Here is a 72,089-nt window from a genome sequence, read left to right on the forward strand (position 1 = left end):
ATTTGAAAGCTACTGGTCTCCTCGCTGCCATTTGTAAATTTCTGAACTTGTTAGTATAGTCCAGAAAGCATTTCATAGCCTGAACCTAACTTATCAAACTGATTTTGTTCTCAGCCACACACATTTATGAGGCTGCAGCCATACATATGACTTGTTTATTGAAGCAATCACTTACTACCATACTTATGCATCTATTTTCCCTCTAGAAACTCATTTATTCTCAAGGTCCACCTCAGAAACACAAATAGAAAACTTTTGCTAATTCTTTAAACTCTGGAAGTATTAGATTTCCTCATCTCCCCTCTCACATAGTATTTTGGATGTTTCCTTATTTAGCAGTTTTAATGTTATCTTTTTAGTACTTTTTTCTCTGAAATGTGAGCTCCTTAAGGATAGAAATCAATTAAGACTAAATTCATTCTAGTTTTTCCAGAACCTCCTGGAGAGTCTAATGCATATTAAATGACAGATTGGATTGCTTTCCCGTAGAAACTTATCTTCTTTCTTTCTTTTCTCCTTATGGTGGAGTATACTTGTTTGGCTCTGCTGACTTTGAGCCAGGCAGCGTGACTTCCCTGGCTACTAGAATGTGAACGAACACAATGTAAGCAGAAGCCTTAACCTGAAGTGTGCACAGATGGCTTGTCTTATTGTGCTCTCTGGGAGTCACTGGAAACACTGATCCACAGCAACTGGGGAACTGAAACAGTCAAAGGCTTGAACTGAGTTCAGTCAACCTGAAGGTCTGTGAGAGATCAATAAATGCGAGGTAGTTTGTTACTTAGTATTATTACAGGAATAGCTAACACAGGTATTCAAATGTTTGAACCATTGTATAGGAGAGAAATGCAGAATTAAATAGGATGCATTGAAAGAACAAGGGAAGAAGAGCTTAAATTTTGAGCTGAATTCCTATGCATTTATTTATTCATTTATTTTGATACTGGTGATTGAACCCAAGGGATCTCAACCACTGAGTCACATTTCGAGCCCCTTTTAAAAAAACACTTTATTTAGAGACAGGGTCTCACTAAGTTGCTTAGAACCTCGCTAAGTTGCAAAGACACTAAGACTGGCTTTGAACTTGAGATCTTCCTGCCTCAGCCTCTTGAGCCTTTGGGATTACAGGTGTATGTCACCATGCCTGGCTTCCTATGCATTAATTTGGGGGAAAGTATGATATGAGAGCCTAATCATTCATAGGAAATTTGGGAGGAAATTATACCAAGTTACCATAAACTTGACTGAAAAGCACAGCATTTTAGTTCTGTAAGCCTGGAATGGTGGCTAGAGTTTATAAATTTTAAAAACTCTTTGAGTTAGAAATGAAGTTTCTTGCTTGAATATTTGTCATGGAACACATAATCAGAAGGTAAACCTCCTGGGAAGAAAGTCACATAATGAATTCTCAAGCCTAATAGAAATTACCATTGGATTGTAAACTATTTTGGATTAACCATGCTGCTGTTCCCCTTCATTAGTGTGGATAATTAAAAGTTAACTGTGTATCATTTTCTTGATATTTATGGATATTGTGCTGCCAGTGATGGTATGATTAGGATGGTCTTTGACTAGTTATTTTCTTTAGTTAAGGCATCTGTAGTTGAATTCAGCGTCAGAGGATGGAGACTTAATTGGACTTATAAACTTTGTCTTCATAATCTCAAGCACATGTCAGGAAGACCAGATGAGAATGTGTGACTGAAACAAACACAGTGTTTATTCTGATACCTCCCACATCACGTTGCACCTAATGCATAGTAGGAACTAAGTGTTTACATGAATAAGAAATTATGTAGAAAGCGACAAATGAGAGATGGAGACTTGGATCAGCAATGACATGTGGGACAACCCCTAAGTTAACCTTCGTTTCTAGGAGTGAATTTGGAAAAAGAAATTAGGTTTAACCAGCTATCCTTGAAGAATTCACAATGTTGTGAGGTGACTCATACATCCCAAACCATCCTGCCTTGTGTTTCCTGCATTGAAGGACCCAGGACTGCTGAACTCTGCCAAGGTGAATTCACAGACGTTGAAACTCAGGGTGAAAAATTAAGTTGCTTGCTTGAATATTAATCTTTCAAATGATAAAAAAAGTCATAAGTCATTGGTTTGACTTGGATTAATAGGGTCATGCTCGAACTTTGAGTAGAGAAAATTACATGCTTTAAGGAAGAAATTGTTATTTATGTATTTTTCTTGTTGGGATGTTGTGACATTTAAGAATTGTGATAGTGTATCATTTGACCTGTTCATAGCCTATTTTTAACTTGGTTCTATTACGTTGCCTCTAGAGGTAGCCTGCTGTTAATTTAAGGCACAAAAAGATATCATAGTTACTTGTGTGGCGTTTCCTCCATAGCAGTTACTCCTGGGTCTCATTCTCTGCTGTCTGTCTACTTTGTGCAGCTTATCAGTTACACTGAGCAACTTGGTCACTGGAAATGCCATTGGAAACTTCAAGAAAATTTTGCTGTGGTCTGGGGAAGGTGGTGCTGGTGGTAAAATTTGAGAGCGTAGTACTCTTCTATCAAGGTACTTCTCAAAACTATGATCCTTACAGAAAATTTAAATTTCTGCCTAACAGCTTTAGAATATGTACATCATTCACTCAAATGTGGAACAGACTGAATTCACGTATGTCTTAGTTATTATCTAAAATATTGGTTGTAAGACCATTCAGAGCAGACAATAATATGACAACCCAATAAGATTCTGCCATGTTGCTTTGATAGAAACTGCTTTCTGGGTTTCTGTAAATCAAGACATGGTACCTACTATAGATTACAATAAGATGATTTTAATAAGGCATCATACAATATATGTTGAAGTGCAGAATTGCTGAGATAAAACGTTAAGTCTCCATCCTTGGGAAATTAGCAACCAGGAAATGAAGCTAAATAAATTTGGGATGGTGGAAGGAGTTAGCTCCTTACAACTCATTACAGAATTCTTCGCTTTCTTCTTCCTTTTGAGCACAGTTGGGTGCTGGATATCATTCTTCTGTCATATGCAGAAAGAACATCAGAGAGAAGTAAATAGCTTTCTCACTGGCCCAGAGTCTTATAATAAAAGAGCTGGAGAAATGAACTTTAAGAAATATCTGTGCAATTGTTATTAATGCATGCGGACTATAAATTCTCTTAAAAGTCTTTTATTGTGATTTTTAGCATAAGTTATGGTTTGTCCAAAGTACTTTGAAGTCTTCTTATACTAATAATTGTTCTGAAGCTCACCTGAGTTTCCCTTGCATTGTTTGGCCCCCCTCCTCCAAGTTTTATAAAATTGAGAATCACTCCTGCCTGGTGATAATGAGGTTAATATATCCTTTCCTTTGAATTGCCAATTTGATGCACAACTCTGAATATAAGAACATAAGGAACATCAGAACATAACGATGGAATTTATATCCCGTAGGTGAGTAGAGTAGATTTTTTTTTTTTTTTTTGTACTAGGGATCGAACTCAGAAGCCCTTAACCACTGAGCCATATTGCCAGCCCTTTTCATATTTTATTTAGAGACAGGGTCTTGCTAAGGTGCTTACAGCCTTGCTAAGTTGCTGAGGCTGGCTTTGAACTTACAATCCTCCTGCCTCAGCCTCCCAAGTTGCTGGGATTACAGGCATGCACCACTGCATCCAGCCAGTAGATGTTTGTTATACCTGCTCTCATATGTGATGGTTGATAGCATGGACAGTGAATCAGTCCAGGTGCTGACACCCACAATGTGATCTTGGGTGAGTTAATTCATTTCTGTGCATGAATTGTCACATCTGTAATAGAGAACAATAGTGTAGATCTTATTAGGTTGTTTTGAAGATTAAGTGAGTTAATATCAATAGTCTCTGACACATGGTGAGAGCTGTGTGTTAGTGATGATGATGGTGAGCTGTGTGTTAGTGATGATGATGGTGATGACGAGTATAACCTAGTGATGGTGCTCAATGTGTGTGCTTGATTGTGGAAGCAAGGATGTGACCATGAGCTCTCCCTACCTCTGGAACTGTTGATTATCTACTTTACGTAGTTTTGTTCATTTGTTGTATGAGGTTGAAGAGCTACAGTATTCTTTTATTTTTATTTTTTACAGACTGCATTTTGATTCATTGTACACAAATGGGGTACATCATTTCATTTTTATGGTTGTGCCCGATGTAGATACACACCATTCGTGTGATCATACATGTACAATATTCTTGAAGGCAGAGGAATGCCCTAACTCTTTACTCACAGATCTTTGGACTTAGTAGTAGGAGCTAAATTCTGAGTCAAATATTGCTTTTTAGCACTATCATTTAAATTAAAGGAAAATAGAATACTTAAATAGGTTTCAAATTAGAAGTCTCTCCTAAATTTGTACTTATATTTTCCATTTTAAGGCAGTTTTTAAGATGGGACTAAACCTTCATAATTAGCTCCACGAATTGTCTCAAAGCATCACTGCAGACACTGCTGGAGACTGAGATGTTGAAATCTACAAGGAGCATCGAAAATTGAGAGAGGAACAAGAAGACGCCCAGGTTTCTGGGCAGAGTTGGAAGGACTAATTAGTCCTTGAGGAGGTGTGACCTTCAGAAGGAGATAAAGGAATGCATTTTTTGGTAGAGATGGTAAATTTACCATGTTGGTCTCTAGTAGAAATTTCAATATTCCATGGACAGACAGGCAGGCGTGTCAATTTGGTGTTTTGTTCTGTTTTCATCTGAATCCAGGTCTTGCCTCCTGTCCTAAGATGTGTTACCTTTTCCAGTGTGTCTTCTGGAAGCACCACTTCCTTGAGAAGTAGTTTTTTTTTTGTTTGTTTTTTACATTATAAACTTAGTCCTAGAATTTTTCTCCCTGCCCATTTTTTTTTTTTTCCATCATGAGAAGACCAATTTCTCCCCTGACACTCTGTAACCACCGAAATCTTAGGTGGAAACCTGATGCTTCATTATCCTGGGGCACATGACTGAGTGGGTACAGTCCTTGTTCATAACGTGCTCTGGGCTGTCACCCTTTCCTTCCTCTTGAGTGTCACGCTCTTTAATGTCCTCTTCTTATCCTCTTGGATGTCAGCTGTTTATCCCCAGGACACTCTTCTTCCTGCCCCACGACCTCAGAGGCTGCCTCAGTTTTCCTTGCCAATACCTTTAGCTACTCTTCAGATGATTTCTCCCCTAAGAAAACTATACAGGCATTTGCAGATAAATGGATGGAATTGGAGAATATCATGCTAAGTGAAATAAGCCAATCCCGAAAAACCAAAGACTGAATGTTTTCCCTGATAAGTGGAGGATGATACATAATGAGGGTGGGGGGGTGAGAGAAGAACGGAGGAACTTTAGATTAGGTAGAGGGAAATGAGAGGGAGGAGGGGGCGGGGGTATGATAGATGATGGAATGAGGCAGACATCATTACCCTATGTCCGTGTATGATTACAGGAATGGTATGAATCTACATCGTGCACAACCATAGAAATGAAAAGATGTACCCCGTATGATGAATCAAAATGCAGTAAAAAATAAAAAAAATTAAAAAAATATATACATATGCTATTTTGGTAAAAGGACAAACAAAAGGAAGAAAAAATTTAAAAAATGCATTTGCAGTTCAGAGATGACTATTATTAACATCTATATACATCTATCATGTATCTATATCTTACAAAAGTAGGGTCATGATCATCTGGTGCCTTGTAAACTAGGTATGTTTATTTGGCAGCAAATTGAGGCTTTCTCCATGTGGCTAACTGTTCTCCTATATCAGGTTTGGAGTAGGATCCGATTCTAGTGGGTTCTCTCTCTGTTTGACCACACCTTTGACCTCCTCCCCATGGTATCATGGTTGGTCTTCTTTCTCTTAGTCAAAACTTTCTGTTTTTCCTCTGCCCACTCATCTGGCTTCTGTGTGTTCCAGTTAATCTGGCTTCTATGTGTCCCAGGAGAAGGAGGGCTGGGCTTGCTAACTGACTTGCTAACTTGCCATCTTCATTGGGCACAAGGTCTCAGCAGCAGTACTGGGAAACAGACCTGTCTTCCCCCTTTGGATTTCAGACACACCTGTAGCTCAAAATGTGGTGATGAGGGACAGTGGTTATATGCATAGTCTCTCTGTCAGATGGTCCAGACTGAGTTCCAGAGATTCCACTCAGCAGACACCTCAGCGTCCTCATCTGCTCTCCACATGCTGTTGCCAATGATAAACACACTGATACCTGTTGCAAACACTCAGGAAACAGTGCAGCCATTATCTTTACTCAGATAGAGACTTAAAATTTAACACCATTCAAATCTGGCTGCTACGTCTCCTCCTCACTGACATTATCTCCATTCAGAATCCTAGTTCCTGAAACAGTTTCTTAACTGTGCCTGTTCCCACCACGTGATGCCTCTGATTCATCCTTCACACTATGTCCAGAGTGAGTTTTCTAAAATACAAATCTAACCAGGAGCTTCCTCTGACTGAAACCCTTCAGGGGTCTCATGATGAAGTCTGATTTCTTTTGCTTGACTTCCCAGGCTCTTTAAAATTTGACCCACATTTTCCAGCCTCTCTCTTGTCATTTTCCTACTCCCCTTAAAACTGTGCTCAGTTCTATACAAGGCCTCAAACTGACCATGCATTTTTCTCTTGCCTAAGGACCTCAGCACTGTTCTTTCCTCTGTCTGGAACATCCTCCTGTTTATCCCAGTTCTCATGACTGTCTAAGTTTTACATGTCCTTCAGGACGCAGTAGAAACTGCCATTCTCTCCAGAAGGGCTCTAGAATACCCTCCTGCCTCCAAGACTGAGTTAAGTGCCTCTCCCCTCAAGGCCTCCATAGTATCCTGAGGTCACCTCTACCTTGGGACTCTGCATTCTATGTTATATAATGTGTATCGTATAATGACATCTTCATCTGTTTCCCCCATGATTCTGAAACCTTCTTTAGGACAAAAGAGGTATCCTTGATCCTTAGTATCTGACCATAATCATTGATATGAATTAATTTCATTTTTCAGAATCAGTTTTTCCTCCAGGGGGTTGATATAAATTTAGACATGTTGGCTTTTAATAGTTTCAGCTGTCAAAAATGGGATTTTTTATTAACTTTGTCCCCACATTTTTTTTTTTTTTGGCCCACAGTCTCGTCTTCCCCTTGACTTCTAGGCTCAGAATCTTCCATCCATTCACCTTTTCTTCTAATACATATTCATATACATTTCTATAATTTTACTTCCTGCCCTTGGCTGAACTTAGTATATTGCTGCAGCATATGTTTTCCCTTGAGATTACGAGTGACTCCAAGATGAGACATTGCTTCCTTGGTCTCTTATCTTCTATAGAACCTTGGTAGAGAAGGATTTTGGTAGGCAGAAGTCAACTTAAATCCAAAGCTTTGAAGCAGGAAGTCAAAGAAGCACATTTTCAGAACTGCCTTTATTCTTAAAGCCCATTATTAATTCAGCAATCAGATCGACAAAGCTCAGAGAAATCTTTTATAGAAAAGGTGCAAGAAGTTTTTCCTTTACATGGAACTGAGAGAAGAAACTTTTCTTTTCCATTTAAACTTTTGCTTTAAGTTTGAAAGTTGGTAAGTATCCCATGTGACTTTTTACAGACAGAGGAGATGAAAACTGAACTGCGTCCAGAACCAGGTAAGTCTCAATATGCAATGGAAGCTTAAGACATATTTTATGTACTAGATGAGGTGGTTGGTTCTGCAGGACTGTTCAATTCTAGACTCTTCTGTGAAATGGCTACATTCATCACATAAGGTTGTTCTGAGTATTAAATAAAACATTCTAATACAGTACTTGGAAAAATGCCTGGCATATAGTTAGCATTGAGAAAAAGATAGCTTATTACTCTGTGGCAGTTGTTTTATGTTTTAGTCAGCTTTTTCGCTGCTGTGACTACAAGGATCTGGCTAGCACAATTGTAGAGCTGAAAAGGTTTATTGAGGGCTCACGGTTTCAGAGGTCTTAGTCTTAGTCCATAGAAAGCTGGTTCCATTCCTTGGGGCTCGAGGTGAGGCTGAACAAGGGTGGCAGAGGGAAGCAGCTTGCATCATCAGGAGGGAGAGGGAGAGGGAGAGGGAGAGGGAGAGGGAGAGGGAGAGGGAGAGGGAGAGGGAGAGGGAGAGGGAGTGGGAGAGGGAGAGAGACTGAGAGAGACTCCACTCTCCAGGTACAAAATATATACCCCATAGCCACGCCCCAATTCCCACCTCCTCTAGCCACGCCCTACTGCTTCAATTAACCCCTTCTGGGATTAATTTACTGATCAGGTTAAGACTCTCACAACCCAATCATTTCTCCTCTGAACCTTCCTGCATGGTCTCACATGTGAGCTTTGTGAGGACACCTCACATCCAAACCATAACATTTTACATGTGGTATCTTATTGTATCCACATATTAACTCAAGTGTTTCCATTTAATTTTCTGAAGCTCCCAGATGTCAAATAGGCCATGGAGCTATTAAGTAATAGAGTTTGAATTAATTTTATTTGACTTTAAAGTCTTTTCATTATACTTCTCTTTTAGAGGGGAAGCCTGGCTGAGTCTGGCATTGTGATGAACATGAATTTCTCATGTGAGTGTCTGAGTTTGTCTTGATGACTCCTTATCTACATATATTTGACCTGTCTAATCTGTGGACTCATCAGAACCTGATGTTGTGTTAGGAATCATTCTTATTCACTTAGATCAGGGTTTGAAACTTCAACACTATTGAAGGGCTGGATAATTCTTTGTTGTAGGATGTTCTGTGCTTTGCAAGGTTCTTAGCGACATCACCGGTGTCAACTCCTAGATACCAGTGGCATCTTCTCTCCCCCAGGAGTGACAACCAAAAATGCCTCCAGTGTTTCCAAATGCTCCCTGGGGTGTCACAAGTTCCAGGGGTTTAGAACCATTGACCTGGAGTATAAATTTAATGTTCATCGTGTCATTTGTCCCTGATATATTTAAGAGGGGACAAACCCTAAATGAAATAACCAAGAGTAACTCTTTCCAGCTTTTTTAGCCCCCTGAATTTTAGCCATCTGCCATTGATTTCTCTTTTAACTCTCAAGTCACTTATCTTCTAAGTCACCAAGAAACCTTGGTCTGTCCAGCCTGTATTAGTTTCTTAGAGCCACCATAAGAAGACACCAGGGATTGTGTGGTCTCAACAACAGAATTAATTTTCTTATAGTTCTGGAGGCTGGGATTCCAAGATAGCAGACCAGGGGAGTTGGCCTGCTCTGAGGCCTCTCTCCTTGGCTTGCAGATGGCTGCCCTCTTGCTGCCTCTGTACATGGTTGTTTCTGTGTGCACGCATGGTCTTCATTTTCTGACTTGGCCAAATTTCCCCTTCTTCTATGGACACCACTCATACTGGTCTTGATTCCATCCTAATGACCTCACTTTAATTTAATCCCCTATTTGAAGGGAATTTATCTCCAACTAAGGTTACCTTCTGAGGTACTGGGGATGAGGGCTTCAATGAATGAATTTGGCATAGACACAGTGCAGCCCAGAATACACCCTCACCCATTTAATCCACCTAACCTTACACTCACCCTGATTTTCTCCAGTCTCAGAGAATGAACTATCATCTATTTATATTCAAATTATATTTTCACATAGTTTAAGACCAAATGATTCAAGGCCTGAAATGAAATTGAGCTGTTCATAAATTAATTCCTCTTTACCTGCAATTCTCTATTCAGTGAAATTAATAAGTTTTACTTTTTGCTATTACATTAGTTTTTACATGTATATTTTTAAAACAAAAAGCATATACAAACATTTTTGGGTTTTGCTATTTTAAATATTACTAGATAACATTTTAGTAATTATGGGAATTTAGTCTCTTATTTTCCATTTCATCTAATAGTCATTATCTTTTTCCAACCTCCCCAATATCCTCATATAAAATTTTTCATTTGATTTTTTGTTCATTTCTTACAATTGAGGGGTATCTAGGTTGATTTCCTATCTTAGCCATGCAAAAAGAACAATGCTGGAGACATTCTACTACCTAAATTCAAAATATGCTACAAAGCTATAGTAATCAAAACAGCATGGTATTGACCTAAAAACAGATATATGGATCAATGAAAAGAACAGAGTGCTCAGAAATAACCCCATGATATATAGCTACCTTTTTCTTGACAAAGATGCCAAAAACATATGTTGGAGAAAGGATAACATCTTCAGTAAAAGGGACTGCAGAACCTGAATATTCACCTGCAGAAGAATGAAACTTGATAACTATCTTTCATTCTGTGTAAAACTCAACTCAAAATGGATCAAAGACCTCCAACTGAGACTTGAAACTGAATATACTGAAAGAGAGGGGAAATACTTCAGAACACTAGGATAAACAATGCTTTTGTGGATATGACCCCAAAGGCACAGTCAAAAAAGGCAACCAGAGACAAATGGTTTTATATGAAGTGAAGAAGTTTCTGTACAGCAAAGGAAGCTATGAATAGAGTGAAGAAACAACTTATGAACTGTGAAAAAATTTGCAAACTCTTCTTCTGACCAAGGATTAACATCTAGAATCTATAAGGAACTAAAAAATCTCAATAACAAAGCAACAAATAATCCAATTAAAAATAGGGAAGTGATATGAAAAAAGAAGACTCAAAAGATGAAATTATAGTGACCAACACACTTGTGAAAAAGATGCCCAATCAAAACCACCCTAAGATTTCATCTCACCCCAATTAGAATGGTGATTATCAAGAATACAAGCAATAATAGGTGTTGGTGTGGGTGTGGGGGAAAAGACACACTCATACATTGCTGGTGGAGTTGCAAATTGGTGCAGCCACTCTGGAAAGCAGTATGGAGATTCCTCAGAAAACTTGTAATGAACCCATCATTTGACCCAGTTATACAACTCCTCAGTTTATATCCAAAGGACTTTAAATTAGCATACTGCAGTAATGCAGCCACATCAATGTTTATAGCAGCTCAATTTTTTTTATTGTAAACAAATGGGATACATGTTGTTTCTCTATTTGTACATGGAGTCAAGGCATACCATTTGTGTAATCATAAATTTACATAGGGTAATGTTGTTTGATTCATTCTGTCATTTTTTTCCCTTCCCCCCCACCCCTCCCACCCCTCTTTTCCCTCTACACAGTCCTTCCTTCCTCCATTCTTACCACCCTCCTTAACCCTAACCCTAAACCTAACCCTAACCCTAACGCTAACCCCTCTCACCCCCCATTATATGTCCTCATCCGCTTATCAGCGAGATCATTCATCCTTTGATTATGGAACCAATCTAGATGCTCTTCAGTAGATGAATGGATGAAGAAACTGTGGTATATACACACAATGGAATATTATTCAATCATACAGAAGAATAAAATCATGACATTTGCAGGTAAATGAGTGGAGTTGGAGAATATCATGCTAAATGAAATAAGTCAATCCCAAAAACTAAAGGCTGAATATTATCTCTGATAAGTGAATGATGATACATAATGGGAGGAGGGCGTAGGGGAGTAAGAAGAATGGAGGAACTTTGGATTGGGTAGAGGGAAATGCGGGGAGGGGAGGGAGCAGGGGAAGGAAACTTGATAACCATGTACATGTATAATTACACAAATGGTGTGACTCTACATCATGTGCAACCACGGGAATGAAAAGTTGTACCCCATTTTGGAACAATGAATCAAAATGCAGTCTGTAAAAACAAAAATAAATAAAAATTTTTAAAAAAGAAAAAGATGTTCAACATAATTAACTATCAGGGAAATGTAAAGCAAACACAATGAGGTATCATTTCACCCCAGTTAGAGTAGTTAATATAAAAAAAAAAACAAAAATGACAAGTGCTGGTGAGGATGTGGAGAAAAGAGAGCTCGCATACACTGTGGATGGGAATTAAATTAGTAGAGATGATATGGAGGTTACTCAGAAGACTTAAGGTACATCTACTCTATGACCTAGGTATTCCACTTCTGGCTCTATAGTAAAAGGAAACCATATCAGCATATCAGGGATATCTGCTTGCCCAAGTTTATTGTTACACTATTCACAAGCACTGAGATACTCCCTCATTTTGTTGAAGTGCATCTTCTAGAGTTCCTAAGAAGGAGTGTGTAGCAGATATTTGATTTGTTTGTAATGGATGACTGATTTGTTGCTGAATTGTTCTAGGTTGTGAATAATTTCTTTGAAGAATTCTGAAGCATTCCAGTATTCCTTTTGTGAATGCTAATGCCATTCTGATTCTAGATTATTTGTTTGTGACCTATATTCTCTAAGACAACTCTGAACACACACACACACACACACACACACACACACACACACACACACACACTTGGGAGCCACCCATGACTAGCAGTATCAGGCTTGCCTGAGCCATGGACCCGGAAGTCTGACTCCCAGGAACTGGCGGTCATGAGAGACTGTTTCAGAGAGCTGGGGTATGTGACTTCTGTGAAGAATAGTTCACCACCTGAGGACATGCTGATCCTGCCGGGATGTCCCACTAGAGCAAATGATTTCCTTAACTCCACCCCATCCTGTTCCTCACAGAGGTTCCTCCTGGTCCCCCTTTACCTGTACGACTATAAGTAAAGGGAAGGTGGGCTTCTCCATGTGGTTAGAAACCAGATCTTAGAATGGCTCAATCCAGCATGATTGATTTAAAAAGATAATTGTCTCCTGTGTTTATTTTATTAAATAAATTTCTTAGTGATTAATCTACAGCTGGCACATTCCTCTGACAGAAACCCTTTCCGTTACCCATGCTGGATGTGGCAGACACCCTACACACACACACACACACACACACACACACACACACACACACACACACATTCTCTCTCCCTTAGCTTGGATCTGGGAGGTTCTCCAATGGCTCAAGTGTTGAAGGTTCACTGCCCACTGCAGCCATGTGGGCTTTTAGGAAACGATTGGATCATGAGGGCTCTGGTCTCATCAGTAGATTGACATATCAATGAACTTTGGGAGGTGGCGGAAACTGTCTGAGTTGGAACCTAGTTGAAGGAAGTGGTCCATGGGGGTGTGACTGTGGGTACTACGTCTTGCCTCCCCCACACTTTTCTTCTCAGCCACCATGAGATGAGGAGCTTTGCTCCTCCATGTTTTCTCTGCTGTGATGCTTTGCCTTAAAGGATTAGAGCAATGGAGGCATCTGACCATGGAATGGAAGCTTTGAAACCTTCATCCAAAAAAAGTCTTTCCTCCTTTAAGTTCTTTTCTTATGTATTTTGTCAGGGAGAAAAAGCCGACTAACATGGGCATGTACCTCCTGTCAGATCATCTGGTAAAATGGCTTCCTGGAGAGGAAAGCCTTGTTAGGGAGAGGAGAATGTTCTTAGCATATTTCAAAATGATGACTCTCAGCTTCTCAGTACCAGAAGCTCCAGGAGGTTTTTCTCTGATTTTATTCTGAGAATTGGGTTGGGTTCCTGGAGGTAAATCACAAGGAAAAAAAAAATGGCCCCTTCCCAACAGGTCCCTTTGGAACTTTTAGCTCTAAATCTTGCCCATCTAAACTTCCAGTAGTTCATCAGTTACAGTTTGAGTTTTCTTATCCTGTTCCTGGGCTCCTGCTCCCGTACACTGTCATTCTCTGAATTTGCCTGTCTGTCTCTTCACCTTTGGGGGTAGCAATATGATCTGTGATGTCAATGCTCTGATGAATCTAAGAAGAGTTGTTGATTTCCAGTTTGTTCAGCTTTTTTCTTGTTACGAGGACAGGAGTGGCAAGTACCACGCTCCTCACATGTGGGACTGGAACCCAGATGTCCCTGCATTTGTATCACACACTCCATCTTCCCCTCTGCCTCTATAAATTGTATCTATCAAAGAAACCTCTTCTATACACCAGGCCTAATCCTCAACCATCTCTGGATATCACTCAATCAATTTTCTCTTTTCTCATCTGCACCATGATGTTTCCCCTTTTATATCAGTCATTCCCATCAACATTAAAAATGTAGTCATATTTCCTATCTTTAAATAACAAAAATAGCAACAACAACAAAAGCAAAAAAGCAACAATGAAAATCTATGCCCTTGTTTGACCACAAATGCTAATCAAGCTACCACCCATTTATGTTGCGTACTTTATCACAAACTTCTCCGTAAGTCTCGTCGGTGATCACTGTCTCTAATTCCCCCTCTTCCAGACTTTTGTCTTCCGCACTACCTGGAAAATGCTTTTGTTAAGAGCGCTGATGATTTCCACCGTGTTCCTGTTCAAGTTCATGTTTGTGTTCATGTCTCATGACCTGCCAAAAGCACTGGCCAATGCTGATCTTTCCTTGAAGCACATTTTATCCTTTTGCTGAGAATCCATTCTTGCCTGGTTTTCCTCCTAATTCACCCTTGTCTCTTTCTGGTCTAATTTGAGGATTCTTCCTAACCTTCCCTCACTTTAAATTTTGGAGTGGCCCAAAGCTCAGTTCTTGGATGCTTTCTTTATGTGAATTCATTCTTCCATGACCTTATCAGGTCTTCTGGTTCTAAATATCCATTTATATGCTGTCATTCTTGTGTTAGAGACTAGATAGTTGCTTAGGGGACCAGTTTCTTTTCATCCAGGGGTCACAACCAGACTGCATTTCCTAGCCGCCTTTGCATTTAGATATATCCATTTGATTGAGTTTTAGGCAAAGTAATATGAGAACTGACATGTACAATTTCCAGGCCTAGCCCATAAATGTCTTCTTCCCTTACTCTTCAATCCTTTCTCCCACCTTTTGGCTGGTTGTAGAGGACTCAAAGGATAGAGTCACAAATGGGAGGAGGATGGTTCCTTAAATAATCAGGTGAAAGACTGCCCATCAATCAAGAGCATTAGTTTGAACTTTGTGTAAAGCCACTGAGATTTTGGGATATGGTATTAACTAAGATTGAAATCTGTGTCTGGAGTGGGTATCTCCATAACAGAAATCTAAAATGTGTTCATTTTTTAGTGGTTGGGTGTCAAACAGCAAGAACACTAATGTTAGAGGCAGGCCTGATGGTTTCTATGTCATAAAGTGGAAAACAATTGGTTAAAACATCTTCTGTGCTGTCTTAGGAAGCAGATGAAGTTCATTAGGAGCTAATGAACTTATACTTCCAGGGAAAGAATTAGAAAGTAAAAGTGTAGGTTGGCAGGGGGTGTCCTAAAAGAAAATATCAGAAAGAGATAAGAATCAGCTGGTTTATAAGCAGAATGAAAAGTACAGAAAGAATCCAGAAATTCTAATGGAAGAGCCAACTCTTTCTACATCCTGAATGATAAGAGAGAAGATTGATCAAGTCTTTGAGGGAAATAGGCCCATTATGATGGATCTCTGTAGCAAAGATCAGATTATGAATATTCCTTTTCTTCCCCAGGTCATCATAGCTATCAAACCAGCCTATCAAACTACTTTCAGATTGTCTTCTTTTTACTTAAGAGGGAAAAGTAAGGGACAAAGAATTCCAGGGATGGATCAGCATCAACTGGTGTTGTCGTCTGCAGCAACAATCCTGCGGATATTTGTTACCGCCTGCAGCAACAATCTCATGGGTATTTATCGGAGGTGGACTGGAAATAAACTACTTCTATTCCTGAGCTGCTTCCTTGCTTGCTTGCCTATTCTCTAGCTTATAGAGGAAGAGAAGCTTGCTTGATTTTAGAGGAAGAGAGTCTTTGAGAGGGAGAAAGACTTTGCTTAGAGGAAAAGAGACATGCTATGCTTTCAGAGATCTATTTCTTCTTAGAGTTCTGCTTCTTCTTCTTAGAGGTGCGTCCTGCATCCTGCGAACTAATGGTGCATGCTAGAGGTGTGTGCTAAAGGTGCTGTCTATCAGAGGTGCTTCTTAGTGGTGCGACCCGTGTACTGTGATCTGTGATCTGTGACCTAGAGGTATGTTCTTAGTCCTCCGCTCTGCGATCTGCCATCTGCCTTCTGCTTACTGCTTACTGCTGCTGCTGCTTTTTGCCTACTGCCCGCTTATATTCCCTCCAGGAGGTGGAGGGTAGGGCCACGCCAGTTAAGCAAAGATCAGGCGAGAAGCCAGCTGCCCAATCACGGCAAAGGTCAAAACGAACAGGCATGAGCAGGAACACATGTGCACGCGTTGTGTGCGTGGACTCACTTGAATACGGCCAATGATAAAGCACTTGAGTGTGTCTATGTTAACCGACTTCCTCACCGCCTATGTGATCAAAACAACTTCTGGCTGGCTGCCAGGCGCCATCTTGGTGTAGTCGGCATGGCATAGCCCCCAACAAGCCGGAACATTATTTTCAAGAAAAGACTTTGATGTAGTCACTGACAAGGGTACTGACAGGGAGCAAATAGGCTTGCAGCCTACTAAGAAATAAGGAAATTTGTACTGCCAAGGAGTTCTAATTCCAGAGTGCACAACTTGTGCTTATTCGAGACTCAGCACAGTCTGTGGGGCTTCAAAACTGTACCAGGAGTCAGTGGGCTGAGAAAGTGGAGCAGCCAGGAGGAAGGGTAGCCCCCCAGCACCCACTTCAGAGGATGCCACAGAACATGATGAATAGGCGAGTTCCTTCCGGAGGGCAATCAGAACACTCAAGGCGTCTGCTCACTTCCAGGGAAGAGGCCTTCATTCTGCCCTCCCAGCAGGATTTCAGTGACCACCATGTTTCTTAGATTCTTCCCTTTTTCGAGTAGGAGATTTAACTGGTTATCTTGTCCCTGTTTTTCCTATGAAATGACTGTGGTGTGGGAAAGGCATCTTACTGATTTTATTTTATTTTTTTTCATCCAGAGGTGGATGAATTATAAGGAACCATATCCAGATCTAAGAGTAAAAGCTGCTCCTACTTGGGTTTTCAAGACTTGAGCTGTGTACGCCGGGGCTGGGTGGGACTTGAGGTTGCATCCTTTGAGGCAGATGAGGTGTGTGTTTGACACATGAAGAAAGTGGAAGGTGGGACTGGTCATTGGCAGGAAAGCCTGTGGAGAGGCCAGCATGTGTTCACTGAGCTGTGTACTCTCTTCTTTCAGCCCTTGGCAAGACTAGCTCCTCCCGCCTTCCTTGCCACGATACACAAAAACATAAACAGAAGCCATCTGTGCCTTTTCCTGCCCTGACCCATAACAATGCTCACACAAGATTATGCATCCTTTCCTCTCACTTTCTGACTGAATGCAATGGACCCTGAGACAGCCAGCCACGTATGGATGGGCCTTCACGGTCCTTGAATAACCACGAGGAAGACCATCAATCACATAGGATTACACATTGGTTTGAATTTCATGAGTGAGAAATAAAGTTCTATATCGTTAAGTCCCGAGGGTTTTGAGTTTCTCTCTTCTAACAGTCATCCTTCCTCTAGATAATACTTCTCTTCAACCGTGATCTCCAGCCAGTTCTCCCCTTTGAAATCCAACCTTGCATACCAATTCTCTCAGGACATTTCCAAAGGATCTTGTGTAGATTTATCTAAAGTAACATTTCTCAGAATGTTATTCAGAACCTGCTCTTCCCAGGATCTTTCATACCACCATGAATGGCAATTCTCTTCTACTGGTTGTTCAGGTCAAAAGCTTAGAATCATTTTTTAAATTCTCATTTTCTCTTGCACTCTAAATGTACACAGATACTATTAGGTGTTCCCTCAAGATATGTCTTGAATCTAGCCATTTGTTATTGTCTCTGCTGCTCCACCTGGGTGCATAATACTGTGAATTTTCATTTGGGTTTATTTCAATGGTCTCCTAGCAGGTCTCTACTTTGGCCCTTGCTTCTACTATAATCTATTCTTAATACTGTAGCAAGAGTAGGTTTACAAAAATAATACATTATATTATGTAATTCTTTTTCTCAAAACCCTCTAAAAACTACCTGATCCAGAGTGGAATTCGATACCCTAAGCTGCTACTAGATCTGCCCCTGCTTAGTTCTCTGACTTCTCTACTTCCTATTTGTGATCACTTATTCTACTTTGATCACACTGGCTTTTGAGAATCACTTGTGCCAAGCACACTTGCCTCTCTGGGCCTTTGCATGTGCTCTGCTTGTTGGCTAATATCTCTTGATATTCATAAATCTCACTCCCAAATTTCCTTTGGATCTACAGTGTTAAGCCACCTTGTATTTAACAGGCCCTCAATAAATAATGGTTGATTAAATGAATAAATTGATGATGTATTTTTATCTCTTTGAAAATTCTGGGATCTCTTGTACTTTGCTGAAGTTTCATAGGGATGTAGCTTCGTGTGGTTATTCTTTATCCTTTGTGCTACACACTTTTTGGACCCTCTTATTCTGGAAAAACCTGTACTTCAGTTTGGAAAATTTTCTTTTTAAAAAAAAATTTTTTTTTTATTGTAAACAAATGGGATACATGTTGTTTTTTTATTTTTGATTCATTGTACACTAATGGGGTACAACTTTTGTTTCTCTGGTTGTACATGAAGTAGAGTCACACCATTTGTGTGATCATACATGTACATAGGATAATGATGTTTGTCTCATTCTATTATCTTTCCTTCCCCAGCCCCTCCCCACCCCTCATTTTCTTCTATACAATCCATCCTTCCTCCATTCTTTCCTCCCCCCCACACCCTGTTATGTATCGTCATCCACTTATCAGAAAAATCATTTGGCCTTTGGCCTTTTGGGATTGGCTTATTTCACTTAGTATGATATTCTCCAACTCCATCCATTTACCTGAAAAAGCCATAATTTTATTCTTCTTTGTGACTGAATAATATTCCATTGTGTATATATACCACAGTTTCTTTATCCATTCATCTATTGAAGGGTATCTAGGTTGGTTCCACAATCTAGTTATTGTGAATTGAGTTACTATAAACATTGATGTAGCTGCCTCACTGTAGTATGGTGATTTTAAGTCTTTTGGGTATAGGCCAAGGAGTGGGCTAGCTGGGTCAAATGGTGATTGCATTCTGAGTTTTCTGAGGAATCACCATACTGCTTTCCATAATGGTTGCACCAATCTGCATTCCTACCAGCAATGTATGAGGGTACCTTTTTCCCCACATCCTCGCCAACACCTATTGTTGCCTGTATTCTTGATGATAGACATTCTAATTGGGGTGAGATGGAATCTTAGGGTAGTTTTGATTTGCCTTTCTCTTATTACTTAGGGATGTTGAACATTTTTTCATTTATCTGTTGATTGCTTGTAGATCTTCTTCTGTAAAGCATCTCCTCATTTCCTTAACCCATTTATTGATTGGGTTATTTGTATTCTTGGTGTAAAGCTTTTTGAGTTTTTTCTAAATTCTGGAGTTTCGTGCACTGGGGTGCATGTGGCAAAGATTTTCTCCCACTCTGTAGGCTCTCTTTTCACATGTTGATTGTTTCCTTTGCTGAGAAAAAGTTTTTTAGTTTGAATCTATCCCAATTATTGATTCCTGCTTTTATTTCGTGTGCTTTGGGAGTCATGTTAAGAAAGTCTGATCCTAAGCCAACATGATGAAGATTTGGGCCTACTTTGTTTTCTATTTGGTGCAGGGTCTCTGGCCTAATTCCTTGGTCCTTGATCCATTTTGAGTTGAGTTTTGTGCAGTGTGAGAGTTAGGGGTTTAGTTTCATTTTGTTGCATATGGATTTCCAAAATTTTCTTGAATTGTTTTCTTGGTAATCTCTCTTGTGCTTCCTTATTTTTCTATGTCTGAAATGCTTTGCATTTTTTCTCTCTGGGGGACTTTTTACTTATCTTTAATAATACCCTTTAGTGGATACTTTTCAAAGTCTCTGAGATCATGCATATAATTTTCAATTACCATTTCCTTTTTTGTTATTTTTTCATCTTTTGAAATACATATTGTTCTTGCTCTTGGGTGCAGTACCTTCCAATGTCTTTTGAATCTATTCACTGTGTCTTTTAGGAGCATTTCTGCATTGACTCTGTTTTCTCTAAAATCTTCCTTTAAAAGCTTTATTTGTTTAGGCTCTGTTGTCCATGGGAGGTGCTGCCCTTGAACATGTGCTGATCATCACTGCATGTTCCAGCTGTGGAGGAGTGTTTGGAAGTGACAGGAACTCTCATGGATGGTAGTTTCAATGGAGCCCGATAAGGTACAACTTGGCATTTTCTTGGTGCATCTTTAATTTTCAGCCTGTATGATTCTTTCCTTTTGGGCAGGTCAGTTTCTCCAGAGAGGAATCATCTTCCATTTGCTGCTTGAGTTTGGTGTCTGTGTATTTGTGGGGATGGAAATAAGGAGGGCTTCTCGAATTCTAGAAACCAGGCAGGAGGGGAAAATGGGAGTCCACTGCTCAGTACCCAACTTCTCCTGACTTCTCCTCTTTTCAGTGAGATTACTTGCTCCTACTTTTGACCAAGTCTGTTTTCTGTAGATCAGAACTTTTCTTATTCAGCTTCTCTGGAGGTTTAGGATTTAACCCTTATCTGAGGTGGGGCAGGACAGTCATCAGCTGGGGGCGTCTGATGCCCCAAACTTCTTTACCCAAGCTGTCAAACTATCTTTCTATTTTTAGACTAAACATACTTGGTGCTTCAAAGGGACTTGCTCTCCAGATCCTGAGCATTTTTATATAAATAGGATACTTTCCTGTGTTCTTCCACCCCCACCCCAAGTTCTTGCAGATGTAGGTTTTAGTTTCCTCTTGTCTAAGTCAGACACTTACCCATCTCCTTAACAATTTCAAAAACAGACAAACAAACAAAACAAAAAAACCAAAACCCCACTGTGAACACACCCAGTCTCCTGGTGTCTCCCATTCTATCCTTTGTGCATTTATCTCTTAGGGTGCTTTTTTTGGTTTGGTTACTGGGGAGAAACACAGTTAATATCTGTGCTCAATTTGCTTTGCTTTCCCACAGGTCTCTTCTTCCTGAAGCTCTCAACTGCCCTGGCCTTTGTCACTCTCTTTTTCTGGCTCTCCCTTTCCCTGGCTCTGTCTGTTCCTCTCCTCTGCTTTTTCATTTGCTTCCTTCACAGTGGGGGTTCCCAGCCCTCTCTCACAGTTTCCGCTGCTGTTCTCTTTTTTTGCGGGGGCGGGCAGGTAATGGGGTTTGAACCAGGGGCATGCAACCACTGAGCCACATCCCCAGCCCTATTTTGTATTTTATTTAGAGACAGGGTCTCACTGAGTTGCTTAGGGCCTCAAATTTGCTGAGGCTGGCTTTGAACTTGCTATCCTCCTGCCTCAGCCTCCTGAGCCGCTGGGATTACAGGTGTGGATTACCGCATCTGGCTCCACTACTATTCTTGTGCTACCCATTTTGCTCAAGTGACCCCCATATTGTCTCATGGCTTTAACAATCCCCGTGGGCTGATAACACACCCTCCTGTCTCCTGCCCTGACCTTGTCCCAGTATTCGCTTATCTCTGGACGTAGCCACTGAGCAGCGTCTGGTGTTCGGTGTGCACGAAGCACACGTGATTCTCTCCTCACACCAGCTTCTCCTTTCAGATTTGCATCCCGTTACTGCAGTCAGTATCACCATCTTAATCTTCTACCTCTTTTTCACTCCGGGAGCCAGGTCATCAATCACCCAATCCTGCTGGTGATTCCTCCCACGTGTTTCCCGGTCCCCTCCCTTTGCATGACGATCGCCCGCATAACCTCCCTTCTGCTTGATTGCCACAGCCTCCCGCCGCCACCTGCTTCTGTCTCTTCCCTCTTAAATTCATCCTCTGCTCAGGTACCCCAGTGACCTACACCAAGCATAAATCTCATCACATCGCTCCCCTGCTGGTGCCTCTCCAATGGCTCCCCTGCGTGGAATAAAGTCTATGTTCCTTGACGCAGAGCACGAGGTCTTCCATGAGGGGCCCTAGCTTGTCTCTCGCTCTGTTTCATTTCACGCCTCACCTCGGGCGTTCAGTCCTGTTGTACAGAAGGGCCTGTTTCCCCCTCCCCCAGGTCTCTCACCCTGCACCTTGGCTGCTGTGATTTCCTTCCCCTGACTCCTTTCCACCTCACTCCTACATATGCTGAGACTCAATTTCTCTTCATCTCCCCAGGAAGCAGCCTCCATGTTCTGTTCCTTTTCTGTATTCCTATATATCCATTCTTGTTCGTTCCAGCGACCCTGGTAAGTTCCTCCAGAGAGGGAATTCTCTCTTGTACTTGGTCCCTGGAACATAGTTTGGATTTCATAATTAGAGGTTGGATGGAAGTGAACTTGCTTATACGCTACTTCTTGCTGACTTGGAAATAGCAAGGGCTGCTAGTGCAGGAGGAGTGTGGTGCAGGAAGCATTGGCATATGGTCATGACGGGAACAGATTGTGAGTCAAAGGTGATCACTGACCTCAGTTTCCATCCTTTGCACGTTTCACTGGTGCAGGTCAGGGATAACTGTTTCCTGAGCTGGATGGAGGTGCTGTGTGGTAGGGAAGAAAGAAAGCCAGACACACTTTTCATTTTTCAATCCATGACTTGCAAGTAGGAAGCAGAAATGGCTGTGACTTTAACCATGGGTTAAAGCAGGGAATTTTATACTACCTGGGGGTCCGGAAGAGGGTTGATGAAGGGTGGATCCTACAAATGCCTGGCAAATTGGACTAGCTTGGTGGGGTTGCAGGGGGCAACAGCGTTGAAACAGATGAAGAGTGACATCTACTTTCACCTTTATCACCTTTGGAAGTTCTCTTGGTCCAATCCACGTGTCTCTGAGCCTGGTCCAGTTTGCAGATGGCAGCGAACATCCTAATGTTGCGTGTAGGCACTTTAAGACAAGCTCTCATAAATAGCTCCCATGCCCTGGGAGGCGCGCCAAAACACATTTCTGTGATGACTGCTGAGATACTTGCTAAAAAGCAAACAGCGCATTAGCGGCCTTCTGAGTTCTTGTGCAAATGGACTGTGAAATTGTGGCTCGATGCTCCAAAGCTCTACCTTTTGTCTCCTTGATGATGATTAAGAGAAACCTGGCTTAATTTGATTGGGCGGGTGTGGGTGGGTGGAGGAGGGGGGCAGATGGGCAGCAAAAGAAGAATGACTGATAAAGGGGAAAGACAGGAACGAGGACACCCTCCTTAACCCAGTGCTTCATTTGACCTTCAGGAAATTGGAATAGAGATCACATGACTTAACGTTTGTCCGGAAATTAACTGCCTGTGTTTGTTCCAGGCCCTGGGATTGATGAAAGAGCCAGGGGATTCTGACCATAGAATAATAATAAAGGGAAATGTCTCAAGCAATTATTAAATATTTAAAGAACCATCTCAACACTAACTTGTCAGATGGAATGAATGAAATTGAAATGATTTTTAAACATTATTTTCAATGGCTTGGCGATAAATTCAGGGATGAAAATTGCCTTGTGCTGTAAAGAAAATATTCAGAGTTTTTTTTTTTTTGTGACACCGGTGTTTCCGCATCACCTTTCATCCCAAATGTTAATTAAGGAACATCACACCCAGGAGGTGGATCAAAGGAGGACTCCAAAGGGAAAGGGCATGGCCAAGGTTTTTTATTTCTCTTTTCTTTGCGGTATCATTAAGCCGAGATGTACAGAGGAAAAGGGGACTTTAATCACCTGCGCGGTGAGAGATTCTCTGTAACATAAAGGGAATCAAGAGCTTTGTTTACAGTTTCTTTTTGTTTAGACTGGACAATGTGAGACAAATGTAAGATTATTTATCAGGGTTACCACAGAAGTTTCTCTTCACTGGATTTAAAGTAAATGTCCTGGGTTAACTACTTAGCACTCATTATTGACCACCTATAGTAGAGGGATCTGTGTTCCTATGCCTACCCATCATAGAATTTTAGTTGCACAAATGTAATTTGATTGTGAGAAATGAAAGCACCCAGTTAAACTTTTATTTCTTAAGTCCTCTTAAAAGTGGGTGTGATTGTGTGATACAATTCTGGCCAATGAGATGAAGGAAATTCTGGCCAATGAGATGAAGGAGTAACTGTAATTCGGGATTCTAGAAAGGCTTTTAAAAGGATAGTAGGTTTTTAAACTTGCACACATTTTTTCTTTTTTTTTCCTCCTGCATGACATGATGGCTGGAAGGACAGAAAATGGTCTCTAACAGAGGATCGGGAAAAGGCCAAGAAAATTGCAGACACTTCTCTTGGCTATTGTATCTTTAAGTTTTTGTGCTGATCCTGAATCTCTCATGGACTCCTCGTAACATTAAAAGGTCACCACTTTGTGTGTATTATTTGGGTGCTATATTACCCAAAACTAAATCCAGTTTCTAAGAGGTACTGCATTTATGAGAGCCCTAGCTTTTTCATGAACTGGATTAATGTAAGCAATGATAAATATCCCTCTACTGAGGGTGACTGGACTGGGCATGCTCATGTGATGGCAGCTGATGGAATCATGACCAGTGAACTGTGAGAGGAAATGTGCTTTTCTCCTGAGGGAAAGGTTTCTGCAATTTAGAGAAGAGGCATGTCAGGAAGGATGGTCTCTTCTTTTCTTAGACATTGCCTTGGTGTGAATAGGATATCAGGAGTTACGATAGCTGTCTTGCAACAATGAGGGATACTAGGTTGGGCATAAAACTGATGACACAGAGGATATTTGATAAGAACCAATCCTCGATGACATCAAATAATACAAGAGAATGTCCATCAATGGGTTTCTGGCTTTGTGAGCTAACTTCTTGGTGAGGGTCAACAAGTTTTTCTGTAAAGGGTCCACATAGTAAATACTTCAGGCTTTGAGGCTGACGCTGTTACTGAAGTGCGACAACAGCCACAGATAGCATGTACGCGGATGAGTGTAGCTATGTTGCAATAAAACTTTATTTATAAAAATAGATAGTGAACAGGATTTGACCCCTGGGTGGCAGTTTGCTGATGCCTGGTTTAAGTAGTTGACTTGAGATTTTCTGCTGCTTCTGTACATCTTCCCTGATGCAGAATTAGAGATCATAATGCATGAAATCCAAAACCTCTTCCAACTCAGAGGCTTGGAGAAAGACAAGTGTCTTGGGCAGAAATTCAGGGATGAAAATTACCCAGTGCTGCAAAGAAGAGATTCTGAATTTGGTGTTTTTTTTTTTTTTTTTTTTTCTTTTTTTTGTGACACTGGTGTTTCTGCAACACCTTTCATCCCAAATGTTAATTAAAAATCAGCGTGACAGGAGGTGGATCAAAGGAGGAATCCCAAGGAAAAGGGCACGGTCAAGGTGTTTTCTTTTTTCTTTGCAATATCATTATGCCAAGATGTGCAGAGAAAAGTGAAAAAGAAGTTAAAAGTAGGAATGAGAAAAGGCACACTTGGAAAGTGTAGAAATAAGGCAGACTGGGAAGGTATACCTGCCTCAGGTAAATAGGAAAAAAAAAAAAAAAGAAAAATCCTTAGGAGCAGCTTCTGGAAGAAGGAAAGCCCACAGAAAATGACTGCATTTTAAAAATTGCAATCATTTATTTGACATATAAATAAAAATTTGATGTATGTAATAATAGTTCTTAATATTCCACTATCAACACTTTAATTTTGCCAAGCAGAGGTATATACATATGAATTTTTCTTTAAAAATGCAATAACACTATACATGCTGATTTATTGTTTATTATTTCCACATTAATCTTGGATTCTGAACAACTTATGAAATTTATAATCATACAGCAAAATCATCATTTGAAGGTTGCTTAGTAGCCCATTGTATAAAGGTAACCATTTATTTAACTGGTCCCTAATTATTCTTTCATTTTGGATGTTCTCTTCTCCCCTTTTGGCTATTTTGTAAAAATCTGGGAATATTCTCTTATGTCAGGAAGTCCTGTCCCATTCCTTCCCTGAACCCTTCTGGTCTCAGATGATAATGCCAAGCAGACAGTAAAGGACACTTTTAAAGTGTTTCAGTTTAACACTTGAAGCATCTTCTAGTCCACTCTGGGTGAAATCCTAATGAGGTCATTTGTCTAGATGTGAAACCGGTGAGTCTTCAGGGATTTCAGTGACAGGTCTACTGTTATGCCTGTTCTTCTGGCTGTCCTTCTCCATGGTCCACTTAGTCCTGAAATTGTGAGGTAGGGCTGACTCAGCTGACTGCTTGTCATCAGCAGTATACAGGAGTGGGCTCCAGACCTTCCTCCCTACTCTTCCTCTTTCTTTCCACCCCTACATCTGGAGATCATCTGAATCCTTTTCAGGAGCAGTTCACCTTAAACTGTTTTAGTCCAGAATTTTTTAATTAATGTGTATCTGTCAATTGATAAGTATGCATGCTTATTGGACAGAATGGAACAGAACAACTGCCCTTTATGATTAAATGATACAGTCCTAGTCTCACTTATCTACAGTATGAGGAAGGAACAATGATGTAAGTACTCTAAATGTCACTTATATACAGCTCTAGAATGGAACTTGAGTCCTAGAGAAGGAAAGAATCTTGCTCAATGATGCACAACTAGATAGAGGTGAGGCTGATGGAGGATGCAGGTATTCAGGGGACTCTGCATTGTCCTTAGGGATTCTGAAAATAGCAAGAGGAAAGTATATTTTGGAAAGTGCTCATCTAGAGTCCAAGAGTAGGGGTGGCATGAGAAGTGGAGAAAATGAGCACAGAACAACAGATGTAGTCCACACAAAAATAGCAAATCTAATATTAGAACATTTGGTAGCAAAATATTTATTGGCATGAAAAAATATCTATAAGGTTACAAGGTACCATAAGAAGTGTGATCCCATTTTTATTAACAAATTAACCTCAAATAGGCATGACTGCCTGTCTATCTATCTATCTATCTATCTATCTATCTATCTATCTATCTATCATCTATCTCTATCTTCTATTAAGTTATATTTCAAGGTGTTCCCAGTTTTTATTTTAAGGTATTGGAAACTGGGTGTTTTAATTTCATTCTTATGATTCTGAAATATTTTAAAATTCTTTCATAATAAGCATGTATATTCTTTCTAGTATGAAAAAGTGTTATAATTAAAGACAGGCACTTATTGAGGCATTTATAGGTTGTGCTTTGCAAGCATATCTGTATACTAAGATAAGGAAAATTCTTAAACATTCTTTTGAATGAAGACTATTATTCCCTTCATTGAGAGCAACTGTTGCCTGGGCTTTACTACATATTCTTTGCAGTTCTGGTCCTTCCTTATAGCTCTTGAGAGCAGACTCTATTTCTTACTCAATGATCTGGTGGTCAGAAGCATTTTGATTATTGTCTTTGGCTTTCGTTTCTTTGAAGGATTGACTGAATATGAAATTTGGAATACCTCATTCTAATGTCACTGAGGCTAAGATTAGTCAGTGAAAGGATATCAATAAAAGGCCAACAAATGGGACACTAGGGGTAATTCTTAAATATTGGATGGGGGATGAGGACAGCAAGAGGCAAAATTCTCCATATAGCCCCCAGGCTGGCTGAGGATCATGAAATGCAGGGTTGTTTCAGATGCTTTGGAATTTATGCAGAGAATATGGAGTTGGCAATGTGTTTGCGAGCTTGGTGTTTTCCAGAAGGACCAGTGATGCTAGGTGCATGAGGGGCTGAAGGGAGGCTCCTGGAGAAATGGCAGAAGGAAGATTTTGAGAGAATTGTTCAAGGGACCACAAACTTTACAAATCCCTTTGTTATGGACCACATACGAGAAAGGGGTGTTTAGTGAAATTCAAGGAAGTTGAATAAGTTGAGTTTTCTTTTTTAATTTGCTCTTTGATTCAAAACTCAGTTAGAGGCAGAGGGACACAGGAGAATCAGAGTGCTTTCAGAAGTGTGGCTGTTAACAAAAAGCACCAGAGCACTGCCATGGGCCACTGGGGGGGTGGCCAAGCTCTTTCCTTCCTGCAGCCGTTCCTCCAATAGCAAACTGCGTTGCTGTCAGTCACCATCTGATAAGACCGGTTGACATTTAAAAGAAAATTCAGACCCCTTATCTTGGCCTCTGTCCAAGTAACTGCAAGGGGTGTCACCACCCCTTCTCCGGCCCCTTTCACTCCTCCAGCGTCAGCTCCATGAGTCCTCTTGCTGGCCAAGAACAGGCTGTGCTTCTCCCACTTGAAGCATTGCACCCCTTGTGACTTCTGCTTGGACATCTCTGCCCTGAACCTTGGCTGGCTTGCCTCCATCTTATTTCCCAAGTCACAGCTTCTTGCCACCTTTTCAGAGAGGATTTTCTCATCACCCAACCTAAAACGTATCTTGTCAACCCCTATATTTTCAACATAGCATTTGCCATTACCTGTTTTTTTTTTTTTTTTTTTTTTAAATTAATTTCTTAAAAATCTGTTGTTAGATCTGGGGGTGTAGCTCAGCTGGTAGAGTGCTTGCCTGGCATGCACAAGGCTCTGCTGGGTTAAATCCCCAGCACCACCAAACAAACAAACAAAAAACAAACAAACAAAACAAAAATTCTGTTGTTATGCCAGATATGTAAAACCCATGAGAAAGGAGCCACATAGTCTGTCATAACTTTAAAATAGTCCCCAGCACATGATAGATTCTCTGTGATGTTTTGGGGATGCATGAACCACATACCCCAGGAGCTCTCTATCTTTGCTCTAGGAAGAATGCTGTGTTCCCTTGGGCAGATTCGGGTATCTCTCTGTTTTACTTCCAGTGCAATCTCTGTCTGTGAATGCAGAATCCAGCTAAACTGTCAATTTCCCCAACACAGGAACAGTGTCTTTTTCATTTTGTATCTTCTGTGCTCTTATGTGCCAGGAACAATTTTCTGAGTGAATGGCTGAACGTTGTGTTGCAGACATGACAGGTCCTTGGGCATAGTCTCTGAGTAGGAAATCTGATTTGGGTAGGTAAGAAGGGAAAGGGGGATGGGAATTCCAAGTGATAGACACATTTTATTTGAGGCTTGTCTTGGGTCACTTTTTAAAAAATGAATCATAGAAACAACAACAAAATAAAACTGAAAGGGCTATGAGTTGACAAAGAAAATGATTGAACCTATTGGCTTGGAAATCTGAAATGTTGATTTTAGAAGACTCTTCAGTCTACTCCAGTTTTCCACTTTTATTAAATATGAAGGCCATCATTCCCATTTAGCCACCTTGGAGACCTGATTAAATATAAAATTCTTGGTCAAGACAGAAAGAAAGAATATGCAACCTCAAGAGATCCCAAAAGGGGTATATTTGGAATATGAGAAGGGAAATATTCTCTCCTACCTCTGCACTCTAGTGTATTTCTGGAGTTTGAAGATTTAACAGCTACTGAGCATATTAATGGTCCAGGGAAGCTGGAGGTTCATTTCTTTTATGATAACTTTTTGAATTTCACTAGATAGCTTCCATAGGATGAAATTCCTGCTATTCAATTTCTATAAAGAGTTAAGGGATTTGGAGGCTAATTAGCATGGTAGAGAGAAAGATGTCCCGGATGCTGTGCCCTCTCCCAGACAACCAGTCCTCTGGCTGGCTGCTCAGCGCTGAGAGCCTACTTCCTGCTAGACCTTGTTCCCAGCCCCATGCCTACTTTCTGTCATCTTGACATTAAGAAATAACCTTGTTTGTTTCCCCTATTATCTCTTCAGGTATGGGCTCCTGAGGGAAATGTTTTGCTGCTGGAGTGTCTCTCCCAATACTCCTTGTAATTCGAATGCTTAAAAACCGAGGAGTCCCAAGGGTGATAATCAAGTGCTGAGGAACTTGGTGGGGAGAAGAACGGAGTGGCAGCGGGAGGCTGTGTATAGAGCATCAAGTAAAGTGGGCATTGAACTTCATTTCCTTCTCCATCAGGGAAAAAGAGAATCGCTCTTCCTAAATTTTGAAGCGAACATTTCTTTTTCTTTTTTTTTAATAGAATAATAAAAGTTATCATCTTTATGTGTGTATTATGTATACTTGATCATAATCTGGATATCCAGATCATAATCTTTTGAATAAAGATTCAAAAGAGTACATAATCTAAGATTCTCTCTTTATTGCAACATCATTCAAACAATACTCTTCAATCAGTCAATTTACTATCACTCCCCATGACTGAAATAATTTGTATCTTAGAGGAAGTAACAAATTATGATCAAGGTGGTAGGAATGAACATTTGATGCTTGTCTGGGGTTTCTTTTTTTTTGGATCTTCAATTTATTTTTATTGTAAACAAATGGGATACATGTTGTTTCTGTTTGTACATGGAGTAACAGCATACCATTTGCATAATCATACATTTACATAGGGTAATGATGTTGATTCATTCCATTATTTTTGAAGCGAACATTTCTAATGGTAGTTTTTCAGAATAATTCATAGAAGTAGTTAGTTACCACTTGAAACATGATTTTTAGACGTAAGTGTATCTCTTATTATGAAAATAGTAGTGAACTGTCTTTCCTTGTACATCTTCCCAGACTTGCTTGAGGGCTAGTCTTTCCATTGATGTGGAAGGGCCATGCAGGTGTGCACCATCATCTGTGAAATATTTGTGATTTCAAGTTTTTTGAAAGGTCTAGAAGGTGGAATATGGTTTTTTAAATTCTTTATAAGGCCTCTTTAATTCCTTTCTGTATATGTTTAAAAAACAGGGGTGTTTTATGAATCATGGGGAGGAGAGACAGTGCTTTCCTGAGCCCCAGGCACTCAGCAGTCAGTGGCCTCTACCTGCCACACACTCTTTGAAGGCAAATAATCTCACTCAGAAGACTTAAGGGGCTTTGTGTTAAAAGAAAGGAAACGTCAGCTCTGTGACTGCCGAGGGACAATTTCCTATACCTAGAAGTAACCTTGAAATGCTGTTCAAAGTGCCTGTGAGAAACCTGTGGCTCATTTTGGCTGGAGAACATGTGTGCTTAGTAATGAAGTGCCCTCTTGGGTTGAGTCTATGTTCTAGAATGTGCCACTAATGTATTCGAGTGGAACTGCCCGCAGTAGGGTTAACTGATAAAGAATTGCTATTGCTAAACCATGTTCAGTTTTTTGCCTTGCAATGTGTGACATTCTGAGGCTTCGAGAAAAGATGCTGTTGAAAAGACCAAGCAGGAGTGAGGTGAGGAATCAGCTCATCTCTAGTTAAAAGTGGTCATTTATTAAGACCTCACTCTGAGTCAGGGACACTGTTAAATACTTTAAATTCTTTTTTGCCTTTAACCTACATGGATACTCTATGACAGGTATATGATTACCTCCAATTTATAGATGATCTCCAATTTTCTGAGGTGTGGGGAGGTAGAGTGAATTTCTCAAAGTCAAAAAGATTGTAAGAATGGAACTGGAGTTTGAATCTGGGTCTTCTTGTTCTCCTTTTAGTACATACCACAATGCCTATACGATAATTACTGTCACCATTGACTGTCACTACCACCAAAAGCAACAATTAACATTGACTGAACTCTTACTGTGTGCCATATGCTGTGCTGAATTATCTCATGTAATTCTTACAAGGAGGCTTAGAGGTACATCTGTCCGTTGGCATCTGAAGCCCCTCCCACTTACCAAAATCTGCAGATGCTCAAGTCCTTTATATAAAATGGAAAGGCTTTTTTCATATAACCTGTACAATTCTCCCATATACTTTATATTATTTCTAGGTTACTTATGATACCTAGTGCAATGTACATGCTATGTAAATAGTTGCTATTCTGTGTAGTTTAGGGAATAATGATGAGAAAAAGTCTCTATATGTTCAACACAGATGCAATTTATTTTTTTCCAAATATTTTTCATCTGCAGTTGGTTGACCCCTCAAGGTGCAGAGCCTGTGGATTTGGAGAACTATTATTCTGGTAGTCTCCATTTAGAAATGCAAAAACTGAGGACAGAGGGAGTAAGGAATTTAGTTACATACCTAGCAAATGGTCAGGCAGGCTTGGGCTCCAGGGAGTTTGATTCTTAGCCCTGCCCTCATCTACTGCCTTACCTCTTGGAATTGTATTCCATGCTTTTCTAATTATGTCGAAATGAATTCTATTGTCATGTATAACCAGAAACAACTATAAAAAAGTAACAATAATAATAAAGAAAGAAGTTCAGTACATCAATCCCTCCTGTAGACATGGCCCAAAGAGAAGCTGGGGGCATCTATTACTTTTTTAGTGCTGCCATGATGCAGTATCACTTACTGGGTATCTTAAACAAGGGAACTTGATTGTCTCACCATTCTGGAGGCTGTAAGTCCAAAATCAGCATTATGGCAGGGTTGGTTCTTCTTCTGAAGGCCACAGGGGAGGATCTGTACTAGTCTTTTCTTCTTGGCTCCAGACAGCCATCTATGTGTCCACATGGTATTGTCTTTGAATGTGGATTTTTCTCCAAACTCTCCCCTTCATAAGGACATTAAAGTAGTCTTTCACTTACTGCAAATCTCACTCACATACTCATTCATTCATTCATTCATTCATTCATTCATTCATCAAACTTTCAAAGCATGCTTACTGTTTGGGTCCTAAGTAACAGTTGGGAGAAAGGAAAGGCATGGTTTCTGTCTTCAAGGCAAGCACAGGTGTTAAGCCTTAGCAACCTCCAGGGAAAAGATCCACTATTGTGGGACTGTAGAGCCCTCCAGCCACCATGACAATAACCCCTGCTTATGTAGGAAAATCACTGGGGACATGAATAAATGAAACCCTTCCTGGTGCTCTGTGTTAATTACCCTGCGCCCATGGAGGCAATACTTGAAAAGTTTAGGACCTAGAACAAAGACCCAGTAGAATCAAGGAATGTTCTCTTCTTTCCTCTCAGCGGTGCCTCCAGGGAGATGAGAGTAACTTCCATCCTAGTTTCCTCTTTTCCTCCCTCCCTGCTCCTGTGCCACCACTGTCTCCATCTCTGGCAAGTCTCAAGGCCAAGGAGGACAGGTCAGGACATGACACATATTTCAGTCTTTCTTGCAAGGTGTAACTCTAAAATCTCCCAAAAGTCCTTAAGAAGGCTAGCTCAGGATCAGGTTAGCTGCCAGTAGAGGGCTCAAACGGAGCTGCCAAGAGTTGTCCTATATATGTGATGCAAGAGGCAAATAGGGTGTCGTATGCAGAAGGACCTCAAGGCTTTCAAAGACTTGAAAGACCTTAAGACTCCATGGGAGCTGTTGAGAAAGAGCAGGAAAGAAAGTCAAGGTCATGGACAGACTGTCTGAGACATTTCTGTTGTTGGGAAGGAGCCCAAGTCCCCAGCACTGGAGGGTGCTCAGCCTTTCATGGGACTCAGTAGGGATTAGGACTGGGGCATATAAATTCTAAATGAGGCTTAAGCTGATGACAGCACCCATCACAGTGTGCTTCAGTAGTGCTCAAACACAGTCTTTCTGAGCATGTGGATCCAATCTTTTGAAAGAGAGATCTAGTTTTGGGGCCACAGACTTCTGGACACCCCGTTTCTCCACGTTTCTCCCCATCACCTCTTAACTTTCATTTGTATTCAAACTACTACCAGCTAGTGGAGCTAAAGATCCACACACAAATTCCTGAAGGAAAGTGAGAATTTTTTCTCTTTCTGAGCTAGGATGGATAATGAGAATAACTAAGGGTCAAAGAGGATTTTTGTATGTGAAAATGCAGGTTCTGGTTACTGTGTTTACTACAAAGAAGATGCTGTGCTATTCTGAAAACGTTGTCATCTATTTTTTTAAATCTTTTTATTAGTGCATTTTAGTTGTACATGATGTTGGGGTTCATTCTGACATAACCACACCTGCATAGAATGTACTTTTCCCAGTCCTTGCTCTTCCCCTCCCTTCCTCCCTGCCTCTGGCTGCTTCTTTTCTCCACTCCACTGATCTCCCTTCTATTTTCCTGTGTCCTATTTTTATTCAATCAATTAACCTATTCATTTTGGCTTTAAAAAATAACTTCGATGACAGATCTTGGCTTTATTTGTAATTTCTTTTGAAGGCAGGTGAAAGTTACAGAGGTGAGATTTAAAGGCCCTCCTTAGGGGACTTTATAAGTGATAGCTCTTTAGGAGTCTTGTGTGGTGTGGGCTTCCAGGAAAGAGTCAGGGTTTTGTCTTTGTTTGAAGGTTGCTTTCTTGAAACAAGTGATGGACGGTTTGTTTGCTACAGACCAGTAATTGTACACAGAAAGGATTTTAGGGAAGAGCTCAAACCTGTAATTTCTCACTGTTCTCAAAAGTCTGCTTCAGCAGGAAGCAAGAGGGTCCTTCCATTTTGCCATTCATGAATGAGTCTGGATGCCATTATACTCAGTGGGGGAGTCAGACTCTTGCCCTGCATTTGTCCTGGTATGGACCAGCTTGGCTTTGGGGAGGGTAGTTTGAAGAGCTCAGGGTCTGCCTTGCTGGCACAGAACTTAAACCCAGGCATTTCTGAGCCTCCCACTTGAACTGATTGTCAGCTGGAGTGCTAGGTAAGTGGTGGCTAATTCTGTGTTTCTTGTGCACTGCAAGGCCTAACTTCTCTTTGATATCACTAGGGCAGGCCTTAGTGAACTCAGGTTCTGGTTCCTGGGGAACCTACTGTTGATACTCTTGGTCTGGGGGCTGGGGTCCCTTTTATGCACCCCCAGCATGTCCTGTATTTCACCTATCATTACGTTTATTATAATTAATGCTTGTATTTTAAGTTAAAATTTTATTTTTAAGAATATACTGCATGACCGATGTGATCCTGCAATATGTATAAGCAGAAAAATGAGAGATTACACTCCATTTATGTATGATCAATCAAAATGTATAAATGCATTCTACTGTCATGTACAACTAATTAGAACAAATAAAAAGTTTAGAGAAATATAAATGTGATGCTTTTTAAGGATGACGAGTGATCAAACTTCACTTACTGATTTATTGAACGAGTCTTCGTTCATGCCTTTAATGAGCCAGGCATTGTGCAGAGCACTGAGGATTTGGTGGTAAACAAAATATTCAAAAAGACAGAAGCATATGAGGTGAAAAAGAAACTTCTCTTAAATCAATGATCCTCCATTCTTCTCTCACCCCCCACCCCATTATATATCATCATGGCACATCTATAGTTTTACTCTTTTAAAGGAACCTACTTTAAAGGAACCCCTCAAGTTTTACTCTTTTAAAGGAACCTACTTTTAATAATTTAGAGCAGAAGTTGGCAAATTATGACCTAAGGATCAAATCTGGCCTGCCATCTGTTTTTGTAAATAAAGTTTTATTGGGACACAACCATCCTCTCTTTTTTATATCTGAATGTTCCATAGTTGCCTTCATGGTATGATCATAGAATCAAGTAGCTGCAATTACACCTATATGACTCACAATGCTGATGATATTTACTATCAAACTCCTCACTGAAAAGAGTTTTCTCACCACTGATTTAGAGGGGAAACTTTTTTTTTTTGGCCTGTGTTTCTTTTATATGTACAAATGTACGAATATTTTGGTTTATACATTTTTACTGAAATGAGGTCACACTATACATAAATGTATATGATAATACATAATCCACCTTTTTCTATTTGCTTGCATAATTGTCTGGATCCCAGATAGAAAAAACAGAAAACCTATTCACTGGCTTCACTTTAGTCCTCAGCAGGGTGTCTGGTACCTTTCATGTGCTCCACAAATATTTGTTAAATGAATGAATGGAAAGTGCATTGTTATTTTTACTAGATAGATTTACTTAAAAACTAATTTGGAGCTTCCCCAAGGTTCTTCATCTCCCATGCTGATATTCCATTATGATTTCTTAGGATGAGAGAGAAAAATGATTTTAGTTTGTCCCTGGGGAATTGTGCAGCCACGTCTTATGGGTCTGAACCACCTGTTGAGTGGGTTGAGGCAGCAGACAAGCTGACAACTAGCCATTCTTGGGAACACAAGCATTCTTCTATCAGTTTAGTAAACTCTGTGTTGAAACACCAGTGAATACAGTAGCCTTCTTCATTTGGTAATGTTGTATTTAGTTGTCTGAGTACATGGATTATACTGGTCCAATGCCCAAGACTTTGCAATATGTAGATATGTTGTTTATAAGTGACTCTCTTATTATTACTTTGTAGCTTGCACATTTTCTGAAGGGTGTTGCTATAGTTTGGATGTTGAATTCCCCCAAAAGTCCATATTTTAAATACTTGGTCCCCAGGGTGGTGCTGTTGGGAGGTACTGTGAACTGTTAGCAGGTGGGGCCTAGTGGGAGGTCCTTACATCACTGTAGGTATGCCATGATGATTTATAATGGTGGTGGGGGTGAGAGAAGAATGGAGGAACTTTAGAGGGAAAGGAGAGGGAGGGGGGTATGAAAAATGGTGGAATGAGACAGCATTACCCTATATACATGTATGATTACACGAATGGTATAAATCTACATCATGCACAACCATAGAAATGAAATGATGTACCCCATTTGTGTACAATGAATCAAAATGCAGTCTGTAAAAAATTTAAAAATAAAAGGGGATCATAAGTCTCTCAGTCTTTCTCTGCCTCCTGACCTATGATGTGAGCAGTGTCATTGGACATGCATCATTGCCATCTGGCACCCTCACCAGAGACCCACAGCTGTGAGACCACCACCCCAATCTTAAACTGGACTCTCCAGAACCATGAGTTAAATGAACCTTTTATCTTTATAAATTCATTGCCTCAGATATTTGTTATAGTGATTGAAAACTGATGAATAGAGATATTCTCCACTAACCATATAAATAATGTATTAAACTAACCATAGGGATCTTATTTCCACTAAATCAGGGAAGGAGAGTCACTTCTTGTTATGTATATTATTTTCTATAATTTTGGCAAATTCTTTTTCTTGGATACCATCTTAGATCGCTTACCTTATTTAAATGGCTTTCTTTTCTTATTGTGTCCTTTTCCCTCAGGCCCTAAATTCTCCCCATCACATTTTGGCAAAGCTTGAGGTGCAAACAGAGCAGATGTGTTGCCAAGTGAGAGAAGGCATGTGGGCACCTGGGAAGCTACTTGCCACAACCTTTCCCCAAATTTCTGTGTAGGGGGGAAATTTGAGCGTTTCCTACCTTGTAGCCACCAATTTGCTGTCGATCTCTCTCTCCTCCCCTGGTACTTATTTGGTTTGGGGACATGGAGTGGCTTCTGGCGGGAAAACATGTGGCTGTGACTAGTGGGCCCTCCTTGTGAAGCTGGATTTCTTCTTTTTCCCCAGCCACAGTGAGTACCTTTGGATGGTCACAGCACAAAACAATTGTTTGTAGTTATGAAGCCAGAACTGGGGACAGGCAGTTAGTGTAGAAATAGGGGATCCAGTCAAATCGAGGAAATGGAGGCCATGAAAGCATCTGGATGTTGGAGACTGCCTCTGGGAGAATGGAATGTCAAGGACTTCAGGAGCTCACTGATTATCAAATTTATATGCACTTGTCAGGGACTACAGGCAAGGAGCTGCTAGTGAATGCCCCCTGGGCCCTTGCCTGGCTGAAATCACTTTGACCCTACCCCCTGCCCCATGGGTGTCTCACTTTTTGCACCTCACCTGCAAAACCAGGCCTAGTCATGTAGGCAGGAAGGAGAGATAAGGGGGAGAGAACTGGGGAACAAAAGAGACCTTCCCTATAAAAAGATGTAGGGCATGCTCACTTTCTTGGAACTCTAGAACATCAGCCCTGGTCCCCTTCTCCCTCCAGGAGAAGTCTGTATTATTACCTTTAAATAAAACCTGCTTAATATGCTTGCCTTGGCGCGCTTCTCTAGTGTTCAAAACTGAAACATTTGAGGAAGCAGAACTCGTCACAGGTAAACGGCAGTTTCAGTTACAGGGTAGAAACCCTTTCAAACCATCTCAAGAAATCTGTTTGTTGTGAGGATACAGCTGACCTGGTACCCAAGCTGGGAGGGAGAAAAGACTCGGGGGCAATCCCTAGGGGTCAGCTTCTTTTTATTTGCTCTCTCCCTGGTTGTGTCTGCCTCTCTCTATTGTCTGTGGTACTTCTTTTTATCCCTATTTTCCTCTGCTTTTTGTATCTCCAGTTGCCATGTCAATCTGCTTTCCTACCAGCTTCTCTCTATTTCAGTTTTACAATCCTATCTTTCTATCTGGCTACACTGAGGAACACACATATTCTCATTGGTGGGGAGTGATTCTTGCCTCCTGAAGTCCCTGGATATCTGTACAAATAGATTGAATGAGCCCTTCAGGTGGTTCTGATAAATTCTCTTTAGACAGAACACAACTCCAACTTGGTTGAGAATCATTGTTACCACCTCTTTGACTTCTTCCACCCAAAATTCAGGAAGATTCCCCCTGTATTTTCTCAGATACTTTTGTGCATACAAGTCACCTGGAGACCTTAAAATGCTAATTTTGATTCTTTTTTTTAATATCTATGTTCATGCTAGGGATTGGACACAGGGATGCTTTATCACTAAACTATATTCCTAGTCACTTCTCCACCCTTTTTCAATTTTGAGATAGGCTCTTGCTAAGTTGCTGAGGCAGTCCTCAAAGTTGCCATTCTCCTGCCTCAGCCTCCTATGTCACTGGAATTACAGGCATGTGCACTGGACCTGGCTGGATTCTGATTCATTAACTCCAGATTGGGTAGGATATGTAGCAAGTCTGGAAATGATCCCAATTCTGCAGGGTTTTGAGAAATAGGGATCTTCGGCCATGGTGGTCAAATGTAGTGTCCATCACAACCACACAGGGAACTTATTCAAATGAAGATTTCTGGGCACACTCAAACAGAAACTTTGATTCCATAGCTGTGGACTTGGATCTGAGAATATGTATTATTAACACATTTCCAAGAGATGCTTGCTGCTGCTGCTTTGTGACCACAGTTTGAGAACCATTACTCTAAAGCTGCGATTTCAAACTTGGCTTCATGTCAAAACCAATGGATGAGCTTTGCAAAATACATATACCCAGCCCACCTCCCCCTCAGCATGATTTAATGGGCCTGGTACCTATGTGTTTAAAACCATCACCAGGTGATGATTCTAATGGACAAACCTGGGTGGGAAACCTTAGAATTTATGTGCTAAGTTGATCTTTTTTCAATCAGTTCATGAAATTGACTTCTCTGCAACAAATTCTGGTTTAGGGTCTAAATAGCCATGGTCGGGAAGGGTTCATCTGGGTCAGTGTAACATCTCAAGGAAAAAAAAGCTGTGAGTGGGACAGCTGCTGTTACAAGAAGCCATAGCAGGAAGAGGACTGAGGTTACAGCCCACTGGGGATAACAACACCCAATTCAGGGAATTGCCATGGCGAGGAGTTGATTGTAGTTGGTATGTCCTTGGTACAGAGTAGACGTCTGAGCACTAGTGGCAGTAAAGGCAGTTGTCGTCGTAGGAGTAACTGTGGTTGCTCTTCGTTACTTATGAGTGGGGGTCCATGGCAGCAGCTACCCTGAAGGGCATCGCCAACATTTTTATTGCATTAGGAACAAAACAAAACTCATGCTGCCTGACACCACCAGTCTTCACGCTCATGAGTTATGAAGCTACCTGACTTAGTCCTGTTACTGGTTTGAGTCTCTTGGTTCTGGGGCCACAGCTCTCTCACCTAAGCATCCTGACCATTAAGCACCTGGGTCAGTGTCTGGTGCATGGTATACCTTCCTGTTAGGGGAAGGGTTGAGGGATACACACATTGCCAGGCAAAGTAGCATGATGAAGTTGCTGTTTGTGCAGCTCCACCATGACTCCATCGTGATTTCATGGAGGGGGTCTTTGGGTGATTTGCTTGCACCTCTGGAAAATCGCTCAATAATACCGACCTGGCCCCTGTTGTACTGAAAAGGTAAGCAAATTAATACAATCACCTTGTTTCATGAATAGGGATGCTGAGGCCCAAGAGAGAAGAAACATAATCTCTGCATGTTGAATTCTATTATTAATCATCCCATGGCTTAATATCTAAATGGAGCCAGCAAGATGGTTACAGGGGACAGAAACTTGCAAATTTGGCTTCCTTTTTTATTCATAACTGGGGAGCTTGATCAGGCAGGGCAGTAATGTTTTTTTATGTGTGCCAGGCATTGTGCTAAGCACTTTATAAACGTGTTATCTTATTTCATGGTCACAGTAACCTCAGCAACTTGTGCCTTTATTAACTCCAGTTCATGAATAAGTAAAACAAGACTAAGAAGAGCTAACATGTATCCAAGATCACACTGATAGTAACTGTGAGGGCCCCCAAAATTGGATTGCTGAGCCCATGTTCTTAACCAATGTGCATTCTCTGTGAGCTTTGAGTGAGACCATTTATGGGACCCCCTGCAAGAAGGGATAAGTGAGTGAAAAGCAGGCAAAATCCAGTGTTTAGTTTCAGGGTAGCCTTGTTCCTTCAGTGTACCCATGACAGTTATTAAAACCATGTGGTACCAAGACCAGATGGGGATCCCTGACTGCTGTGTCCAAGAGCTTAGGGAGCAAGCCCCTTGCACCTGATTCTCTTCCCCCCTGTTTCCCCCCTGTCTTTGGGTGTGGGTGGTCTTGATGCTGTCCTTGAGAAGAGGACCCTGGAAATAAGTGGCTGGGTAACTTACTGTAATTTTAGAGCTCATAAAATATTTGGTGTAATTGTTTCTTTCAGAGTCATGCTTGAAATATGCCTCAATTTCTATGGCCCAAATCAATACAAGACCCAGCGTTTCTTGGAAAGAATAGTGCCCGCTCAATAAACATTTTTTATCTTAATTTATCTTAATTGATGTTATTTCAGAATGAGGAGGGTCTTGGAGGCTGTTGCATGGTTTGATTCCAGTTGCTTATCTGAATCTGTGCCATTTCCTGTGGTCACCTAATAACAAATGAACTCTGTATCATCCGGTCTTCATGATAGTGTGGATTACCTTATAGAATATTGCTGTGGGGGAAAAATCAGCTAAGAGGGTCAGTTCAAAGGAACCCAGTGAGTGGAGAAAGACTCCAAATCTTCCAAAACAAACATAAGGTGGACTAGCTCTTTTCTGGGAATACATTGGGGAATTTCAATAGATTGCAGGACTAAGCCTTCAAATTGGACCGGAGCCACACAAATTTATCCTTACTTCTTTGATGCAGGAGTATGGACAGGAAAATGAAGGCAATTCACTCTTCTTGGTGATTAGCTGGCTGCCAGGAGAATGTGCAGAAAGGATTTCCAGTCCCAGGAGCCCTGTGAAGCTGCCTTCAATAGCTTTTATAGTCTCGGTGCTTCAGACTTTAATTTATTTGACATTTGGTTGTTGAAGATGATTTATTTTCCCCTGGCTTGTTTTCATTATCTCAGGCACTTGAGAGGGGGAAATTTAGAGACTAAGAAATAGGAAAGCAGTTCTTTAGTCTTGGCTGCTCACACTGTGCTCTCTGGGTCAGGGAGTTTGCTAGAAATGCAGAATCTCAGGTCCCCTACCAGACATAGCAGATCAGAATCTGCATTTGAACAAGATGCCCAGGTGATTTTTGTTTCTAGTTTGAGAAGCGCTGCTCAGACTCCATAATGTCTCCTGCTGGTCCTGGAGATGCTCAGGGAGTGTTGTAGGCTACACTGGCCTAAGGTGCACTTTTAACACCTGCACTTAGTGCGGTTCCTGGCACATCTTCCTTCTCCGTCATCGCTCCATCACCTTGAGCAGCACTGATAACTGGGTGGACATCGCATGCCAAGCAAGCTCGATGTGCTTTGCAGATATTTTCTCATTTAATCTTCAGAAAACTGAGAAAAATATTGTTATCCTTATTCTATAGATGAGGAAAGGGGACACAGAGAGTTTGATCAATTTATTTTCTTTTTTTATAGCTCATGGAAGTGAAATTGAGGAACTGAACTTAGAGGAGGCACTTTTGGGGTACTGAATGAAAAAGAACTTGGTCTTTGAGTTTGGATAGGCATGAGTTCAGTTTTGATTTGTTCTGTGTATGAGCAATATGCCTTGGGGTATCATTATAACCTTAATGATTATTGTGAGGGTTAAGTTCAATAACCTATGTAGGATGTCTCAGCAGAATTCCTGGAACATAAGTCTTTTCCTTCTTCTTACTATTTCCTCCTCCTCCTCCTTTCCTTTCTCTTCCACTCCCCTACCCTGTGGTAGCTTCCTGCTGGCTAACTCTGGTCCCCATATTGTGGTACTAAGAACCTCCGCCTGTATGAGGTATGTGGAACTGAGGTTTAATTGTGCATTTATGTTCTCAAGTGTAGTTTAGAAAGGACTGTAATATGAAGCCTCAAATCAGTTGTCAGCTGGTTAGTAAGCATCCATGATTTCAGTGCTTAACTTGACACTTGCTTAGATCTAGGTGTGTGCCATCAAAGAATTTGCATTCTGGTCTGTATTGAAAGCAAACATGTTTAGGTGAAATGGGTGGAAAACATTTGGGTTTACCTTGAGTGCAATTTCTAATTGGTATCATTATGACCTAATACATTCAAGAGTTAAACAGAGGTGGGGTTAAACATACAGACTCAGGGGCAAATAGAGCATGTCTGATTCATGGTTATGGTACAGACTAGTTGCATGGAACTGGAAGCTGCCTAACCCTTCTGTGCCTCAGTATGCTCAGGTGTATATGGGGTCAATTAAGCCTACGTGCTACGTTATTATGAGGATTAAATAATTGATGGATGTATAGCTCAGAGAACAGGCCTGGGCCATATCAGCAGCTACTGTGTAGGTGAGGGTTTCCATGGATCTGTAACCACTCTGACCCCCATCTCCTCGTCTGTGTGGCAGGGATAATCCAACCTCTTATAAGGTACAAAGGTTAAAAATGGCCACAAAATGGGTGTAGCATGGTGCCTGGCATAAGCAGTTATTCTGTATGACACAGTCTCATTTTGAAGAGTTAGTCATGTTCTTGCACTCTGCATTTATTATCCTACTTTGGGGATACCAAGTTGGAAATTTTTCTAAGACCCAATATACTTAACTCATTGGTCTCATTATATGGCATCCCTAACAAGAGAGGTAGATGTCACATGAGCTGAAAACTACACCAGAAGCAATAATAGTGATATGGAAACAGGCTAGGATGATTTCCAGATCCTCTTTGGAGAATTCACACTCCTCTCTGTGGTGGTGGCAGGGCAGATGTTGACCTGAAATGTCATTTAGATAAGGGGATGCATCCATGGCAACTAATGAGACTGGAAACAGGCTGGGGAGAGTCCAATGGCAGTGGGTCAGGTGACAAAATGATGGAAATGGCATTCTTTAAGTGCTCTCCTGCCCAATCACTCAGCAACGCTTGGCATTCTAACTGCCCCAGGTGAGAGGCGACCATAGTGGACCTACACAGCTAATTTCTTCCTAGCTCTGGGATGCGCCCAAGTCAACATCAAGCGTAACCTCACCAGCCTTCTGAGAAGTGGGAAGGCACAGTGACATTTTCCTTATCTTATGGATTGGCAAGGTTGTTCTCTGGAATATTTGAAGTGGAACTTGGTGCCTATCTCGTGGGTCTCTCCCTATTGCTTCCCTCCTACCACCTCACAGGAAGCCTGCCTCTTTCCCTTTCTTTGCTCATTCTGAAGCTCTTTCTTGTAGGACCCCTCTCTAGTCTGTCAAATGAGGCATTTAGATGATTCATGAGGATTTTAGATGATAAATTATGCAGCTTAGGATATTTCTTACCCTTGAGAGCATTTGTATATTAAACCTCCTTAAGACTGGAAAGCACGTAGCTGGGGACACAGTTTAGGGACCTCCTGTACAAGTTGACTCAACATCCTCAGGGACATCTGGTTGTTGGGTGTAGGGACAAAGCACCATTTTCCTCCAGGAACATTTCATTTATCTTCAGGGCCTGCGGGAGCTTCCAGTTATTGTCGTGGCTCCAAGAAAAGCAGCCTTTGCTCCACATGAACTGCTCTCTGTCCTTACTCTCTTGCTCCATAGCTCTTGACTTTTAATTTGGTTTCTCCTCTCTGCTCAGCCGAGCCTGCCCGTGGCTCACACGGGTTTCATGTAGCTGCGCAGCTGGGTCTGAAGACATGAGGGATTACCAAACTCAAGTAAGAAGCCTACATCATTGCCTCGAACGACAGGGATGTCTCATTTCAGAATGTCTGCAGACAGTTACAACAGTCAGGTGAGTTAAAATGTACTTGGGCATTTACATGATTCATCAATTGCAAGTCTGGCCCTTGGGCTTCTCCTTGTACCTTTGGAAGATCACAGTTTAGACTTGGAAGGGCAGGTAGCCAGTGGCCCCCCAAATCCCAGTCCCTTTGGAACTTTTTGGAAGTCAATTATAAGGCCCTACCTCAGTGCATAATGAATGAAGGTCTTTGGTGGTTGGAGCCCAGGAATCCCAGGAATCAGTATTAAAAGCAATAACAACAATAGAAATTCTGATACTTATACGGCCGGTTGGCATCTAGACCAAGTGTCAGCACTTAGAAACCACTGCTACATGTTTTAACTGTTTCATGATTGAAACTTCGGCCCAAGAAACTTGGCCCAGAGTCCCAGGCGAGGCTGCAAGCAAACGCCATCCACATCTGGCTTTATGATTATCGTAGCTTTTCCTTCAGTTGTGATCACTTAGAAGGTGTTGAAAGCCTACTGGGTTTTGGGGGGAAGGTGCCAAAGCATTTCCTCTTTAAAGCAGCTGAGTGGTCTACTTTCCCTGCAATTGGTACTCACAAGCCTCATTCCGTTCTGTCGGTAATGGCTTTTAGTTTTATAATGTCCCACTAGGCCCTACTTTTCTTTAAAGGGCTTTCTATTATAGTTAAAGAATACTTCATTGTTGCTTAATTTCCAAATCAAGAGTGCATAAATAATTTATTGATGCAATGTTGCACTCAGACAATTTTTGAAATTGCTCTGTGTAACTTTATTAAGTACGGAAGTTGGAATGCTAATTTGTCTGATTGGAAAGGGGAAGGGATCTGTCTATTATTAGACCATTCAGGTGGTAAACAGCATTGCCCCCCCAAAAGTCCTAATCTCTGTTTTTAGTCATCAGATTTAAATTGTAAATGAAACAGTGTCGGTGCATTAGAAAAAGCGCATGCCATGTTTTGTTAACATAATCAGAAAAATGGAGTTGCTACAAACCCTTTCCCCATCTGCCAGTCATTGTATTAAATGCTTCTGCAATTTTATTAGAATTCTCTGTCTCTGGCAGATGCCAGTCAGCTGTGAAATTGAAATTGCAAACTGAAATATTAACATTTTCATCCAGAGTGGAAACTGAGAAAGTCCCATTCTTTTGGCAGGAAAAGCAATGGCATGACCTTGTCCACTGGGTCATTCTCTGCCTGGTCTTGAAAGCAGTCTTGGATGTGTCCCTTGAAAGAAAAGAAGAAAGGAGCTCTGCATTTCTGTGGCTTTCTCTGGCAACTGGATCAACAACTACCCACCCAGAGTTTGGCAGATAGAGAGTTTTTCAGGACAAGCCATTTTTTTTCCATCTTTCACTGAGTGAATAGGGGTGCCTGGAGAGGTTTTGGTTCTTGAGAGGGGCAGCGATTTCACAAAATGTTAACTCTAATGGCAGTGATGACTAGGAACTGCCGGGCTGCTGAAACCTGAACTGGCCCTGAAGCAGGGGTCAAGATGGACCTTTGGATTGTCTTTCTCGAAATGCTCTTTCCTCTCTTCTTCCCCTCGTAATTCCGGTCACGTGTTTTAGTCTTACTTAAATGTCATTTCCGCTGGAAAATGTCCTCCATCAACATCTTCCTTCACTCTAGGCCAGTTATTTGTACCTGATTAAACACTATCACCCCTATCATGTACTGAGTTTCTTACTTAACCGATCTACTTTCCTCGATTGATTTTGGACTTTCTGAGGTCAGAGGTGCTGGGATATCTTTCTTGGTCATTATTGTGTCTCCAGGCTCAGACTATGCAAGCATGGAGTATGCAGGGCACAGACTATGCAAGTTGGATGGTTAGTATTGGTTAACACATAATGACCAAATAAAAGGACTTGTAGAAATGGCTTAGGTAAGAGGTATCTGGAAAACAGGAATATCAGAACTAGGTTAAGGAGATATAGAATGGAATTCCAAAAGGTGGAATCAAGCATGGCGGCCAGAAATATTACACTAATAACATAATGGGTTGTGTCTATAATTGTGGGTGTAAATTCTGAATTAGAGTTATAGGTGAAGGGGAAAAATTATCTTTGATTTCGAATATGTTGTAATACTGTTGTAAATAGCATGAAGTTCAGGTGGAGATGATGAGGATTTTTTCCCCATGTGGATGAGTTGTTACACCCTAGGTATCTATCTGAGTTGAAGAGATCTGGTTTAACACTTTTTAAATGCAGCACTGAGTCCAGCTAAGTTTCTCCACAGTGCATTTGTGCTATCACATGAGTGTGTCTTGAACATTATCTCACTCAAATCTCAAAAAAACCTATGATTATAGGCACCATTTAAATTTTCCTTTTAAAGGTGTGGAAACTGAGGTGCAGAGCTTTTTGATTTACCCAAGGTCATGCTGCTAAGGGGTGGAAAAACTGTGGTTCAAGTCTGTGACTACTGGATTCCAAAGCTCATTAAACTTCTCACTCTCAATGAAGATCTGCATCTCCACGCAGACCAGAATTGGGACTTAATAAGACTGCATTTGATTGCCTTGAGGAAGAGTTATGGGAAACCAGAAGGACTGTCCACTGGATGAACCTGAGGGCTCTCACAAGGTGGTCTGGAAATGAAGCAGCTGGGAAGGGCTGATCCTTGTCCCTGGGTGGGAGGGACCATTTCTTGATTTCACAGGAGCTTTCCAGAAGCCGCATCTGCTGTTTGCAGCTCTGCCGTGCAGCTGCTCTGGGCAGCTGGGGCCTGCTCTCACACTCCTTTCCGCGACTTGGGAGGCTGCTTCTTTGAAAACCTTACAAAAAGGGGAAGCCATAGTGAAGGGGTTCTGGAGCACAGTTGGTGATGTCTCCAGCTGTGCCTGAAGCTAGCATATCTGGGTTTAGATGAGAGAACAGAGCATGTGGCTCCTGAGAGCCCCACTTCTCTCTGTGCTAGTTCTGTGGCCTTTGTTCTCCTTCCTGCTTGCTAAGACCAGATGAAAGGGACAAGCCTCCCCCCAACTTGGGGCAACAAAATAAAAACCACAAAACAGAAAACCCCAAGTGCTGCTGGCCCTCCTTTTTAGGAGTTTCTATGCATGGATAGCCTTTGGTGTTTCCTCTTAATGGCCACATCCATGTTTTATCCATTTAATCTTCATTACTTTAATAGTGATTAACATCTTTTGAAGTCTTTTACCATGTACCATGCTGTGAGCTGATTGCCCTGTCACAGAGGCATTTATTCTTTACAATACTACTCTGATGTTGGCTATATTATAATCTCTATTCACAGATGAATAATATCCCATAGCTTGGAGGGGTTTAGTAACTTCCCTAAGATCACATGCTACTAAGTTGTAGTTCTGAATGACCATCAGGTCCATCTGGCTCCGGAGCCCAGCTCTGTACATCAGGACCTCATGCTGCCACTCGGCACATGTTGAAGAATCGGCTGGGCCACATTCATGGGCATTGTCTTTGAAGCCATCTCTCTGGTCCAGCTTTGAGATGCACTGTAGCTGGGAGGTATATTGATACAGGCAGGTGGGTAGTCGTTTGTGCTGCCAGGACTGCTCTGTGCCTGTGACCATCCCTTCAACAACAAAGTCCACGCGCAGCTGAAGGATCCCGGAGGCAATTAAATCTACTTAGGAGCCAGTACTTCTCCAAGGGCTAGAAAAGCAGCACCAGCTCGTTGTGGTCTTCTTTGGAGAGCTAGCTGGGTACTTAACTTTACCGATGTTTTCATCCCCAGGCTATCAGCCTGATGCCTTACAAAAGCCTCTCTGGCAAAAACTCTCCAGGAGGCACCTGCTATTTTTGAATACCGTCTTCCTTTGCTGGCACGGTTCTGGAATTTAATTATGGAGCCCGGATTAGTGTAAGGCCATGTTCCATCTGCTACTGTACTTAGTTCCTTTACCCCTCCAGAGAATGCTATTTCCACGACTCTCTTTCAATTTCTATTTGGAGGCAAGCTTGTCAAGGGGCTTAACTGCTGTCTGGTGGGTGCCTTTGGGCTGGTGTATCACTTATGATTTCTGCCCAGATTGGCTGCCACCAGCCTGGAGATTTGCTTTCTGTATTTTGTCAGAGCCTTACCCTGTGTGCACTCTTTTTAGAAAGTTCACAGCCGACTTGATTATAACAAAGGTTGAGATAGAGCGGCTTTTGAACATTGACAGAATGCTGCCATTTCTCCTGATCAAAGGCAAACAGAGATCAGCAGCACATTTGAGAAACTGCAAATTGGCATTACGCTTAGTCCCCTTAAGTATTCTTGGAAGACGGCTCATGCTCAAAGCCTCAGCTTATTCTGAAGGATGGCCCTGCCTGAAGGGCGCAGTCTGGGCTTAGCCTGGCAGAGGGTGGCTGTTTATTCTGGTGTGTAATCCTTCATCCTCATGTATCAGGCGGCTGAGTCATGGATTTAGGAAGTCTCTGGAAAACTGTGAAATTTGGGATTTGGAGAGTTGAACTGTCTCAGTGGCACCAAGGTTATCTTTTTCCTTTGTAGGATCATAGCACTGAATGCTTTCATCTTATAAATATCTTTTGGTGTCTGTGTGAGCTGGTGGGCTTCAAGAAATAGGGACCACCTGTAACAGAGATGCGCTCCTTTGGAGATGCACTCCACCTGTATTATCTAGGTAGAACTTAAATGCTATCCTAAGTGTTCTTCTAAGGGAGAAGAGAAAGAGGAGGAGGCAACTTTCATGGGTCCAGGAATGCTGATAAAGGATAGATTGTTTCCTAGCACCAGCAGAAGGAATATAACCCTGGGGACACCTTGACTTCAGACTCTGACATAATACATTTCTGCTATTTTAAGTCACCTAACTTGGAGTCATTTGTTACAGCAGCCACAGGAAGCAATACACAGCCTTTATCAGTGCCAAACAAGTTCTTACATTTCTCCTTTGGTTCAAGGGGTTTTATGTCCTGCCTGTGTGTGCCTCACATCTTTTTGGATGTATGTATGTTAATTACTGCAGACCACAAGATACTCTGTGGTTTGAAAAGTTCTTTATTCTGAGGGTGAATAAGGATTGTTTACTCAAAGCCCTCATGGGGTTAAATGCCTGAGCTCTGGAGTCCAACAGGCTCTGGAGTGGCAACCTAGACAAGTAGTTAAGAAGTAATATCTTTTCCTCTCTGAACATGTCCTCATTGAACTTTGTCCTTAAAGTATAGTGAAACACCAGGAGTAGTGTAGAAGAGATTTCTTGAATCAAAATTTTGGGTCTAAATCCTGTCTCCCTTTCTTATTAGTTGTGTGACTTCAAACAAATTACTTAACTTCACTGTACCTCAGTTTTTAATCTGTGAAATGGGTATAATCACAGCTATCTCATAGGATTTTTGAAGTTTAAGTCACTAAATGAATATGACACCCTCATTCACAAAAGAGGAGACCCTACACAATGTGAATTGTTCTATTTCATCAGTATGGTGCCTGGTACTAGTAAAGGGACAAATAAATAGTAGATAAATCTGTATTACAGGTGAGGAAACATAAGCTCAGCAAGGTGAAGTAATGTGTCCAGTGTTTATACAACTAGTTAATGCAGAATAAGGAGCACCCAGATCATAAGTAATGTTGTGTGAATTCCCAGGGAAGAAAATTTCTGAATAAAATATTGGGTTTGGTATGATTTTGGAGAATTGCATTCTCTAGTGCCCCCTGGGTGCCCCAGTGTGCTTGGCATTCCAGTTCAGCATTTTATTTCTTATTTCAGTTCTTTCTCAGTTATTATGAAAATTTACCTGGCTCGCTTCCCTTCTTTTAAGGGCCCCATTTTCCTCCTGGGGTAGTTATTTACTCCAAAACATATCATGGCTAATGAGCATGTGGGCGTTGATGTGTTCATATGAGTTCTTCTGGATACCTATATTTTGACGTGACTATTTGGTTTTTCATGACTGAAGGCTGTTGGGATTTGGGAGGAATGAACTAACAGTACTCCTTTCTTTCGTCTCCCAGAGTGGATCCAAGCGAGTCAGATAACTTGCAGTTAACTCAGATAAGCCATAGGACAGAAAGTGCTTTCAGACCTGCAGCCAGATGAGCTTGCTAACTTGTCACTCGAGAATACAGCAGACTTATCCAGTCATTGGCATTACAGGACACTTGTGCGAAGACGGTTTCCTTTTCTCTTAATCTGGTAGCAGAAAACAGACTATAATGCATGTTCTTGGCAGGAGGTTGATTTCCCAAAGAGAACTCAGTCAGGGCTGCGCCTTAATTTCTGTACTTGCAAATCGAGGAAGTAGAACTAGATAGCTTGTAAATGTCTCTTCCTCCCTCCTAACGTTAAGTTTTATTCAATTATAAAAACATTCCATCTAACCTGCCCACATTCATGCCAAGTTACGACAGAGACTAGAATGGAGGAGTCTTGACCTCCCCAGTGCAGTTTCCCTGTATGACACATGTCCGTGACCTTTCCGCTATTCTTATTTTAATGATAGGATGAAAATCAGTGGCTTCACCCTGAAATATATATTCGAAGAGCCGTATAATATTTGTAATGCTTATTGGAAATGCACAATGTTTTGCCCAGAGATAGACCTGATCATTAGACTGATGTAAACAACTGTCCACTTGGGAGAGGTTTAATTACCAGCTCCAGATGTCGGGAGAATCTGGTTCCAGGACTCCAGCAACCTGGCTCTCTCTGCTTGCAGGTCTCTTCCACCCCCAGCCACACTGGCATGCTGGCCACCTCGCATCTCGGCGGTAAAAGCAGATGCTCCAGACACTTCGAAATAAAGAGGGTATGGCTGCAAACCAAACATGCAGGGGTTCCTGTGCCACACGGTGCTTCAAATTTCCTCTGGTTTCTGGGAAGGATCTAATTCTCCTTTTTTTAATTCAATTTTTTTTTTAATTCCCCGAATTCCAAATTAAATTCCCCAATTTCCCAGAAGACACTGTAATGGTTTGGCATGATGCTCTATATATGACCCCATATTTTTTCTTATTTCTCTTTAGAAAGAATTGTGATAAAACCCAGTGAGTCTCCCTCAATGGCTAGACATGTTACATGGCTACAGCGTGGCACAGATATTTGTTGCTCTAAAAGGCGTGGCTGTCAATTAAAAAGGAAGATTTAGGTCAGAGAAGCAGCACAGGTGTTGCTCAGCATGTAAAGTATGTTTGAATGTATAACATTTGCCACTAAAGGCTTATACCACCTACTTCTGCAGCTAATTGCAGGTTCATGTTTTAAACACCACAAACTTACACCTCTAGCTTCAAGTTTTGAATTTATGCCTCTAGCCCCAACCTCTTTCTTGAATTTCAAACTCAATACTCAATTGCTTCCAGAGTTATACATGATCCATAAACTGTTCTTTGTAGTGAGGACCCTGCCTTGGTCCCATGAACCTCCGGACACATACACAAGTTACTCCTTTTTACATAGTCTCGTGTCTCATTCATGCAATTTCTTCCGTCTCTGCTAATTTACCAGCTTTGAAAAAGCATTTGCAATTTTATATTGTGGGTGAATACCTCTAAAATAAAAAGCTTCTAAAATAGAGAAGACAGGTACCAACACCCCTTTAAAAATTTTAATAGGGATATGAACAGAAGGACCACAGGAAAAAATGGCAAATGGATTTTTTTGTTTTTTTTTTGTTTTTCGTACCAGGAATTGAACTCAGAGGCACTCAACCACTGAGCCACACCCCAGCCCCTATTTTGTATTTTATTTAGAGACGGGGTCTCACTGAGTTGCTTAGTGCCTCACTGTTGCTGAGGCTGACTTTGAACTTGAGATCCTCCTGCCTCAGCCTCTTGAGCTGCTGAGATTACACACCTGACTGGCAAATGGATTTTTTAAGTGTATTAAAGAACCCTCAATCTCACCCATAATAAGATAAATTAAAATCAAAATTATACAGAGATACCATCATGGACCACAGACTCTTTTGGGAAAACTATGGAAAACAGCCTTTTTCATTCATTACTGCTGGGAATTCAGTATGGTATAAGCACTCTGGAAGGGAATTTAGCATATTTGGCCAAATTATGCAATCATTTACCCTCTGAGTGGAACTTCTGCCTTTAGAAAGCCACTCAGATCTGTTGAGGTCATAGTCGAAGGTGAGAGGGATTTAATGGAGAGTGGAGGAGAGAGAAAGTGAATATTGGTTCTGGCCTCAAAATCAATGGTAGTGATGGGGTCACTGTTTTCAGTTTGTCCCACTGACCTCCTTCTATGTTTCCTCTTATGAAGAGCCCCTGTCCCCAAAGCCTGCAAAAGAATAGGTCTATTCAGTACAAGGGGTGGACTCACATTCTTGAGAGAGCCAGTTTATCAAATTGAGTTCTTCCTGTTCTCTGTTTGTATCTTTGCTGCAAACAGATATGGTCTGGATGTAGAAGAGGACAATGACAACCTGAAAGAAGGGGATCTCTTGGGGAATGGCCAAGGTCTTGGTTTCTTCATGTTTAAAATGGGGACAATCATCTTATCAATTTTATAGGATGATTGTCAGACTCAGTGAGAAAATGCACTTAGCACAGCACCTGGGACAGAGTTAACAAACACAAGTTAGCTACTATTCTATTTAAGAATTATAGCAGATCTCTTTTGTGCTGTATATGTGTGTCCTTCCATTTATGTACTTCTGATGGAGATGACTAAGGTGGGCACAGGTGACCTAGGTCTGACCAATCAGAGTACTCCATTCCCTTGGACACAGTTGGGTCAGGGATGAGTCATGACCCAGGTTAGCCTAATGAGAACCAGTCCTAGGAATTTAGCTAGAACTATCAGGGAGGAGGTAGTCTCTTTGCCTGGCGTTGCCAATCTGGTACAATGAAAGGCTGGAGCTGCTGGCTTACCCATGCTTTATAACAAAACAACACAGGAGGAAGCAGAGCTGAGAGACAGATTCCTGCTGTGTGAGTTCTGGATCCATGCGTGCTGAAACAAGAAATCCCTTGTCTTCTTTGTCACAGGAGACCTTAAATTTCCTCTTTTGCTTAAACCAATGTGGGTTGAATTTGTGTAAAAGTAATTGTTTAAGGTGGCTATCCTTTGTCCATTGGAAAGACCAGGTTAAATGATTTGAAGCAGGCATGGGCCTTTATTAATTGCATCCATGTGCAAACTCTCTGGAATCTTGTGGCTCAGTAATATTCGCTTTTCTAAAAAAATTAGAACATTAAGAATTCTGTCTGGCAGGGAAATCACAAAAGTAGAAACGGCAGGGGTTTTCTTAAAGCATAGTACTGTGCCATTTCCAATTAATTCACTGCCTACCCCCTACTGTCCATTTGGAAATGCTTTTATTAACATATAGCACCCTAGGACTTCTTGAAGGTGTCAGGACTTGAAAGTAATTCATGAGTAAAGGAAAAAAAATGAAAAGGATGAGGGGAAACCCTGCATGCCACAGACACACACTAAGGCTTAATTTAAAGCACCAGCACAGTGGGTTGGCATGGGACACCCAGGCTGCATTAATACTTTTTGGAAAGCATGTGTTTTTAAATGGAAGGCTCAGATATTGGCTCCTTTCCAGTCTCCTGTAGTACACTATATTAATCTCAATCTTTTGGAAAACTGTAAATTGATGCTTTATAGGGTTGCTCCCAAAATTAATTTTGGGTTTGGGGCAGCTAGTACTTCTGTGGTAACAGATCCTAATACTCTGGAACTTCACTCTCTGCATGTTTGTCCTTAGGGCTACATGGAATTCCCTTAGATGTGTGTGTGTGTGTGTGTGTGTGTGTGTGTGTGTGGTGGTGTGTGTGTATAAAATCTCTTGGGAGATCTTCCCTGAGCTCCCCTTGGCTCACTCCATTAGATGGGTAAGAATTGTTCATCTCTGTTCCCTTGATGCTCTGTAAAAAACCACATTAGGCTTAGTCATTGTTGCTTACCAGGACGCTACTGTTTTTGAGGAAAATTGCCCCCGGACTGTGTGTTCTGTGAAGATGGAGCCTGCGTCTGTCTGTTCATCCCTGAGTCTAGACCCGGATACAGTGCCCAGACCAGAGGAAGTTATTGGTAAGTTACTAAGATGCTGTTTGGGATCTTATCCCAGCACTTCCAAGTTCTCCTGTAAGAGAGGTATAAACCTGGAGACTGGCCTCCCTGGTCTGAAGGACAGTCATAGATTCCATCCATGAGAGGCCCCTCCGTGAAATTAGGAGGGTGGAAAGCAGGAGATTGCGCTGTTCCTCTGTTAATGTCGGCAGGCAGTTGTGTGAATGCTGGATGTGGCCGTGGTGATGTTTGCCTTTGACTTTTGAGCATGCGCCTGAGGATCACCTCCTTTGGTGCTGTGGATAACCGAGACTATGGGCAGAAGTTTCCCTGTGATGGCAGCACCTGTAGATTTCTGAGAGCATCTTCCTGTCTTTTGCCCCTACAGCTCATCTTTATTTTCCTATAGTAAAGTTCTTCCTACTCTAAATACCAATAGTGAGCATGCTTTGCCTCATTTAACTCTGATCAATAAGATGACTGTTGACTCCTTGACCAGAAAGTCTATGGAATATAATTTTTAATTTTCTGATTTGAATTACATGTGGTTTAATCATGTTTTTGTCACCGTGACAAAATGCCTGAGAAAAGCAACTTAAAGGAGAAAGATTTATTTGGTGCAGAGTTTCAGAGGTTTCAGTCTGTGACTGGCAGACTCTATTGCTTTGAGGCAGAGGTGATACAGAATATCAGTAGAAAGGTGTGGCAGAGGAAAGCTACTCACCTCATGGCAGGAGACAGAGAGAGAGAGAGAAAGAAAGAGAGATAGGAGGAAGAGAGGGAGAGAAAGAAGAAGAGAGAGAAAGAAAGAGAGAGTGAGCTCATTGAACATGAGTAGCACCCGGTACAAGATATAATTCCTAAGGTCACGCCCCATGGAACCAGTCCTTTCAATTAGGTCTCATTTCCTACAGCTTCCCCCACTTCCCAGTAGTCCATTCAGCTATGAATTCCTCAATAAGTTATTTCACTGATGATGTCAGAGGCCTCATGATCCAATCACTTACCCAAATTGTCCACCTCTGAGTACTGCTGCATTGGCAACCACATCTTCATCCCATGAGTCTTTGGGGAACACTTCATATACATAAAACCATATCAGTATATTACCAGTTGGTAAGTGTGCTTAATGAATAGGCCAGTCCATCTCTTAAGTGGGCTTTGCTGTGTCCTGATGATGGTCTTGCATACACAGCTTTTAAATCTATATTAAAACTTTGACAAAGAAAAGCAGTTTCATTATTTGGTGAGGAAAAAAGAAGCAATAGCCCTAGAATAAAAGTGGAAATGAAAGGCATGTAAAGAATTGTAAGATTGGTTTCGTTTGTTTGTTTGTTTGTTATTTCCACAATCCCAGAGTGCTGGGAACTTAAACCCGGGCCTCCAGCATGAGAGGCAGGCACTCTACGAGATGGGCATACTGTATAGAGGGAAAAGAGGGGTGGGAGGGGTGGGGGAGAAGGGAAAAAAAATAACAGAATGAATCAAATGACATTGCCCTATGTAAATTTATGATCTTTAATCAAAAAAAAAACAATTGATTTAAAAAAAAAGAGAAGATATAAATTGCTGTTCCCAGATTCAAGTACAAGATAATTGTTAAATGTACACTTTTTAAGAGTCAGAAAGACCTGAGTGTGTCTCAGTTTAGCCACCTGCAATTACTTAGATGAGTTTGGGCAAATGATATAAAGGTATTAAATTATGGTTTGCTCAACTATAAAATGTAGATGGCAATTTTAATTTATACTTAACAGAGATTAAATGTTACATATATACATATATACATGTGTGTGTGTATATATATATATATATATATATACATACACACTATATATATATAGCACCAAGTATAAAAAAGTTAAGATTATATTCCATGTTTTTTTTTTTTAAACAGGAGAAGATAGTAAGAGGAAACCATGAGGCCAATTCAGTCTTTTACTCCCATAAATTAAAGAAGTTAATGTATTATAAAAGATAAAAAAAAAAGAATTGTAAGAAAATGAGAATTCTATATTGTTCAGTTTTGGCTGTTGAACAAACAATGTCAAAGGCACAGTGGTTTGCAATAATAAGCATATATTTTCTTGTTTGCAGGTCTGCAGGTCAGCTCTGGCTTTGGAAATGACTGGGCTTGGCTCCATGTTGGGAGATGGGCTGAGATTAGTCAACATGTTTCTCCATTCTCCTTGGACTAGCCGCCTTCTATGGCCGACATTTCTCATGGCAAATCATAGCAGTCCTCTAAGGTAAGGCAAGACAGGAAAACCATGTGAGGCTGCTGGTCACATCATGTCTGCTAAAGTTCCATTGACTGAAGCAAATCACATGACCAACCAAACCATCAATGAAATGGTAGTGTCCTCTATCCACATTTGGAGGCATTCAAAGTGACTTGGAAAAAGGGTATAGACATATAATTACAATTTGGGAAGAGGTAAAGAATTGAGAATGATGATCTAATCTGCCCCAGGTTCCTAATCCAACTTGAACTTTTTGGATAAATTACAGTAAAATGCCCAATCAGATCATGGTTTCTCTGTGCAGTGTGGACCCAATCATTTACTACTCCAGAGCAAAAAGAAACAGTTTCTGGGTGAAAGATACCTGTCATGTGAAACAGAGCACTACTGGAACTCGGTGAAAGTGGGTGTGAGGAAAGTCATAGAAAATTCTCTATAAATATGTGATATGGAAGGAATCCAAAGCCAGTGTTCTCCCCAATTCTGTCTATAAAATATGCTAGATAAATACTTGTTGCTGCCAAGCCAGTGGTAATACTCGACCAAAGTCTGCATCCCGATTTCAGGCATGTGATTGATAGACAGTGTCCACTTAGACAGGGACAGAGGAGGGACATGTGTTGACCATCTATACATCACTGTGTTTTCCCTTAGGTAAGTTGGATCTCTTTCAGCTTTAATATCCATGACTCTATGACTGAGATTCCTTGAAGGAAAAGACTCGAATTCATTTGTGAATACCCCATACTATCCAGAAAAAGGAGGAAGGTAGAATTTCTCAAGGCCGTGAGTGGTTCAGTCCAAATGTCTGAGGTCCTACTGGGCAGAATTCAGCTTTGAGCAGCAATTCAGGTCCCCACCCACATCTCTCAGCACTTTCCACTCCCTTGCACCTTATAGGGTGATGATTCAAGTGAAATAAGGCAGGCAAAGCTCATAGCAGAGTGCTTGGCACATCAAAATGCTTGCCGAATCATTGATAAATGTTTTATGAATTTAACTGTAGTCATTTATTGCTGGAAAGTTAAAATGAATTTGAAGATCTACTGAAGAATAGAAAGGGTAAAAAAATAAAAAAAACAATACTGCTGCATAATAAGATTGCAAATCTCCAAGAGCTGTGCCAGTTCTGCGTCTTAGGGCTAGCGTCTCTCAGAAGAGTAATTCACAGAGTAAAGCAAACAGCACAACGCAAAACAATGAAATAAACAACATCAAACAGAAGAGTGTACTCTTTGGAATGCCCCGTTTAGTCTGGGAACGAAGAATAGGCTCATTTATCACCATGGTAATATTTTCCACCTTCCTCTCTGTGTCTTATTCCTTTTTCTTCTTTTCTTACTGTTTAAAGTTGGCTGAAGAAATCAGAAGTGGAGGAATTCTCCCCAAGTAATCAAACATGCCAATTAGAGAGACTGCCAAGCCCCAGAGCCGGGTGGCAATTTGTAAGCACTGGTTGTATCAAGGCACGTGTAATGTCGCAGGAAGCCTGGCATCCTCAGAGAAGGCCAGTTTGATCATATCCAATTCGTATGCATGAACGCCTGGCCTGCTGAGTCTGGGTTCCTTTGTAGACCTCAAGGAGAGCAAAGCACAGAAAGCTAAGTGCCGACCATGCTGATTTTAGCCAAATGTTTGTAGAGCGTTCCATTAATGGGGACTAGTTGCAGTAAGAAGGCAACTAGTGAGGAATATTGTTGGTGTAAAATAAAACTCTTGGCAGGATGGAAGACTGAAGCTTTATAGATGTGGGTTCAAATTTTGGCTCTACCAGGTCATACCCAGAAGGCATGGTTATTTACTGAACCATGCTGAGCCTTTCTTTCCTCACTGGTGAAGTGGAGACAACACAGTCTTGCCAATAAGGATTTTGTAAGGATTACATCATTTTCTTCCTTTTTTCTTTTCTTTTTCTTTTTCTTTTCTTTTTTTTTTTTTTTTTTTTGGTACTAGGGATTCAATCCAGGGATGCTTGCCCACTGAGCCACATTCCCACATTCCCAGTCCTATTTTATATTTAAGAGACAGGGTCTGCTAAGTTGCTTAGGCCCTCACTAAATTGCTGAGGCTAGCTTTGAACTCGTGATCCTCCTGCCTTAGCCTCCCAAGCTGCTGGCGTACAGGCGTGTACCATCATACCTGGCTTCACTTTCTTATTTATAATCCTCTGATGGTTTTTCACTGAACTTTGAATAAAATCCCAACTCCTCATCCTGGATTATGTATTTCTCTGAGATCTGGCTCCTGCTTACCTCTCTGACTCTTCCCTTTGCCCATGATGATCTGAATAACCCTAACCTTTTTTTTTTTTTTTTCCTGCAATGCCAGACTTCTTCCAGATGTCAAGGTTTCTACCTGCTCTCCCCTCTGCTCTTCCCCAAGGTTTTGTCAAGAATGTCTCAGCTTAAGAAACCATCACCACCTCTGTCATTACCACCACCATCATCACCGCCATTATTGCCATCGTTATCATTGTTGTTAACACTATTAAGTGCTTCCCATGTGCCCAGAAATCCTTTAGCATCAAATTGTACTAACTCATTTAATCTTCACAAGTTTTCTGAGTTGGGTTAAATTATCATTCCCATTTTACATATGAGGAACTGAGGCTTTGGATGGTTTTGTACTTCCATAATATCACACAACCCAGAAGGGACAGAACTGGGGTATGCTCTGAGCAAGGAGTAGAAACTAGTAATTCATCTTCTAGTAATTCATGCCCAAATATCAAGCCATCCAGGTACTGCCTCACGTCGCCCATTTTAAATTCTTTGCGGAGCTATTCTGACTTCATATAACCATGAAATGAGGCAGCCCATTTTGTCATTTCTGCATCTCCAGTGACTTGAGAAAAAGCCCGATACTTAATATGTGTTAATATATTGGTTCAATGACGAATGAATAAAAATTGTAAATCTAATACCAGGCTTGAGCCTGGAAAATAACTGGTTTTGCAGAAATGTTACTTTCTTTCACTGCAAGTTTCATTGTGCATGAATGACTGTTTTGATGATGGCGGGGCCTGAGTTTTGCTCCCCCTATTTTCTCCTCTCTTTTCCTGTGGCTTCTGGATTTCTCTTTGAGGGCAGGACATGGGCCCTTTCAGCTACTGAATGCCTTTGGCTCCCCTGTATCCATTCTCCAAGTCTGGAGCTTTACTGTTCAGCATATTTTAAGTTTAGACTGGAAAAACAGAAACCTTTGGAAAGGTTCAGAGATACTTAACTACTTGGACAGTAAGTCCTCTGCGTGAAGTTCAGTGCTCTATTAAAAAAACCTGGCTCAGCAGGTGACATTCCTTTGTCTTTTGTATGTCAGTTGCGGAGGGTTGAGCAAAGCATGTCACCACTTCGTGGAGATCTTCACATTGGCTGCACACGCCTTCCTCGTTTTTACCGAACTCATTTTCTGTACCCCCTTTCCATTTCATTCTTCCCCCAGATAGTACCCCTAATGTTTTCCATGAGTGTACCTATGGAGGTTGTCTTGTGAAGTTTTTTTTTTTAGATGTTTGTTACTAACTTACGTAAGTGGCATTTTATGAGATGTCATCCTGTTTCTGATTTTTTCCAGTCTTTCTGTGTCATAAGATCCATCCAAGCAGCTTCATACATCTCGTCTAATTCTTCTGATGACTGCCCAGAATTCTTCTACCTCCAAATGCTTGCTGAGGTTCCTGGAAATGAACCTCTCCTCATGGTGCCCTGGGTTATTGGGTATTCCCTCACTTTGAAGGATTGACTGAATATGAATTTGGAATACCTCATTCTAATGTCACTGAGGCTAAGATTAGTCAGTGAAAGGATATCAATAAAAGGCCAACAAATGGGACACTAGGGGTAATTCTTAAATATTGGATGGGGGATGAGGACAGCAAGAGGCAAAATTCTCCATATAGCCCCCAGGCTGGCTGAGGATCATGAAATGCAGGGTTGTTTCAGATGCTTTGGAATTTATGCAGAGAATATGGAGTTGGCAATGTGTTTGCGAGCTTGGTGTTTTCCAGAAGGACCAGTGATGCTAGGTGCATGAGGGGCTGAAGGGAGGCTCCTGGAGAAATGGCAGAAGGAAGATTTGAGAGAATTGTTCAAGGGACCACAAACTTTACAAATCCCTTTGTTATGGACCACATACGAGAAAGGGGTGTTTAGTGAAATTCAAGGAAGTTGAATAAGTTGAGTTTTCTTTTTTAATTTGCTCTTTGATTCAAAACTCAGTTAGAGGCAGAGGGACACAGGAGAATCAGAGTGCTTTCAGAAGTGTGGCTGTTAACAAAAAGCACCAGAGCACTGCCATGGGCCACTGGGGGGTGGCCAAGCTCTTTCCTTCCTGCAGCCGTTCCTCCAATAGCAAACTGCGTTGCTGTCAGTCACCATCTGATAAGACCGGTTGACATTTAAAAGAAAATTCAGACCCTTATCTTGGCCTCTGTCCAAGTAACTGCAAGGGGTGTCACCACCCCTTCTCCGGCCCCTTTCACTCCTCCAGCGTCAGCTCCATGAGTCCTCTTGCTGGCCAAGAACAGGCTGTGCTTCTCCCACTTGAAGCATTGCACCCCTTGTGACTTCTGCTTGGACATCTCTGCCCTGAACCTTGGCTGGCTTGCCTCCATCTTATTTCCCAAGTCACAGCTTCTTGCCACCTTTTCAGAGAGGATTTTTCATCACCCAACCTAAAACGTATCTTGTCAACCCCTATATTTTCAACATAGCATTTGCCATTACCTGTTTTTTTTTTTTTTTTTTTTTTAAATTAATTTCTTAAAAATCTGTTGTTAGATCTGGGGGTGTAGCTCAGCTGGTAGAGTGCTTGCCTGGCATGCACAAGGCTCTGCTGGGTTAAATCCCCAGCACCACCAAACAAACAAACAAAAAACAAACAAACAAAACAAAAATTCTGTTGTTATGCCAGATATGTAAAACCCATGAGAAAGGAGCCACATAGTCTGTCATAACTTTAAAATAGTCCCCAGCACATGATAGATTCTCTGTGATGTTTTGGGGATGCATGAACCACATACCCCAGGAGCTCTCTATCTTTGCTCTAGGAAGAATGCTGTGTTCCCTTGGGCAGATTCGGGTATCTCTCTGTTTTACTTCCAGTGCAATCTCTGTCTGTGAATGCAGAATCCAGCTAAACTGTCAATTTCCCCAACACAGGAACAGTGTCTTTTTCATTTTGTATCTTCTGTGCTCTTATGTGCCAGGAACAATTTTCTGAGTGAATGGCTGAACGTTGTGTTGCAGACATGACAGGTCCTTGGGCATAGTCTCTGAGTAGGAAATCTGATTTGGGTAGGTAAGAAGGGAAAGGGGGATGGGAATTCCAAGTGATAGACACATTTTATTTGAGGCTTGTCTTGGGTCACTTTTTAAAAAATGAATCATAGAAACAACAACAAAATAAAACTGAAAGGGCTATGAGTTGACAAAGAAAATGATTGAACCTATTGGCTTGGAAATCTGAAATGTTGATTTTAGAAGACTCTTCAGTCTACTCCAGTTTTCCACTTTTATTAAATATGAAGGCCATCATTCCCATTTAGCCACCTTGGAGACCTGATTAAATATAAAATTCTTGGTCAAGACAGAAAGAAAGAATATGCAACCTCAAGAGATCCCAAAAGGGGTATATTTGGAATATGAGAAGGGAAATATTCTCTCCTACCTCTGCACTCTAGTGTATTTCTGGAGTTTGAAGATTTAACAGCTACTGAGCATATTAATGGTCCAGGGAAGCTGGAGGTTCATTTCTTTTATGATAACTTTTTGAATTTCACTAGATAGCTTCCATAGGATGAAATTCCTGCTATTCAATTTCTATAAAGAGTTAAGGGATTTGGAGGCTAATTAGCATGGTAGAGAGAAAGATGTCCCGGATGCTGTGCCCTCTCCCAGACAACCAGTCCTCTGGCTGGCTGCTCAGCGCTGAGAGCCTACTTCCTGCTAGACCTTGTTCCCAGCCCCATGCCTACTTTCTGTCATCTTGACATTAAGAAATAACCTTGTTTGTTTCCCCTATTATCTCTTCAGGTATGGGCTCCTGAGGGAAATGTTTTGCTGCTGGAGTGTCTCTCCCAATACTCCTTGTAATTCGAATGCTTAAAAACCGAGGAGTCCCAAGGGTGATAATCAAGTGCTGAGGAACTTGGTGGGGAGAAGAACGGAGTGGCAGCGGGAGGCTGTGTATAGAGCATCAAGTAAAGTGGGCATTGAACTTCATTTCCTTCTCCATCAGGGAAAAAAGAATCGCTCTTCCTAAATTTTGAAGCGAACATTTCTTTTTCTTTTTTTTTAATAGAATAATAAAAGTTATCATCTTTATGTGTGTATTATGTATACTTGATCATAATCTGGATATCCAGATCATAATCTTTTGAATAAAGATTCAAAAGAGTACATAATCTAAGATTCTCTCTTTATTGCAACATCATTCAAACAATACTCTTCAATCAGTCAATTTACTATCACTCCCCATGACTGAAATAATTTGTATCTTAGAGGAAGTAACAAATTATGATCAAGGTGGTAGGAATGAACATTTGATGCTTGTCTGGGGTTTCTTTTTTTTTGGATCTTCAATTTATTTTTATTGTAAACAAATGGGATACATGTTGTTTCTGTTTGTACATGGAGTAACAGCATACCATTTGCATAATCATACATTTACATAGGGTAATGATGTTTGATTCATTCCATTATTTTTTGAAGCGAACATTTCTAATGGTAGTTTTTCAGAATAATTCATAGAAGTAGTTAGTTACCCACTTGAAACTGATTTTTAGACGTAAGTGTATCTCTTATTATGAAAAATAGTAGTGAACTGTCTTTCCTTGTACATCTTCCCAGACTTGCTTGAGGGCTAGTCTTTCCATTGATGTGGAAGGGCCATGCAGGTGTGCACATCATCTGTGAAATATTTGTGATTTCAAGTTTTTTGAAAGGTCTAGAAGTGGAATATGGTTTTTTAAATTCTTTATAAGGCCTCTTTAATTCCTTTCTGTATATGTTTAAAAACAGGGTGTTTTATGAATCATGGGAGGAGAGACAGTGCTTTCCTGAGCCCCAAGGCACTCAGCAGTCGTGGCCTCTACCTGCCACACACTCTTTGAAGGCAAATAATCTCACTCAGAAGACTTAAGGGGCTTGTGGTTTAAAGAAAGAAACGTCAGCTCTGTGACTGCCGAGGGACAATTTCCTATACCTAGAAGTAACCTTGAAATGCTGTTTCAAAGTGCCTGTGAGAAACCTGTGGCCTCATTTTGGCTGGAGAACATGTGTGCTTAGTAATGAGTGCCCTCTTGGGTGAGTCTATGTTCTAGAATGTGCCACTAATGTATTCCGAGTGGAACTGCCCGCAGTAGGGTTAACTGATAAAGAATTGCTATTGCTAAACCATGTTCAGTTTTTTGCCTTGCAATGTGTGACATTCTGAGGCTTCGAGAAAAGATGCTGTTGAAAAGACCAAGCAGGAGTGAGGTGAGGAATCAGCTCATCTCTAGTTAAAAGTGGTCTTTATTAAGACCTCACTCTGAGTCAGGGACACTGTTAAATACTTTAAATTCTTTTTGCCTTTAACCTACATGGATACTCTATGACAGGTATATGATTACCATCAATTTAAGATGATCTCCAATTTTCTGAGGTGTGGGGAGGTAGAGTGAATTTCTCAAAGTCAAAAAGATTGTAAGATGGAACTGGAGTTTGAATCTGGGTCTTCTTGTTCTCCTTTAGTACATACCACAATGCCTATACGATAATTACTGTCACCATTGACTGTCACTACCACCAAAAGCAACATTAACATTGACTGAACTCTTACTGTGTGCCTATGCTGTGCTGAATTATCTCATGTAATTCTTACAAGGAGGCTTAGAGGTACATCTGTCCGTTGGCATCTGAAGCCCCTCCCACTTACCAAAATCTGCAGATGCTCAAGTCCTTTATATAAAATGGAAAGGCTTTTTTCATATAACCTGTACAATTCTCCCATATACTTTATATTATTTCTAGGTTACTTATGATACTAGTGCAATGTACATGCTATGTAAATAGTTTGCTATTCTGTGTAGTTTAGGGAATAATGATGAGAAAAAGTCTCTATATGTTCAACACAGATGCAATTTATTTTTTTCCAAATATTTTTCATCTGCAGTTGGTTGACCCCTCAAGGTGCAGAGCCTGTGGATTTGGAGAACTACTATTCTGGTAGTCTCCATTTAGAAATGCAAAAACTGAGGACAGAGGGAGTAAGGAATTTAGTTACATACCTAGCAAATGGTCAGGCAGGCTTGGGCTCCAGGGAGTTTGATTCTTAGCCCTGCCCTCATCTACTGCCTTACCTCTTGGAATTGTATTCCATGCTTTTCTAATTATGTCGAAATGAATTCTATTGTCATGTATAACCAGAAACAACTATAAAAAAGTAACAATAATAATAAAGAAAGAAGTTCAGTACATCAATCCCTCCTGTAGACATGGCCCAAGAGAAGCTGGGGGGCATCTATTACTTTTTTAGTGCTGCCATGATGCAGTATCACTTACTGGGTATCTTAAACAAGGGAACTGATTGTCCTCACCATTCTGGAGGCTGTAAGTCCAAAATCAGCATTATGGCAGGGTTGGTTCTTCTTCTGAAGGCCACAGGGGGAGGATCTGTACTAGTCTTTTCTTCTTGGCTCCAGACAGCCATCTATGTGTCCACATGGTATTGTCTTTGAATGTGGGATTTTTCCTCCAAACTCTCCCCTTCATAAGGACATTAAAAGTAGTCTTTCACTTACTGCAAATCTCACTCACATACTCATTCATTCATTCATTCATTCATTCATTCATTCATCAAACTTTCAAAGCATGCTTACTGTTGGGTCCTAAGTAACAGTTGGGAGAAAGGAAAGGCATGGTTTCTGTCTTCAAGGCAAGCACAGGTGTTAAGCCTTAGCAACCTCCAGGGAAAAGATCCACTATTGTGGGACTGTAGAGCCCTCCAGCCACCATGACAATAAACCCCTGCTTATGTAGGAAATCACTGGGGACATGAATAAATGAAACCCTTCCTGGTGCTCTGTGTTAATTACCCTGCGCCCATGAGGCAATACTTGAAAAGTTTAGGACCTAGAACAAAGACCCCAGTAGAATCAAGGAATGTTCTCTTCTTTCCTCTCAGCGGTGCCTCCAGGGAGATGAGAGTAACTTCCATCCTAGTTTCCTCCTTTTCCCTCCCTCCCTGCTCCTGTGCCACCACTGTCTCCATCTCTGGCAAGTCTCAAGGCCAAGGAGGACAGGTCAGGACATGACACATATTTCAGTCTTTCTTGCAAGGTGTAACTCTAAAATCTCCCAAAAGTCCTTAAGAAGGCTAGCTCAGGATCAGGTTAGCTGCCAGTAGAGGGCTCAAACGGAGCTGCCAAGAGTTTGTCCTATATATGTGATGCAAGAGGCAAATAGGGTGTCGTATGCAGAAGGACCTCAAGGCTTTCAAAGACTTGAAAGACCTTAAGACTCCATGGGAGCTGTTGAGAAAGAGCAGGAAAAGAAAGTCAAGGTCATGGACAGACTGTCTGAGACATTTCTGTTGTTGGGAAGGAGCCCAAGTCCCCAGCACTGGAGGGTGCTCAGCCTTTCATGGGACTCAGTAGGGATTAGGACTGGGGCATATAAATTCTAAATGAGGCTTAAGCGGATGACAGCACCCATCACAGTGTGCTTCAGTAGTGCTCAAACACAGTCTTTCTGAGCATGTGGATCCAATCTTTTGAAAGAGAGATCTAGTTTTGGGGCCACAGACTTCTGGACACCCCGTTTCTCCACGTTTCTCTCCCCATCACCTCTTAACTTTCATTTGTATTCAAACTACTACCAGCTAGTGGAGCTAAAGATCCACACACAAATTCCTGAAGGAAAGTGAGAATTTTTCTCTTTCTGAGCTAGGATGGATAATGAGAATAACTAAGGGTCAAAGAGGATTTTTGTATGTGAAAATGCAGGTTCTGGTTACTGTGTTTACTACAAAGAAGATGCTGTGCTATTCTGAAAACGTTGTCATCTATTTTTTTAAATCTTTTTATTAGTGCATTTTAGTTGTACATGATGTTGGGGTTCATTCTGACATAACCACACCTGCATAGAATGTACTTTTCCCAGTCCTTGCTCTTCCCCTCCCTTCCTCCCTGCCTCTGGCTGCTTCTTTTCTCCACTCCACTGATCTCCCTTCTATTTTCCTGTGTCCTATTTTTATTCAATCAATTAACCTATTCATTTTGGCTTTAAAAAATAACTTCGATGACAGATCTTGGCTTTATTTGTAATTTCTTTGAAGGCAGGTGAAAGTTACAGAGGTGAGATTTAAAGGCCCTCCTTAGGGGACTTTATAAGTGATAGCTCTTTAGGAGTCTTGTGTGGTGTGGGCTTCCAGGAAAGAGTCAGGGTTTTGTCTTTGTTTGAAGGTTGCTTTCTTGAAACAAGTGATGGACGGTTTGTTTGCTACAGACCAGTAATTGTACACAGAAAGGATTTAGGGAAGAGCTCAAACCTGTAATTTCTCACTGTTCTCAAAAGTCTGCTTCAGCAGGAAGCAAGAGGGTCCTTCCATTTTGCCATTCATGAATGAGTCTGGATGCCATTATACTCAGTGGGGGGAGTCAGACTCTTGCCCTGCATTTGTCCTGGTATGGACCAGCTTGGCTTTGGGGAGGGTAGTTTGAAGAGCTCAGGGTCTGCCTTGCTGGCACAGAACTTAAACCCAGGCATTTCTGAGCCTCCCACTTGAACTGATTGTCAGCTGGAGTGCTAGGTAAGTGGTGGCTAATTCTGTGTTTCTTGTGCACTGCAAGGCCTAACTTCTCTTTGATATCACTAGGGCAGGCCTTAGTGAACTCAGGTTCTGGTTCCTGGGGAACCTACTGTTGATACTCTTGGTCTGGGGGCTGGGGTCCCTTTTATGCACCCCCAGCATGTCCTGTATTTCACCTATCATTACGTTTATTATAATTAATGCTTGTATTTTAAGTTAAAATTTTATTTTTAAGAATAATACTGCATGACCGATGTGATCCTGCAATATGTATAAGCAGAAAAATGAGAGATTACACTCCATTTATGTATGATCAATCAAAATGTATAAATGCATTCTACTGTCATGTACAACTAATTAGAACAAATAAAAAGTTTAGAGAAATATAAATGTGATGCTTTTTAAGGATGACGAGTGATCAAACTTCACTTACTGATTTATTGAACGAGTCTTCGTTCATGCCTTTAATGAGCCAGGCATTGTGCAGAGCACTGAGGATTTGGTGGTAAACAAAATATTCAAAAAGACAGAAGCATATGAGGTGAAAAAGAAACTTCTCTTAAATCAATGATCCTCCATTCTTCTCTCACCCCCACCCCCATTATATATCATCATGGCACATCTATAGTTTTACTCTTTTAAAGGAACCTACTTTAAAGGAACCCCTCAAGTTTTACTCTTTTAAAGGAACCTACTTTTAATAATTTAGAGCAGAAGTTGGCAAATTATGACCTAAGGATCAAATCTGGCCTGCCATCTGTTTTTGTAAATAAAGTTTTATTGGGACACAACCATCCTCTCTTTTTTTATATCTGAATGTTCCATAGTTGCCTTCATGGTATGATCATAGAATCAAGTAGCTGCAATTACACCTATATGACTCACAATGCTGATGATATTTACTATCAAACTCCTCACTGAAAAGAGTTTTCTCACCACTGATTTAGAGGGGAAACTTTTTTTTTTGGCCTGTGTTTCTTTTATATGTACAAATGTACGAATATTTTGGTTTATACATTTTTACTGAAATGAGGTCACACTATACATAAATGTATATGATAATACATAATCCACCTTTTTCTATTTGCTTGCATAATTGTCTGGATCCCAGATAGAAAAACGAAAACCTATTCACTGGCTTCACTTTAGTCTCAGCAGGGTGTCTGGTACCTTTCATGTGCTCCACAAATATTTGTTAATGAATGAATGGAAAGTGCATTGTTATTTTTACTAGATAGATTTACTTAAAAACTATTTGGGAGCTTCCCCAAGGTTCTTCATCTCCCATGCTGATATTCCATTATGATTTCTTAGGATGAGAGAGAAAAATGATTTTAGTTTGTCCCTGGGGAATTGTGCAGCCACGTCTTATGGGTCTGAACCACCTGTTGAGTGGGTTGAGGCAGCAGACAAGCTGACAACTAGCCATTCTTGGGAACACAAGCATTCTTCTATCAGTTTAGTAAACTCTGTGTTGAAACACCAGTGAATACAGTAGCCTTCTTCATTTGGTAATGTTGTATTTAGTTGTCTGAGTACATGGATTATACTGGTCCAATGCCCAAGACTTTGCAATATGTAGATATGTTGTTTATAAGTGACTCTCTTATTATTACTTTGTAGCTTGCACATTTTCTGAAGGGTGTTGCTATAGTTTGGATGTTGAATTCCCCCAAAAGTCCATATTTTAAATACTTGGTCCCCAGGGTGGTGCTGTTGGGAGGTACTGTGAACTGTTAGCAGGTGGGGCCTAGTGGGAGGTCCTTACATCACTGTAGGTATGCCATGATGATTTATAATGGTGGTGGGGGTGAGAGAAGAATGGAGGAACTTTAGAGGGAAAGGAGAGGGAGGGGGGTATGAAAAATGGTGGAATGAGACAGCATTACCCTATATACATGTATGATTACACGAATGGTATAAATCTACATCATGCACAACCATAGAAATGAAATGATGTACCCCATTTGTGTACAATGAATCAAAATGCAGTCTGTAAAAAATTTAAAAATAAAAGGGGATCATAAGTCTCTCAGTCTTTCTCTGCCTCCTGACCTATGATGTGAGCAGTGTCATTGGACATGCATCATTGCCATCTGGCACCCTCACCAGAGACCCACAGCTGTGAGACCACCACCCAATCTTAAACTGGACTCTCCAGAACCATGAGTTAAATGAACCTTTTATCTTTATAAATTCATTGCCTCAGATATTTTGTTATAGTGATTGAAAACTGATGAATAGAGATATTCTCCACTAAACAATATAAATAATGTATTAAACTAACCATAGGGATCTTTATTTCCACTAAATCAGGGAAGGAGAGTCACTTTCTTGTTATGTATATTATTTTCTATAATTTTGGCAAATTCTTTTTCTTGGATACCATCTTAGATCGCTTACCTTATTTAAATGGCTTTCTTTTCTTATTGTGTCCTTTTCCCTCAGGCCCTAAATTCTCCCCATCACATTTTGGCAAAGCTTGAGGTGCAAACAGAGCAGATGTGTTGCCAAGTGAGAGAAGGCATGTGGGCACCTGGGAAGCTACTTGCCACAACCTTTCCCCAAATTTCTGTGTAGGGGGGAAATTTGAGCGTTTCCTACCTTGTAGCCACCATTTGCTGTCGATCTCTCTCTCTCCCTGGTACTTATTTGGTTTGGGGACATGGAGTGGCTTTCTGGCGGGAAAACATGTGGCTGTGACTAGTGGCCTCCTTGTGAAGCTGGATTTCTTCTTTTTCCCCAGCCACAGTGAGTACCTTTGGATGGTCACAGCACAAAACAATTGTTTGTAGTTATGAAGCCAGAACTGGGGACAGGCAGTTAGTGTAGAAATAGGGGATCCAGTCAAATCGAGGAAATGGAGGCCATGAAAGCATCTGGATGTTGGAGACTGCCTCTGGGAGAATGGAATGTCAAGGACTTCAGGAGCTCACTGATTATCAAATTTATATGCACTTGTCAGGGACTACAGGCAAGGAGCTGCTAGTGAATGCCCCCTGGGCCCTTGCCTGGCTGAATCACTTTGACCCTCCCCCTGCCCCATGGGTGTCTCACTTTTTGCACCTCACCTGCAAAACCAGGCCTAGTCATGTAGGCAGGAAGGAGAGATAAGGGGGGAGAGAACTGGGGAACAAAAGAGACCTTCCCCTATAAAAGATGTAGGGCATGCTCACTTCTTGGAACTCTAGAACATCAGCCCTGGTCCCCTTCTCCCTCCCAGGAGAAGTCTGTATTATTACCTTTAAATAAAACCTGCTTAATATGCTTGCCTTGGCGCGCTTCTCTAGTGTTCAAACTGAAACATTTGAGGAAGCAGAACTCGTCACAGGTAAACGGCAGTTTCAGTTACAGGGTAGAAACCCTTTCAAACCATCTCAAGAAATCTGTTTGTTGTGAGGATACAGCTGACCTGGTACCCAAGCTGGGAGGGAGAAAGACTCGGGGGCAATCCTAGGGGTCAGCTTCTTTTTATTTGCTCTCTCCCTGGTTGTGTCTGCCTCTCTCTATTGTCTGTGTACTTCTTTTTATCCCTATTTTCCTCTGCTTTTTTGTATCTCCAGTTTGCCATGTCAATCTGCTTTCCTACCAGCTTCTCTCTATTTCAGTTTTACAATCCTATCTTTCTATCTGGCTACACTGAGGAACACACATATTCTCATTGGTGGCAGTGATTCTTGCCTCCTGAAGTCCCTGGATATCTGTACAAATAGATTGAATGAGCCCTTCAGGTGGTTCTGATAAATTCTCTTTAGACAGAACACAACTCAACTTGGTTGAGAATCATTGTTACCCTCTTTGACTTCTTCCACCAAAATTCAGGAAGATTCCCCCTGTATTTCTCAGATACTTTTGTGCATACAAGTCACCTGGAGACCTTAAAATGCTAATTTTGATTCTTTTTTTTTAATATCTATGTTCATGCTAGGGATTGGACACAGGGATGCTTTATCACTAAACTATATTCCTAGTCACTTCTCCACCCTTTTTCAATTTTGAGATAGGCTCTTGCTAAGTTGCTGAGGCAGTCCTCAAAGTTGCCATTCTCCTGCCTCAGCCTCCTATGTCACTGGAATTACAGGCATGTGCACTGGACCTGGCTGGATTCTGATTCATTAACTCCAGATTGGGGTAGGATATGTAGCAAGTCTGGAAATGATCCCAATTCTGCAGGGTTTTGAGAAATAGGGATCTTCGGCCATGGTGGTCAAATTGTAGTGTCCATCACAACCACACAGGGAACTTATTCAAATGAAGATTTCTGGGCACACTCAACAGAACTTTTGATTCCATAGCTGTGGACTTGGATCTGAGAATATGTATTTATAACACATTTCCAAGAGATGCTGCTGCTGCTGCTTTGTGACCACAGTTTGAGAACCATTACTCTAAAGCTGCGATGTTCAAACTTGGCTTCATGTCAAAACCAATGGATGAGCTTTGCAAAATACATATACCCAGCCCACCTCCCCTCAGCATGATTTAATGGGCCTGGTACCTATGTGTTTAAAACCATCACCAGGTGATGATTCTAATGGACAAACTGGGTGGGAAACCTTAGAATTTAATGTGCTAAGTTGATCTTTTTTCAATCAGTTCATGAAATTGACTTCTCTGCAACAAATTCTGGTTTAGGGTCTAAATAGCCATGGTCGGGAAGGGTTCATCTGGGTCAGTGTAACATCTCAAGGAAAAAAAAGCTGTGAGTGGGACAGCTGCTGTTACAAGAAGCCATAGCAGGAAGAGGACTGAGGTTACAGCCCACTGGGGATAACAACACCCAATTCAGGGAATTGCCATGGCGAGGAGTTGATGTAGTTGGTATGTCCTTGGTACAGAGTAGACGTCTGAGCACTAGTGGCAGTAAAGGCAGTTGTCGTCGTAGGAGTAACTGTGGTTGCTCTTCTTTACTTATGAGTGGGGTCCATGGCAGCAGCTACCCTGAAGGGCATCGCCAACATTTTTTATTGCATTAGGAACAAAACAAAACTCATGCTGCCTGACACCACCAGTCTTCACGCTCATGAGTTATGAAGCTACCTGACTTAGTCCTGTTACTGGTTTGAGTCTCTTGGTTCTGGGGCCACAGCTCTCTCACCTAAGCATCCTGACCATTAAGCACCTGGGTCAGTGTCTGGTGCATGGTATACCTTCCTGTTAGGGGAAGGGTTGAGGGATACACACATTGCCAGGCAAAGTAGCATGATGAAGTTGCTGTTTGTGCAGCTCCACCATGACTCCATCGTGATTTCATGGAGGGGGTCTTTGGGTGATTTGCTTGCACCTCTGGAAAATCGCTCAATAATACCGACCTGGCCCCTGTTG

This window comes from Sciurus vulgaris (assembly GCF_902686455.1).
Source record: "Sciurus vulgaris genome assembly, chromosome: 11".
NCBI classification, from domain to species: Eukaryota; Metazoa; Chordata; class Mammalia; order Rodentia; family Sciuridae; genus Sciurus; species Sciurus vulgaris.